Genomic DNA, 71669 nt, shown 5'->3' with positions numbered 1-71669 from the left:
CGACACTATTCGCACCATTGGGACGGGGATATGACGCGGAAGACATCATTCTTACTGAGGGACATCGCCATCGATACACATCCCTAACCAAGACGTTGAACCTAACAAAAATAAGAACGGGGTCCCCCCCGCCAGCGGGGGGCTGAAATCCTCCACACCTCCGTGGGCCAAAGGCCATTGAAGATGGGGCGGACCGGCGGCGGTGCTGGCAGCAAAGGAAGGGAGGAGGAAAGACTGCTGCTAGTTGCTGTCAAGAGAACTAACCCGGATCCTTTTATTTATTTATATTCAACTCTGTTTTTCAGAGTATATTTATGCTCAACTATAAAACATAGTACTCCCTCCGATCTGTATAAAGTTGTACTAAAGCTGCGACAATTAATATGAATCGGAGGGAGTGCTTTTTTTTTCTCTTTAGCATTATGTTCAAGCGACAAGTGTTGGGCAATAGTTCATATGCCCCGTGAAGACGAAGATGTATACCACATCTTGTTCCACCTTGGGTCAATTTATCTTTTTTGTGGCAGGATCAATTTTATATAAATATGTGTGCGAGACTTTTTGGTCTGCGACTCCTTTTACATCAGGAATTACAAAAAAGGACAACCTGAGTCTCTTATTTTCTGCTCGACCTTAAAACATCAATGATTTTTCTGAAAACTTGTTAAAGGTTGACCAACATTTGTATGCCCTACGCGGTCATTCGGAGTACGTGGACCACATTTTCTTCTCATGCACCTTTGCTTACAGAAGCACAATTATTATTATTTTTTGAGGAAATTACCGAAGCACAACTGTTGCCCCATTGAGTCGTGCATGATGCATATCTGTCGTTAAACCAATGTGTGGCAAGACTCCGCAATTTCTACTACGTTTACATCAAGAATAACATAAGAAAAGGTTACAATCAGGGACCTTTATTTTGTATGCTCAACCTTAAACACCAAGGTTTTCGTTTGGCAACTTATTAGAGGCTGGCTCCCCTCCAGCGACCGTATTCTCAAGTGCTGACAGGGGTCGAGCGACACCTCCTATGCCATATGTGATCATTCCGAGCATCCAGACTACACACTGTCTCCCTCTCTCATGCACCTTTGGCTCAATTTACGTAGAGCTGTGTCTGGTAGCTTTTGGGCTGTGACTACTTCCTCAACCAGAAGGTTAAAAAAAATGTACAACTCGTTAACATCAAAGATCAAAAAGACGAAAGGAAATCACAGTCAGGTCGGTAAGAGACGTGGAGAGTGAAACCAACATATGGAACCGAACTATGATTTTCCTTTCAACACGACAACAACGATTATTGTTATTGGGACATCTGCAAGGAACATTTGCCACCCCGAGAAAGGGCATAGTTGGCGACGAAATGCTTCAGGAGTTCAAAATAAGTATAGCAGTGAAGATACCCAAATGGGTTAATTATCCTTTTGCCCTCAGTGGTGTCCATGTGCTCAGTTTTGCCCTCAGATGCGAATTGTCCTCAGTTTTGCCCTTAGTCCGAGTACAGCAACTATGACGAGGCCAAACGGCCATATTTGAGTCCATTTCGTCCGCCGGCGTTAGTGGTTGTGGGTCCGGAGCTTACACGTGGGACCGCGTGGACGTGGGTCCGGAGCTGACATGTAGGCCCGTGCAACTAAATCCCCAAATCATTGGCAACCCATCCGCCCGGTCGGCTGTCCTGCGCCGCCGCCGCCGCCACCTGCGCCGCGGCCAGCACCTGCCCCGCCACCAGCTGCACGGCCTGCTCCGCCGCTACCTCCCTGCGCCTATACTCCACGGCTACCTGTGACGCCCACCACCTTCCTGCGATGCCACGGGTGGGGCGTCCGCCACCTGCTCGATCCGCGGTGCGGCCTCCTTCCGTGCGCCCGGCCGGAGCGCTCAAAGGTGGGGGGCTGTTGGAGCTATTTAAACTAGGAGGGAGAACCCTAGGGCGAAATGGTGAGTAGCGGCGACCCCGGAGTATTTGGCGAGGCAGGCATCGGGCCGGAGATCCGCCGCGTCCACGACTGGGTTTCCGAGGGGTAAGTCTCGCCTCTTGTTTAGATTGAGCTTAGTTGTGCACTTGAACACTCGATTCGAGTAGGTTTGCTCAATTAGTGTGCTGATTGCGTCTCTGTTTTTCGCCGGTTAGGATGGAGTTGCGGTTTGCTTTCATGGTGCACATTAGAAGGGACCGGTACATGTTTGATGCAAAGGATAAGAAGAAATACCAAGGAGGTTTTGATTATCGGTTGCCAATGGCTAGTAATTGGAGTTTCAGACAATTTGGGGAGGTAATTTGTAGCCAATATCCTTGGGGTTTGCTTGATGAAGTGGTATACAAATACTATGATGGGGAAAAGAATTGGGTGACAGTAGTAAGGATGAAGAGCTAGCTACCATGTTTGTTAGGCATAAAGAGAAAGATAATTTTCGTGTGAGGATGCAAGTTGATGTGCTTGAGCAGGCATTTGGACCTAGGATGGCGGGTGCAACATCTCGGGGAGAACCAAGTCGTCGTAATGGCATCTCTAGCCAGAACAGTTCAGTTGGTGCACGGCGACGTGGTGGCTCGACAAGTGTGGACAACAGCAGTAGGGTCCCGCTTGAAGTGGAGCCTGATGGCTACAATTCTGGGGTTGATGAAGAGAAGCTATATTCTGATGTTATTCGGAATTTACGACGGGCACCTCGGACTGAAAATCAAGATGAGGCTCACAATGCAGTCCGTGTGGATGATGACGCGATGGGTGAGGACGAAAACCTTGCAGCTGTTGAACGGGACCCTTTGAACCCTCATATGGAAGAAGGTACAGTTTTTGCATCCATGAATGAGTGTAGAAATGCACTTGTGACATACTGCATCAAGGTAGAACGTACTTCCAAAGTTGACAAGAGTGATCAAGTACGTTACAGAGTGCACTGTCCGACTGAAGGTTGTCCATGGAGGCTGCTTGCATCTAAAATGCGGAATAGCACTAATGTCCAGGTCAAAGTGAACCCTTTTAAGCACACATGCCAGGAATCAACCCTTAGGAAGGATACAATCAGTAGAGCCAAGTCAAGATGGGTGGCAGAAGAAGTAAAGAAATGGGTGAAAGAAAACCAGCAAGTGGGTCCAAAGGAATTGCAGAAGAACATCAAAGATAAGTTCAAGATAGATTTACCATACATGAGGTTGTTCAATGGTAAACAACATGCTATGGATTCTATTTATGGTAACTGGCAAGAAAGTTTTCAATTGTTGTATTCATTCAAAGGTGAAGTGGAGAGGACAAGACCAGGTAGTATTGTAGATATTGATCACCACACCATGGAGTACACATTCAGGGGAGTGACAAAGACCAAGGAATGCTTTAGGAGGGTTTTTGTCTGCTTTGAGGCTTGTCGCCGGGGTTTTTCGGCAGGTTGCAGGCCTTATTTGGCTATTGATGTCACTTTTCTCACAGGGAGATTTAAAGGACAGTTAGTAGCAGCTTGTGCAGTTGATGCACATAGTTTTGTATTTCCAGTTGCCTATGGTGTGCTGGAGACAGAGTCTGAGGAGAGCTGGACTTGGTTTTTGCATAATCTCCACCGGGCTATTGCACATCCCAATGGGTTGGTCATTCATACAGATGCCTGCAAAGGTTTAGAAGTGGCCGTGGATAATGTGTTCCCTGGAGTAGAGCATAGGGAATGCATGCATCACCTTGCTGCAAATTTCATGAAGAAATTCAAAGGAAAGGTGTATACCGACAATTTATGGTCAGCATCTTTGACATGCAGTGTGAAGAAGCACAACTACCACTTGAGGCAGTTATACATGAATCCCAAAGTGAAAGAATACTTGGAAACACACCACTCCAAGTTATGGGCCAGAAGCCAATTCAGTGAAGTGAGCAAAGTTGACTATGTGCACAATAATCCAGCAGAGTCTTTCAACTCAACGATCCAGAAACTAAAGGGTCATTATGTGGTGGATTTGCTTGATAGGATAAGGATAGAATACATGCAGAAATTTTATTATCGTGCAGGAATAGCCGAGGAAAAATTCATGGGCCACATTATCATCCCTGCCGTGATGAATGAACTGAAGCAGAAGACAACAGGCTTGGAAATGAACATGGCGCTTTGCTCGGGTACCACAGCAGAGATATCATATTTGGATAAAGAGAAGAGGGAATGGAGATATCCAGTGGATTTAGAAGCTAGAACTTGCAATTGTAGGCAATGGCAGATAACTGGGTTGCCATGCATTCATGCCTTGTTTTTCATCACTTCTCTCCCAGGTCCAGCAGGGAACATACAGCAGTATGTGCATGATCACTACTCTGTTGCAAGGTTCAAAGCCACATATGCTTATGCCTTGCCTGCTATGGAGGGAAAACAACAATGGGACATGGTGGACCCTGGATTCAAGCTTTGCGCTCCAATTCTGAAGAGAGCAGCAGGTAGACCAAGAAAGAGTCGAATCAGACCTCGCAACGAAGGAGCTGGACTTGGAGCGAGGAAGCATAAGTGCACAAGGTGTGGTGGGTCTGGTCATTTTGGTAAGTATTGTGATAACACAGTAGATCCAGCGTTCGGAGAGAGTTTCGATGAAGGCTTCGATGAAAATGTTGGCCAGCAGCCGGTTGCCTCAACAGATGATGAAAATGATGGTCAACAGCCGGTTGCATCAGATGAGGATTTTGACGAGGTTCCAAATGATGATGGTCAACAACCGCATGATTTTGACGATGATCCAAAATATCCTCCAAATAATGATTCAAGTGAGGCTCCAAATGGTGATCCAAGTGAGGCTCCAAATGGTGATCCAAGTGAGGCTCTAAATGGTGATCATGGTGATCCAAGTGAGGCTCCAAATGATGATCCAAGTGAGGCTTCAAATGGTGACCAACCTTCTGTTGTTGTGAGTTCTGCTAGGTATGTAAATCTTGCAAGGGTCAAATACTACTGTACATCTATCACTTGACATGATCTCATTACCGTTTATGTTTTGCACAACTCTATGGTAGGTTTGAAGAAGACGCGCAACGTACCGACAACCAAGAGAAGAAGAGAAGAAACAATGAGCACAAGGTGCACGAGGAGCAAAGTGATGGCAAGAAGCTCAAGGAACAGACAGAAGCCCCAACGATATCTATGAATAATTATGAAACATTATGAATAATAAAGGATGATGTTGTATTATGAAACATTTATCACTTGACATGTTGTATTTCTGTTGGATGATGTTGGACCTATGTTAGAAGTATGTTTGACATGATGTTTAAATATTTGTTGGATGATGTTTGAATGAGCACATGGTTTTTCCTTTTTTGATTTTTTTGAATTTTGTTTTGCTCATTTAAATTCTGGTCAAACCTAACTTTGACCAAGATTTAAACAAGTCTAAAACATCAAAATAAAAAACTAAGCCTGGATACTTCTTAGTCAATCCATAATGAAGTTGTGGTGAGCTTTTTGAAATTTTCATGAAAAATGTGCTAAAAAGAGGGGTCCAAAGGTAGGGTAAACGGCCTCATTTCTAAGCAAAAAAAATTTCGACCTTGTCTAAATCAGCCAAATAACTTTCCTACACATATATTCTATATGTACAGACTATGTGCGCTGGTTTTTCCATTTTTTGATTTTTTCTAAATTTGTTTTGCTCATTTGAATTCTGGTCAAACTTAACTTTGACCAAGATTTAAACAAGTGTAAAACATCAAAATGAAAAACTAAGCCTGGATCCTTCTTAGTCACTCCAAAATGAAGTTGTGGTTAGTTTTTTGAAATTTTCATGTTCATTTCCCCAAAACACTTCTCTTCACTTCATACAAGAGAGTTTGAGATACTCGAGATATCATACAATACAAATGAACTTATCATTTAAATGTATGTAAAGCTTGTTTATCAACTTAAATCGTTAATATATGACATAAGAAGACTATGTGCGCAGGTTTTTTATTTTTCTGATTTTTACTTAATTTATTATGCTCATTTGAAATCTGGTCAAACATAGCTTTGACTGCTCCAAACCCCTCCCAAACCCCGCTAACCCTAGCGCTGAACAAGGATCGTTCATCTAACCCTAGCGGCGATCAAGGGCCGTCGATCTAACCCTTCTAGAAGGAATCTGCGGGGAGGAGGGGGGCGATCCGCGAGATGCAATCTGATTGGCTGGGAGACCCATTGTTTTTTTAACAAATACCGGACGCGCTGGATGGACCGTTGGGCCGTCTCGTGCTCTGGGCCTGAGACCGCAGTAAATAGCCTGTCTCAGCCTTTCCAGGTCTTGCATGCATGGAGGCGGCGACGTGGGTTTGCATGCGCGGGAGGCGGCGACATGCATGCATGCGAGCGAGGCGAGCGAGGCGCGCTAGGTGAGCTAGGCTAGCGAGGCGAGCTAGGTGGTTCAGTGCAGTGGTTCAGGGCAGCGATTCACATGCACCGCCCGGTCAAAGAGCTATGCAGTGATTCAGATGCACGCACGCGCCCCATGCATCGTTTTGTGCAAAAATTTAAGTGTGCAAAACGTAACGGATACACACACGCGTTCGAATTCACACACGCACCGTTCTCATCCTTTCTCTCTTCCTCTCCCACGCACAGGCCTATAAATGGGGTGCCTCTCTTCCTCTCCCACCCACAAGCCAGATCCGATCCTCTCCAACTTCAAACACCCAAGCGACCGAGCCCTCCCCAAGCGAGACCAAGTGAAGATGCAGTTCAACAGGCCGACCTTCAACCGTTCGCCTGTCGTGCCGGAGCTGCGCTACCCACCGGGCGTGCTCGTGGAGAGGGAGCTCTGTGTGTGGGCTATTTCAAGGTGGAGGGGTTCCGTTGAACTCACCCGCGCCTTCCTCAGAGTTGGCTATGCCTGTTGGAAATATGCCCTAGAGGCAATAATAAAAGCATTATTATTATATTTCTTTGTTCATGATAATTGTCTTTATTCATGCTATAACTGTATTATCCGGAAATCGTAATACACGTGTGAATACATAGACCATAATATGTCCCTGGTAAGCCTCTAGTTGACTAGCTCGTTGATCAACAGATAGTCATGATTTCCTGGCTATGGACATTGGATGTCATTGATAACGGGATCACATCATTAGGAGAATGATGTGATGGACAAGACCCAAACCTAAGCATAGCACAAAGATCGTGTAGTTCGTTTGCTAGAGCTTTTCCAATGTCAAGTATCTTTTCCTTTGACCATGAGATCGTGTAACTCCCGGATACCGTAGGAGTGCTTTGGGTGTATCAAACGTCACAACGTAACTGGGTGACTATAAAGGTGCATTACAGGTATCTCCGAAAGTGTCTGTTGGGTTGACACGGATCGAGACTGGGATTTGTCACTCCATATAACGGAGAGGTATCACTGGGCCCACTCGGTAATGCATCATCATTATGAGCTCAAGGTGACCAAGTGGTTGATCACGGGATCATGCATTACGGTACGAGTAAAGTGACTTGCCGGTAACGAGATTGAACAAGGTATTGGGATACCGACGATCGAGTCTCGGGCAAGTAACATACCGATTGACAAAGGGAATTGTATACGGGGTTGATTAATCCTCGACATCGTGGTCCATCCGATGAGATCATCGTGGAGCATGTGGGAGCCAACATGGGTATCCAGATCCCGCTGTTGGTTATTGACTGGAGAGTCGTCTCGGTCATGTCTGCTTGTCTCCCGAACCCGTAGGGTCTACACACTTAAGGTTCGGTGACGCTAGGGTTGTGAAGATATGTATATGCAGTAACCCGAATATTGTTCGGAGTCCCGGATGAGATCCCGGACGTCACGAGGAGTTCCGGAATGGTCCGGAGGTAAAGAATTATATATAGGAAGTGCTGTTTCGGCCATCGGGACAAGTTTCGGGGTTATTGGTATTGTACCGGGACCACCGGAGGGGTCCCGGGGGCCCACCGGGTGGGGCCACCTGTCCCGGGGGGCCACATGGGCTGTAGGGGGTGCGCCTTGGCCTACATGGGCCAAGGGCACCAGCCCTACTAGGCCCATGCGCCTAGGGTTTCCACCAAGGAGGAGTCCAAGTGGTGGAAGGCACCCCGAGGTGCCTTGGGGGGGAGGGAAACCCTCCCCTGGCCGCCGCACCTAGGAGATCAGATCTCCTAGGCTGCGCACCACCCCCTTGGCCCTCCTATATATAGTTGAGGAGAGGGAGGACTTCATACCTCAGCCTTTGGTGCTTCCTCTCTCCCCGTTACGTCTCTCTCTCGTAGTATAGGCGAAGCCCTGCTACTGTGACGCCCTGCATCCACCACCACGCCGTCGTGCTGCTGGATCTTCATCAACCTCTCTTCCCCCCTTGCTGGATCAAGAAAGGAGGAGACGTCATCCGTTCCGTATGTGTGTTGAACGCGGAGGCATCGTCCGTTCGGTGCTAAGATCATCGGTGATTTGAATCACGTCGTGTTCGACTACATCATCCCCGTTCTTTGAACGCTTCCGCTCGCGATCTACAAGGTACGTAGATGCATCTAATCACTCGTTGCTAGATGAACTCCTAGATGGATCTTGGTGAAACCATAGGAAAATTTTTGTTTTCTGCTACGTTCCCCAACAATGCCCACCTCCCACGGGGCTCGCCGAGGATGTTCACCCTCAACGAGGTTCGTGACCGCGGTGGCATCCTCCTACTGCTCACGGTCACCTTCACCAACCCGTTTGACGCGCGCGAGCTCCTCGGCCAAGTCTTTTGGTGCGGCTGCGAGGCCATCTTCTTCACCGTCTACAACATCTACACCAACTACGAGCGCATCTTCCCCGCTCCAGGCCAGATGCACTCCCTTCCCTACGACGAGGAGGAGGAGGTGTGAAGATGAAGACGGTGTTGAAGGGGGGCGCGCGGCCAAGGTGGAAGAAGAAGGTCAAGATGAAGATGTTCAAGCCCGGAGTCAAGCTCGTCATGTTTTGTTTTTTATTTTGTTGCTTTTCTATGTCGTGTCGTGTCGTGTCATGTTTCGTCATGTGTCTGTGAACTGTCCGTGAACTTATCATAGTTATTGCAATGGTACGGTGTGTTCCATCTTATCTAAGTTATTAGGGTTTATTATGTGTGTTAAAAAATGTCCGTGCCCAAACATATCATTTCTTCCCTAAACAAGTCATGAAGTTCGAGAACTTGTGGTTTTCATTAATGAAAATCGGAGGGGGTGAGAAGCCCTCTGTTTCATTCAAACAAAAAGTCATGAACTAACATGCAAATTTATTCCCTTTAAATCCTAAACCAAGTGCCACTCTAACCCTAAACCAAGTGCCACTCTGGCCAAAATCATGTGGTAGTGCAACATACATTTTCAACCTTCCAACCCTCCAAAATTTAAGTGCAAAACAATGGAAAACCACTCTCACGCGTGTGCAAACATTCACGGTCTCACTATTTTTTTTAAAAAAAATCACAATCTCACTATGTATACCTTCCTTCCCTATCCATGTCAAAGTCTTGCCATCTGTCCTAGCGGTTACCAGCGCAGCCCTAAACACCACAAACCCACGCGGTCCTGGGTTTGAGTCCCCAGCTGCACCAATTTTTTGTGCATTTTCCACCCTTCATTTTTTTAGACAAATTATGTTTTTCTCAATGTAATGCCCTTAAAAATTGTTCATTTATTTTGGCACCTGGCGTAAACCTCTACCAGAGCTGAGGCACATTTTCCATGACATTTTGGTCTTTGATTTAAATCACGGTGTATTTGAATTGGATTAATTGAAAAAATTCTAACCTTAATTGTTTGGCTCTGGAATAATTCAATTAGCTTCCACAAAAAGTTCCAGCATTATGATTTACTGCCTAAATTAAATCAAAATAGAAAACAGAAAAATACGCAAGAGAACCCCCGAATGGGCCTAATTGGATGCAGTTGGCCCATTAGTCTAGCCTGCACTTGGCTCTACGCTCTGAATTTGGCCCAAGAGCAACCTTTTTTTGGACAGAAAGGCAAAGCAGAGAGCTGCATTTCATTGATCAAAAGTTTCTGAATTCCTAATTTCCTCACTTTTTTTCCAACATATTTAAATGTTGGTCACTTCTTCTCTTTTTGTTTCAACATTTAAACAACTTTAACCAACATTTAAACTAGGTGGATTTCTCAAATAATTTCAAGATTACAAATTCCTCCATAATTCATGCCTTTCCATACATTTTCAACATTACAACCAGTGCGATTACCATACCTACTGAAAGAACATGCGGTGCCCCCATGTTTGGTTTTGGTAATTGATGACAATCTCTATGGACTAATGGTTGCCTTGAGTTATATTTGAAGGTTTTGTCCATAGGCTTTTCTTGGAGTACATGTGTTGGTTTCAAGGAGAGTTTGTGTCGACCAAGGTGTTATTCAAGGAATTATCCAAAGATTGGTCATGTGAGAGTTGAGCTTATTGCAAGCATGTCTTGAAGAAGAAGATTGTGTGATCATTCATGTCTACCTTCAAGACATCATTCAAATGAAGAGAATTGGAAAGGTTCAAGGATGATCAAGACTAAGTCAAGAGTGAATCAAGTTGATCAACTCACAAAGCGCAGAAGATGTACCGAGAGGGATCAAGTGATCCCATGGTATGGTAAGAATTGTCAATTACGCTTTGTGTACTAACCCATGGTCTTCATGAGAGTTCTTTGTGGGGTTAGGTTGCGGTGTGCAAGTTCAAGTGGAGCATCATGAAGAGATCAAATGCTTGAAGCTTGCCGTCCTTTGTGGTGACAATGGACTTGTGAAGATGTGCGAAAGAGTGGCTCACCCATAGTGGAGTATGGTGGAGCAATCAACTAGTCTTCATCAAGTCAACCCAATCAAGAAAGGTGGTCCAACTTGAGGGAGTCAAGATCGTCTTCATCTAGCTCAAGTGGACCATGTGCAAGGCAAAGGTTTGCCCTTGATAGGTTTTCTATTTTACCGGTCTCATGATGGTAGTTGGGAGACTGGGTTATAGGATCGATTGCCGTACTATCAAGGGGGGCTCTCGATGAGTAGCTTGATCGTATCGTTCGCTGAGAACTCAAACCATTGCATCCTTGCATCATCTTTCTTGGTTCTTATTTGGTTTTCTTTGAGAGTCTTAGAGCTTTTGGTCATCTTGATGACAAGCTTGAGTTCATCGAAAACGGAGTTCGCTTGCATACTCTATGATGTTTTCGTTGTTGGAGGTTTTGCCGGTTCTTCTCGGTTGGAGGTTTCACTCCTCTATTTGTTGGCATACCTCCCCTGCCTCTTCTTACTATAACCAGCCGCTGTTTTGATGCTACTCATCGTCTTGTTTCGAACAAGCTTGAGTTTGCTCAATTCGGAGCTCATATGCAGAAGTTATGGCAGTTCTGGTTTTCTTGAGAGTGGTTTTTGTCTGGTCCCAGCGGTAGTACCGCGTGCCCCAGCGGTAGTACCGCTTGGAGCTCTCAGCCGTTGTACCGCTGCTTCCGGGCGGTGGTACCGCCAACTTGCTCAGCAAAGACTTGGGCGGTTGTTCCGGCCAGGCACCGCCCAAATACCGGTCAGGCCTCTGTTTTGATGCGGTACTCGGGCGGTGGTGGCCCGGTTGGTCCGGTCGTACCAGTACCACCAGTGTCCGGAGCGGTTCGACCGCTCAGGACTTAACCGCCCGAGCGCTCAAGGCCATGCGGTTGCACCGGCCCGGTACCGCTCGACTACCGCACTCAGGGGTGACTCCCTTCTATTCCTATGCGGTGGTTGAGCGGTGGCTGGGCGGTTGGTCCGGTTGTTCTTCTCAACCGGTGCTACCGCCTAGTCGCCCGGTTGTACCGCCTGGTAGAGTTCTGCACGTATACTGTGAGTCCCGGTTGTACCGGGACCAGGAGCGGTAGTACCGCTTGTGTGCGGGCTGAGCACATAACGGTTGGATTTTCCCCCTCATATAAAAGGGGGTCTTCTTCCCTAGTGAACCTAACCTTTTGAGCTTGTATTCTTCCCCCATTGTTGACCTTCTTTGAGCTTGCTAACTCTCAATCCCTCCATGGATTCTTGCTAGTTTTTGAGGGAAAAGAGAGAGGAGATCTAGATCCACATTTCCACCAATCACTTTCTCCTCTATGTGAGGGAAACCCCTTGGATCTAGATCTTGGAGTTCTTGGTGTTCTCCTTCTTGTTCTTCCTCTCATTTTCCTCCCTAGCATTAGTTGCTCCGGTGGGATTTGAGAGAGAAGGACTTGGGCACTCCGTGTGCCCTTGCCATTGCATTTGGTGCATCGGTTTGAGTTCTCCAGGGTGATACGTGGAAGTGAAGTTTGAGAAGCTTATTACTCTTGGGTGTTTGGGCACCCTAGAGCTTGTTCCTCTTGGATGCCTTGGCGCCCTAAACGGTTGGTGTTGTTCGGAGCTCAATCATTGTGGTGTAAAGCTCCGGGCAAGCGTCGGGGTCTCCAATTAGGTTGTGGAGATCGCCCCGAGCAATTTGACGGGTATCGGTGACCGCCCCCAAGGGTTGCCAAAGTGTACGGGTTCGGTGACCGCTCCCAAGGGTTGCCATTTGTACGGGTTCGGTGACCGCCCTCAAGGGTCCCTTAGTGGAATCACGGCATCTTGCATTGTGCGAGGGCGTGAGGAGATTACGGTGGCCCTAGTGGCTTCTTGGGGAGCATTGTGCCTCCACACTGCTCCAAACGGAGATTAGCATCCACAAGGGTGTGAACTTCGGGATACATCATCGTCTCCGCGTGCCTCGGTTATCTCTTACCCGAGCTCTTTACTTATGCACTTTACTTTGTGGTAGCCATATTGTTTCTTGTCATATATCTTGCTATCACATAGTTGTTTATCTTGCTTAGCATAAGTTGTTGGTGCACATAGGTGAGCCTAGTTGTTTTAGGTTTTGTGCTTGACAAATTAACCGATAGGTTTATTCCGCATTTGTTAAAGCCTAAATCGTAATTATTTTAAAACGCTTATTCACCCCCCCTCTAGGCGAAATCCACGATCTTACACCTACAAAGACCCAAAAATATTTGCAAATGGGTATTGGTAGTGCTTGATCTTCAAGCTTCCTAACCTTCTTCTTCAACATCCTAAGCTCAACAGCTAGCTCTCTGTCAGTGCATGCTTCGTCCTCCATCCCTTCTTCCGGAGCTCGTGGTGCGGCCACTGCCGTTCGTGGCAGCATGCGCAACCATTCTTCATGCTCTTCTTGCAGTTCATTCATCAGAGTTTTGGCCAGAGCATCGACCCAAAGAAAGCATGTCACCTGCATGAACACCAAACAGATCAACCCATTGCTCAAAGATCCCGACCAAGAAAATGGTGCAATTGCCCCGATTCTTACCCCATTCTCGCTGCACACGTAGAACGGACGATTCTGGTTCCTCGGTGTCTGAGAAACCCTCTGATCAACACCCGCCCGGCACCGCGGACAGACGAAGACATGCATGTCCACACGCGCCCGGCTCTGCATCCGCGAGGTGGCGCGGGAGCTTGAGGAAGACATGGAGCTCGGAGCCGAAGGGATCTCAACGCCGCCGCGCCCTCCACTGCTAGCTTCCCACCGCCGCGCCCTCCACAACTAGCTTCCCGCTGCCGTGCTCTCTCTCTCTCGCCGTGGTCACTATCGTGCTCTCTGTCGCCGTGGTCACCGCCGCTGTCGCCCGCTTATATAGCACACCCGCCAACGGCTCTCTGCTCAACGGCTCTCTGCTGGGTCCCACAAGCCACGCGTGCAATGGTCTGAATAAAATTGGCCGTTTCTGTCGCCTGGTCCCACCTGTAAGGGCCGAGTCAAAAGGTTGACTTGACGGAGACGGCAGAGTTCACGGAACGAGTCGGTGCGCACGGACTAGGGGCAAAACTAAGCACAATTTGCATCTGAGAGCAAAACTGAGTACATGGACACCACTGAGGGCAAAAGGATAATTAACCCTACCCAAATAGGTTAGCCTTTAAAACTGTATGATGAATCCATGAGTAGGCAAGAGATAACCTGGCAAGCTGAAACATCTTGGTAGCTAGAGAAAAAGATCAACCAACGCCTAGCTCTCCTGCATTAGTCATGGCCACCACCGACCCGAGACGCAAACCAGTAGCATTGAAACCTCTAGATCGAAGACACTTGATGGAGGAAATTGTCATGTTCAAAACTCAGATGACAAATGGAGATAAACTGCACAGCTAGAGCATGAGGTAAAGCTGAATGTCATCTCCACACAGACTGTTCTATCAAAAGAAAAAAAACAAGAATGTCCTTATTTTAACGTAAAAATATGTTAATACTCCTTGAGTTCAAAGGAAATGATTTTTTTATATTGACACAATTCTGAAACATATCTTTGATCCTTTATTAACATGGTACTCTCTCTGCCCCATAATAATGTGCATAGTGATTTTCATGAAAGTCAAGGTTCACATTTTATGTGAAATTTACTGAGAAAACTGTTTTATATCTACAATATCAAACATATATCATATGAAAATGTATTTCATGATTTATTAATAGTATTATCAATTTGCTAATCTATTGCAAACCAATCTGTGGTTGGATAGTTAGAGAGACAGCGGTATTCCCAGCCCACCAGGATTCAAATCCTTATACTCGCATTATTTTTAAATTTATTTCAAGATTTCTGACGATGCACTTTTAGTGGGACGAGAGGAAGATGCTTATAGGGATGAGTGTATGTGCATATGCAGTGGCGAATCTACTAGGGGGGCTTTAACAGGCTTAAGCCCCCCTCCAGCTTTGCAAAATTAGTTTTTACTACTAGTTTAAAGGCCTAATCCAACTATTTGTGAGCCCAACACAATATATATTCGCATGAAATAGACACCCAGCCCACCCTCCATTTTCTCTATTCAGACATGAATTATTCCTTGAACTACAAAGAGAGAATATGCTGACACAGATAGTCTTGCATGTATTGCCTAAAAAAAATGATAGCCTTGCATGTGTGATTGTCAACGGAGCGTGCCCAAATCAGATCGATCAAATCACGCGTACCACAGAGACAAATAAGTAGAGAGCACGCAGCAGGACAAGAGTACAGCAAACGCGATAGCGTCAGGACTCCGCGGAGCAAAGCTCGCCACAGCGCTCCTCTCCACGCCTCGCCCATCATCACATCCCATCCCAGCGGCCCGGATTTGGACTCGACGCCGCGGCCAAATCTTTCGCGGCCGCGATCGCACACGCCAGGCAAGGAGTCCAACCCCAACCCCGAGATGGCGACGACAACCGCGGCGGCGCCGGCGGCCGGGTACGGCGCGGACGGCGTGTACCGCTCGCTGCGCCCGCCGGCGCGCATCCCGTCCGACCCGGGCCTCTCCGTCGCCGACCTCCTCCTGCGCCGCGCCGACGCGTGCCCGGACGCGCCCGCGCTGATCGACGCCGCCACGGGCCGCGCGCTCACCTTCGCCGGCCTCCGCTCCGCGGTGCTGACGACGGCCGTCGCGCTCGCCTCCCGCGCGGGCGTCCGCCCCGGCGACGCCGTGCTCCTCCTCGCGCCCAACTGCGTCCTCTACCCGGTCTGCTTCTTCGCGGTCACCGCCGCCGGCGCCGTCGCCAGCACCGCCAACCCGCTCTACACCCCGCGGGAGATCGCCAAGCAGGCGTCCGACGCCCGCGCCAAGCTCGTCGTCACCGTGGCCGAGCTGCTCCCCAAGGTCGCCGCCCTCCGCCTGCCCGTCATCCTCCTAGACGACGCCGCCCCTCCGGCGACGGCCGACGTGACAGTGACGCTCTACTCCGACCTCGTGTCCGGCGCGGACGAGTCGGCCTACCGCCGCCCGCCGACGAAGCAGGGCGACACGGCGGGGCTGCTCTACTCCTCCGGCACGACGGGGGAGAGCAAGGGCGTGGTCCTGACGCACCGCAACTTCATCGCGGCGGCGATGATGGTGACGTCGGACCAGGACGAGCGCGGGGAGCCGCCCAACGTGTTCCTCTGCTTCCTGCCCATGTTCCACGTCTTCGGCCTCTCCGTCCTCACCTTCGCGCAGCTGCAGCGGGGCAACGCCGTGGTGGTCATGTCGGGGTTCGCCATGGACTCCGTGATGAGGGCCGTGCAGCAGCACCGGGTGACGCACGTCTTCTGCGTGCCGCCGGTGATGATCGCGCTGGCCAAACACGGGCGGGCCGGCAAGCACGACCTCAGCTCGCTCAGGTTCATCGGCTCCGGCGCCGCGCCGCTCGGCAGGGACGTCATGGAGGCGGTGGCCAGGAACTTCCCCGACGCCGAGATCGTTCAGGTAACCAAACCTAACCAATCAGCCAGCCAGCTGCTCTGCACTTTTCATCTGCTGTTGTAGTGACAGAGAGTAGTCTTTTTGTTGTGCTTTTGTGGGGACTCAATCTCTCTGCTCTTGTCGCTTCCTTAGAAAGGCTATCTAATCAGGTGATTAAGACAGGGTTTCTGCTGACATGATTCCCTCCTTTTTATGGTGATTAGAGCTTGCGAGTACACAGCAGTATGCAAACAGCTAGATTTCCTATGCTTGATTTTGACGGTGGATTCCAATATTTTGTGAAGTAATGCACCATACAGTGCATAATGAATCGAATCTACAGAATACAGAAAACTGCATTGAACAAGTATCGGCATCAAAATCCCCTTATCGTGTTACAGCTTTTTTTTGTCTCAGATTACTGTTCGTTGATTTGTAACAATTCTGTACTGTTGCAACAGTGATGCCCAAAGTCAACTATGTGTTTTTAGAGCGAAATGACAAAGTCAACTATTCCTGTATCACTTACACGTCAGTACCACTCTTACCTTCCGAATCACGTTATTCTATAGATATAATACTATATTTTTGTTTATTTATTTATTATCTAAACTAGTATTACTTTTATCAGATACTCCCTCCATTCACAAATATAAGATGTTCTAACTTTTCTCTGAATCAGATGTATACAAACACATTTTAGTGTGTTTGTTTACTCATTTCAGTTTGTATGTAATTCACTTTGAAATATCCAAAAAATCTTATATTTGTGAATGTAGAAAGTACCTGATCACAGTTGTTTGCCTTTCGTATCATGCATTATGTAATATACCTATCTATCTATCTACAAATCTACAGGAAGATGTTTATTTTCAGATAACTGCGTAGAATCTCATGCTAGCAAATTCTGTAGGCAATTTCGAAACTATGCTGCTATGGTTCAGCGGTTTGCTACACGGCCCTCCTTATATGTAGTAATATGGCTTTATTCTCTCATGGTGATACCTGATTGATACCTGTAAACAGGCTTAAGTATTTCATATCTCAAGTTGTATTGCGCGTTGTGATTTTATGGTTCGCAGGGCTATGGTATGACTGAGACGTGTGGGATCATATCGCTTGAATACCCAGAAAAGGGACAAGCTCGTCAGTTCGGGTCAACTGGAACACTTGTCGTTGGAGTTGAAGCAAAAGTGGTTGACGTAGAGACGCAAAAACATCTACCACCAAGTCAACTAGGAGAAATCTGTATCCGGGGACCACAAATAATGGAAGGTAAAAATTCGAACATGTGCGTTAGGTTTTTGTTCTTCTTCCCTGCCTTTTGATACCAAACAAGCCATTATTCCATAGAACATACATATTTTGCTTGATCAAACATTACATACTTACCAAGCTCAATGTAAATGATATTAGTTATTACTAGATTGGAATTGTAGCCATTGGTAATGTCGTTGTGTTACAAAATGTGGTAAAAATTGATATTACCATTTCTTTCACGCATTATTAACATTGCATGGTTTATCAAGGCTAGTGATTTTTTCTTAATTGGAAACCCTAGTGACTATCAGGCATCCAGTACTATTTTATTTCTATATAATATTTTTTACTGGCAAGAAATCAACTAAATTTCCATGTATCCTGTCCTGAAGGGATTAGAAGGCCAGAAATTCTCCTTATATGAGTTGATTATTTGTAGGGTATTTCAACAATGTGGAGGCCACTGATTTTACAATCAAGCAAGGATGGTTGCATACTGGTGATCTTGGATACTTTGATGATGAAGGCCAGCTTTTTGTCGTTGATAGACTAAAAGAGCTGATTAAGTACAAAGGTTTCCAGGTAATTTTTTTTTGCAAAGTATTATTTAGTTTTCTAATGGTTGCTAGAGTCTTCGACTTGTGAACAGAGAGCGCTTTCTCAAGGACAGTTCTAGCAAGCCTCTGCAGGGCCCTTGCTTCTCCTTATGTTTGTTTCATATGTAGCCAACCATTACACTGATAGGGTGTGTGTAATATTGTCGAATGAATGACATATCGGAGTTATCCAGAGTTCACCACAAGCATATTCCTCAAAGTTTAAAAATAGCGGGCTATGCCATTTAGTGGCGGATCTGACAGAAGCTATGAAACGCTAAAACAGAGCTACAGCGAAGCTTGTCGTTTGTCTTAAATCATGAAATTTTTGTCACATATATTTGGCATACACATGTTCAGGCATAAAAAAACAGGCATTGATCAAGCATCCTAATTCAATAATAACTAAGTTTTGCATCAATGTATCATATATATCAGAAAACAATTGGGTAGATGGATGGCTTTGTGGAACTCACTTACGTCCCTCCTCTGGCTGCAGTGGCGCTAAATGACTCCAAATTTACTGCTATAGCGGGAAAAAGCGAGCTATTAACATCATTTTCAATTTAACGCTAAAAGTGCATAGCTTTAGCGGGAGGGTTCTCTAAAAGCTCTAGAGACACTATAGCAGGCTAATAAACTTTGATATTCGTACCTCTAGATAGGATAACACCACACCTGATCCAATGGGAGGAGTAATGTGTGACATTATTCATCATATACCTTAACACTATTTGTGTTGCAAATCTTAGCCTCCCATTTATTTATTTATTGGAAATCCTTCTTCTTCGCCTACCGAGCTTAAAGTTCACTAAAAGCCTTTTTTATTATTATTATCATCTTACCAAAAGCCAATTCATGTTAACTTAAGCAGTTGGGTTCTTGTTTACTGTCTGAATAGAAGCCTTGCTTTGCTCGTATCCAATCTAAGAATCATGATGGAAACCCGTCCTTTTGCGCTTTTTTTCTTGCTCGAACATACGTCATACTTTGTCCTCTGTACATAAACCCCTCTGATCTTTTGTTTGTTTAACTGGTAGATTGCACCTGCTGAGCTTGAAGGATTACTTCTATCTCATCCAGAGATTCTGGATGCCGTCGTTATCCCGTAAGTTGCCTCCTAAACGTTAAGTGATTCTAGCGGCTTTTGAGTATAAAATAATTCTTGCAGCCTTCTTGGTTTGGACTTCTTTTGTCTTCTGTTTCTTATCTCTTGATTGACTGGGAGCTCTGCTTGTTTCCAAGGTTCCCTGATGATGAAGCTGGGGAAGTTCCTATTGCCTATGTGGTGAGGTCACCTGCCAGTTCATTAACCGAAGTGGACGTCCAGAAATTTATCGCCAAGCAGGTGAGGCTGACTTCAAACCTTGCTAAATCGCGACATCAGATCAGAGTACCTCTACCTTATAAATTCCAAAATCAAATAGCAGCAGAACTTGTGGACGAGTCACCATCACTAGGATGAAAATACACACTTGAACAAGCAATGCTTTTTTTTTTGTTCTTTCACAACTGCATTCTAATCCAGCTTTAACTCTGATCTACATTTCAGGTCACGCACTACAAAAGACTGAGGCGGGTCACCTTCGTGGAGAGCGTGCCAAAGTCAGCCGCAGGCAAGATCTTGAGAAGAGAGCTCATTGCCCAGGTCAGATCGTCCAAGTTGTAGGAAAATCCGCTTCGAGATCGTGCTACATTTCCAAAAATCTACTACCATTGGGCGATGCCGAGGCTTAAAAATTCCTTTTGCCGGGGCATCGTTTTCGTTTATATGGCGCAACATAAATGTCAATCTCAACATTGTACAAAAGATTGTATGTGACAAGACCATTGTTCGAATGTACCGTGCATGACATCTATACAACGAATGAAGAACATGAATATCAATGAATAACGGCTATCTGTACAAGGAACGGATATGTGCCGAGTCCTGGAACTGGGTGCCCCAGTACTCATGATACGCCGCGGGATCGGCGGCCCCTGCAAAACGTAGAAAAAAACGTGCGTTGTGTTCAGGTTCAGCTGAAGAAGGGCAGGAGCAAAAACTGCGCCGAGGCAGTCTCGGACCACTTGGGAGTCTTGGAGAATGACCAGAATTTTAGCCGTTTACCTGTGTTTGCCGAGCCTGTCATCATCATCACCGTGCTCGGCGTCGCGCCTCCGAGGAATGGCGGGGACGGGGCTTCTTCCTCCTCCTCCTCCTCTCCTTGTCCCGGAGGTGGCGGCGGCAGTAGAAGCAGCGAAGGGTCGGCGTACATCATCTTGCCGTAGCCCCTCTCCAGCGTCCCCTTGTCAAACCAGAGCAAAAAGGTCCTGGAGATTGAACAACAATGGTTCAGGTGAAGCGCTGGTAGTAGCCAGTCAGTCACCTTCTGCACGGTAGCCTAAGATCGAAACCTAAGATGGAGAAATCAAGATCAACCATGCATGGCTTAGTATTATTACCTTGGAATAACATCGCCGCAGCGCTGCCATCGGAGATGCATTCTGCTTGCTGCTGGAGGTTGTGTAGCACTGAACCGCTCGGACGCGCATTTGACCTGCACGCACGAACATTGTTAGTCACATCACCATGATCATGATGATCCTCTCTGTTTGAAAGGGAGAGCAGAGACGGACTCCTGTTGCAGAGTGCATCATTGCATCATACCTGGATCCTGAGCGTGTCGAATCTCGCGTCGTCGAAGCGCGCCGACATGGCCAGGATGTTGGACCAGAGGATGTCGATCTTGACCAAGGCGTCGGCCCGGTGCAGCTGGAGCACGATCTTCTTGGGCTTCTTGTACTGGAACTTGGCCGCTATGTCGGCCTCGTCCCTTCGATCGATCTAGAAGATATGGCCATGAGCGAGTACATAGAAGGTAGTAACAATCAACAAAACAAGATAGCCAAGAAAGAAAGGAACGCAAAGAAACCAAGAGCATGCGATTCTATCGGTGTGCAGCCGGAGTATAGTTGAGTAATGAGTAGGAAGTATGAACCTTGCTGTCGCCGATTTGGAGCGCCCGCAGTCCCACCCGCGTCAGCCGTCGCTGGCCCTGATTCTTCCCCCCTGGCGCCCCCTCCTCCTCTGGGCCGGCGCCTCCGTCGTCGGGGGCGGGGTCGAGCGCGGCTCGCATGGACGTGATCAGACGCAGGAAGGGCTCCCGGATCTCGAGCCCCAGCCGCGGCGCCCTGGCCGGGCCGCCGTGCTGGTACTGGCACAGCCCGCCTGCTCCGTCGCCGTTCGTGCCGCCGGCGTGCTCCGACGGCGAGTCGGTGGAGTCCGTCATCTCGTCTGGCCGCCGGGGGGCGGTGCGGCGCCCGCGCATGGGGGGAGGAGGAGCGGGCGGGGGGAGGGGAGAAAAGCGGAAGCCTGCGTCGGCACGCGGGCGTAGACGTACGACGCGTTTGTAGCGCGGCCGGTGTCCGGCGGGCGCACGAGTCGCCGACTTGCCGTGCTGCCGGCCGCGCGCGCGCCCGTGCGTGTGTCTGTTGGGGCCGTTGCGAATTGGGATTGCGGTTGGTGCGGCTGCACTTTAGTGGGGCCGGGGTATATATAGGTACCGTGTGACGGGACGACACGTCCTGTGAAGCTTTCAGAATCTGATATTTACGTGCAAGTCCAAAAGGATGGCTGTCACCCTTAGATCTCGGATCCAATGGCTCACGAAAACCCGTATCATGGTAGCACCTAAACTCTTGTATCACCTGATATTTTCTCCACGTCCTGTGAAGCTAAACTCGATCGGACGAAGAGCTGGAGGTTGGTAAGCTCGTCTGGTCGTGGCCATCGCCAACCGAACTGATCTTGAGCTCTAAGACTTGAAGCTAGCTTCTTCACCTAGACCGTGTCCAGGCCAATGCGGGTCACCTCCACCACACAACCACGACTCCAAAACCGAGCGGATCAATGTACACTCTTAACGTCTAGAGGAGTCGGCAAGTGGGTTGTAGGACCTGACCACGCCCAGGAAAGAAGTCATGGAAGAATCGTCGACGATGTTGCATATTGCGCCCCGAATGCCCACGTCCTGAGAAACGCCCCATACCAAACACAACGTTCAACATCCCCATTCTAAACCGCGGACACCACGAGCAACTAAGACAATGGATTCATCAAGGGATCACCGCCGCCATCGTCAACCAGTACCCTCTTTCATGTACGGCTGGGTTATCGAATACAAAATGAGTTTGGACATAACCTTCCTTTCGGGATACTGGATTTATATTCTTATTAATTTTCTGGTGGGGCGCTAATAGCCGACACCAATGGAATATTTTTGGACCCTAAGGCTCACATTGATTCCGTCCTTTATTGAATAGACAGGTCCTCATGAGTTGGGTAAGCCTGTGCTCGGGAAAGAAAGGAGTAGGGAGGGATTGAGAGAACATTCATGGTGAAAAATGGAGGGGGGGAAAAGCATACTGTTCTTTGAAATTGTGGAATTTGACTCAATTAGAGCTATGGTTTGGCAAGTGAGAAGGATAAGTAGGAGTAGTAGGGGGAGCTGGACCGACCCTAGGTGAGTAAGCAAGTTGCTTCTACTTGCTCATCATAGACAACCAAATCCATTTGAGAGTTGTCTGATGTTAGTGTCCGTTTCATCTTCCTCGGTTTCTGTTTTCTTATTCAAGATCTTGCTTTTCATGGTTCTCATCCCTGCAAACTCGCGACACCGCTCGTCACACCTTGGGAATTGGTTTCACCCGAAGCTCGTCAGAGTGAACAGAAGATCCCATGTAAAAGTATCAGAACAAATGCTTCTAGAAATTAGTACATCTGAAATTTCTCGCACCACCTCATCAGGGAGAAAAAAAAAGATGCCAATCCAAATTAGGAATGCGATAGTGGGAGAAAGAGAGATCCGCGGAACCGGACCTCGGGTATTCTTAGTGTTTGAAGAGGGGCACCATCGTCCTATCCGATGAAACCTGACCGTTGCTATTGGTGAAAAAAAACTTGTGGTATTATGTATAGCATCACTCTAGAAAATTTTCTTGTTACTTTAGCCGATCTTAGGATATACTGTATGACATATCCAGGTGCTACCACAAGTAATCGGAAGCAGAGCCTTTAGTACGTGCAATTAATATGTGCTGCTGTGTTCCGTGGCCATTAGAGAGCAGTTTTGGATCTTTGATAGTGTGCTTGAGCGGATACCACACTGCTGTCTTGGATAGCTGGGAAACGTATAGTTGGCTCAGGTTGCAGCAACTGGATGTGCGCCGTGAAACCAAGACAATGGTTTTTCTAAAACACCCGGTTAATTTGTGCTATCCTTTTTGTCCTGACAGAAATTTAGGAGCACAGAAGAATTCAATAAGATGACGCAAATGTTCCTCATGATGGAAAAAATTGATCGGCCTTCGCCCAGTTTCGAGTATCACGGTTTCATAAGGGTATTTCTTTCACCAGGCTATGCATATTGCATACTGCATATTAAAAAAAAATACAGCATCAAGTTAAGTTGCAACCATACAAAAGGAAAAATAGTATAATTATGTGTGATGTCAGATTTTTGAATAGGCCATGCCAAAATCTGAGACTGAATTAGCACTAATAAAATCATTCAGAAGTTGCTCCAATGGCAAGATCAAAATTGGCGAAAACTGGTGGCAAAAGAAAAACAAAAAACTGAGTGCAAGATGGTCTTTTCCCTACTCCGTTTGGTCAAAACGGAGCATTGACTATACAGAGTGGCAGATTGTGAAGCATTGTTAAAAGCTAGAGTGGCAACGGTGGAATGTCAAATTTAAGAGTGGTATAGGGAAAACGGACAAGAGCTAGAGTGGCAACAACAAAATTTTCTGACCTTCAGTAAGTGATGCTAGCACACGCAGTGGCACAAGTGTCTAAAACCCTGAATTATTAATCAACATGTATATGCGTACGGTAATAAGAAGCAAGGTTGGTTGGTTGATGCAAAGCATCAACAGTAAGAAATTCATGATATTACATTTTAAACATCATCCAATGTTGCATAACATAATAAATAAACAAACTAGTACATTGAAGACAACAAAAACCCTACTTCTGAAAACATTCATCCATCACCTTAGGCTCGGTTTAGTGTTGCTACATTACATTGTGTTGACCTTGTATATTATAACTAAATAAATAGCCTCGAAAGCAGGACAGTGGCTTATTCATACGGTAAGTAGACAAATGCTTGTTGAAAACACCAGATTATGATAATTTACACCAGTATCAAATTCAGCCTTAGTGAGAAAGGCTTTAGCAATTCTAAGCCAACATACACGGATAATACATTAGCGTACATGGCTAAACTATATAAACACTTGACTAGAGAGTTTTCACAGTTAAATACATAAGCAACTTGCAGGGGGCAAGCAGTTCGTTAAAAAACAATGCCAAATGAGTTTCATACATTTCGACCACAAGTTTATCTATAATTTTACATGTCTACCTTTCTATCAGCTTCTCAAAGTAAAACACGTGAAAAGTCTAGCAGCGCAAATGCATGGGCCACCCTTACTCATACAAAGGAGAAATAAAGCAATGCATGATCCTGATGAGGATGCTGCCTAAATGCAATGAACAATTGACTAAGCTCAAACACATTTACTTTTCACTTGAAAGAATAATCATAGACTAGCAACATAACACCCATCGTGAAATTTCATCGCCAGTGCCCTTTTCACAATCTATGGATCATGGCACACAAGCAGCAACACTGCAAGGCATATCCCTGCATCTACCATTCCATCAGCATAATTCGATCAGAAAACAGTAGAACAATGCAACTCAATGAGACAGGCACCATTCATCACGCTATGATTTCGTCTGATCTCTTAATTATCACCACAACCTTAGCCTTACTCTGTGCACACAACTACGAAGGAACATGCATTTGGTCGAACACCTACCGTACAGACCGAAAACACCAAACAGGCCCGTACCACAATCGAGATACCAGCTTCCTTTCTCAGCTGAAGAGAAACAGAGTCAACTTACGGAGCCCGGAAGGGGGGAATTAACACGGAGGGTTTGGGTTCAGTCGCCGCATCATCTCATGACGTCGTCGGCAAGCGGGTCAAGCCACCCCTTCCGCGGCAGCCTCCGCCAGCGCCGCCGCTAGAAGCGCGACGAAGAGGATGAGGAGGGGGGCCAGAGCAACGACGAAGAGAATCTCAGCGGCGGATGTCCGCGCGCTTCTGGCAGCCGCGCGCCGCGCCGCCGCGAGCTCGGCGTCGAGGAGGCGCGCGTTCCGGAGGTCGAACTCCTGCGACGAGAGAAAGCGCGACGGTAAGACAGACGCGTCGGAGCTAAGCGTCGCGCATGCCACGGGGAAGCGGAGGAGGCGCGGCGTTCCGGGTTACCACGGAGGATGAGGTCCGGCGGGTCGTCGCCGTCGAGGGGGGTGGCTGGCGGAGGGAGGAGAGGACGAGAGACGCCCTGGAGCAGCGCAGCGCGAGGAGGAGGGCGCCGTCGGCCCCCTGCTTCTGCTTCTCCTTCTCCATGGGGGCTCCGCGCGGGCGGCTTCTAGAAGCTTCCTGAGGGTTCCGATGTTCTCTGCGGCGGATTGCGGAGGAAGGACGATAACGGCGTTGGCTTTTTCGAATGGAGAATTTGGGGGAGACGGATTGGTTTCTAGAGGCCTTCTTTAGGGGGGCGTAGAGGGGGAGCTGCTATGTGGCGCCCGCTGCGAGCGGTACACTCGGGCTGCTAACGCGCGCACTCATGGGCCGGCACAAGTAGGGCAGTTTTTTTTCTTGTTTAATTCTTTCTTTCCTTTTATTTATCGGGCGACGGGCGGATAATGAGAAAAGATCCGCTGCCTGCTAATGGACGTTGGATCTACCCACGTAAGCAGCCACTCTTTTGCAACAAAAGTGATGTTGCAGAAGGCCCTCTGCAACAGGATCGTTGTTGCAATCACCTTAAAGCGTTTAATTTTGTTGATCATTTACTACAGTAATTTTTGCAACATAGCTCATGTTATAGAAAACCTTTTGCAGCACCGGACATGTTGCGGAGAGCATTCTAATGGTAGTTGTGTGCAGCTCATCGGAGAAGCTCGCTGGAGAAGTTCTCCAGAGAAGCTTGCCGGCGTGCTTGCCGACGCCAAAGTGCCAGTGGCTTGCACACCTTCTAACAGAGCGCTCTCGCTAGAGAAGCTCATCGGCGTGCTAGTCAGCGGCGAGAGCTAGTGGTGGCAAGCAGCGCAGAGAGGCGGTGACTCGATGGAAGCTCGGGGCAGTCGGAGCAGCGCGGGAAGGCGGTGACTCGACAGGAGCTCGGGGCAGTCGGAGCAGCGCAGGGAGACGGTGACTCGACAGGAGCTCGGGAGGAGCGCCGCTGGCTTGCATGCGTTGTAACAACGTGTAGCTCGCCAGGGAAGCTTGTTGCGCGTGCTAGCTGGTGGCGACGGTCGAAGCAACGCAGGGAGGCGGCAACTCGACAGGAGCTCACAGTCGAAACAACGCGAGGAGGTGGCTACTCGACGGAAGCTCATGAAGAGCACGAGAGGCGACTTCTCTTAAGGATCCAGATCCCGCAACAGACCCATTGTTGCGATGAGAAAGATTGCAAGAACGAGCCAAATGCAAAAACTAGTGGTGGCGAACATGGGGCACGTCGTATGCAGAGAGGGCGGCGGCCACGGATCTACCCCCCCCCCCCCCCCCCCCCCGCCCCGATGATTTAAAGCATTTTCATCTTTTTTTTCTATTTCTCTTTTTTTCTGTGAAAATAACTAATAAGTTTAGAGATTGGTGAATTTTTTACAATCTAGTTATACAGAATCAACTTATCTTAATAATTTATTGATAATCAATTAAAGTGTTAAAATATGCAAGAAGGAGCCAAATGCAAAAAACTAGTGGTGACGGACATGGGGCACGTGGCATGCATAGAAGGGCAGCGGACACGGATCTGCGACCCCCCCTGATTTTAAGCATTTTCCTTTTTATTTCACCTTTTTTATTTCTCTATTTTTGCGTGTGAAAATAAATAATAAGTTTAGAGAACAATTAAACTTTTTCAATCTAGTTACACATAATCAACTTATCTTGTAATTTATATACAATCAATTAAAGTGTTAAAATATTCATGTGTTGTTAAAAAATTAATGAATAAAGAAACTAAAAAATATCCATGTATTTTTTAAATGTTCGTCCATTTAAAAAAATTCATGGTGTATTATAAAAGTGTCCATTGTGTATTACAAAATGTTTAACAACATTTGAAAAATGTTTATGACGTATTTAAAAAAACATTCCCGCTATAAAATCATTTCTCTTGTATTACCTTGCTGCTTCATTTTGAGCCAATAAAATTCATCATTTGTCTGAAAAAATAATTGTCTCCGGATTACTACTTTTTCAAGATTTATCTATAGCTGGTAGTACATGCATATACATGCGGCATGCCGATGGTGATGGAGAAGAGAGGAGCAAACGGAGGGAAGACACGGCCCCTTGCTATTATTAGACAGACCAGGAAGTCGAAAGTGACTGACAGCCACCCACTGATGCGCGCCCTGGCCGCGACGCGCGGGGCTCCTCGTTGACCGCCAGGGTATTAAACGCGGGCCGGCCGTGTGCTCCAGCACGGCAAGGCCTTGCTACACACCCGCGCACCTTGCTTGCATTGGATCCACAACCATGGACGCCTGTCGCCTGGTCCTCGCCCTCGGCCTCCTCGCGGCCGCCGCCGCGCCGCTGGCCTCCGCCGATCTCGCCCCCGACTTCTACAAGGAGTCCTGCCCGGACGCCGAGAAGATCGTCGCCGCCGTCATCGAGAAGAAAATGAAGGACGACCCCAGCACCGCCGCCGGCCTCCTCCGCCTCCTCTTCCACGACTGCTTCGCCAATGTACGCACGCCGCCCTCGTTTGGTTCTTTGATTAGTTAGGGTAGAGATTTGATTGGAATCCGTCCTTGATGGAGAGAAAATGTGGGTTGATCTGCCGCCTCTGCGTGCATGCATGCATGGGTGTTTTTATGTTATGTCAGGGGTGCGACGCGTCCATCCTCATCGACCCGCTGTCCAACCAAAGCTCCGAGAAGGAGGCCGGGCCCAACATCTCGGTGCGCGGCTACGAGATCATCGACGAGGCCAAGAAGGAGCTGGAGGCCAAGTGCCCCAACACGGTGTCCTGCGCCGACATCATCTCCCTCGCCACCCGCGACTCCGTGAAACTCTCCGGCGGCCCGGACTACGCGGTCCCCACGGGCCGCCGCGACTCGCTCGTCTCCAACCGCGAGGATTCCGACGACAACCTGCCCGGCCCGGACATCCCCGTGCCCCAGGTCACAGCCGACTTCGTGAAGGCCGGCTTCACCGCCGAGGAGATGGTGCTGCTGCTCGCCGGCGGCCACAGCATCGGCAAGGTCAGGTGCATCTTCATCGAGCCCGACGCCTCGCCCATGGAGCCGGGCTATCGCGCCAGCATCAGCAAGCTCTGCGACGGGCCCAACCGGGAACCGGGCTTCGTCAACATGGACCAGTCCAACCCCAACACCGTTGACAACTCCTTCTTCGCCAACGCCATCGCCGAGAAGATGCCGCTCACCATCGACCGCCTCCTCGCCATCGACGAGAAGACGGGGCCCATACTCAAGGACATGCTCAACAAGCCCAAAGAGGACTTCGCGTCGGCATTCGGCAAGGCCATGGAGAAGCTCACCGTGCTCAAGGCCATCACCGGCAAGGACGGCGAGGTCAGGAAGGCATGCAACGAGTTCAACAACCCCATGTCCAGCGACGGCCCCTCGGTCATACGGATCAGCTCCGTCGACCCTGAGGACCTGGACGGCTTGGCGGCCGGCAACAAGCAGGAGCAGGTGTCAAGCATCGTCTCGCAGGGGCACGAGGACGGACAGCCGGATGCCGCCGCCGGCAACGCGGACGCTAAGGCCGAGAAGCCCCACAAGAAGGCGTCCGGCAAGCACAAGCTCCGCAGCGACTAGAAGCAGTGCGCGTGAGCGCGTCACTGCCACACCGCGTACGTACGTAACTACGAGCTGTCGCCCCGCCCACCTCTCCGGCGACGCACGTAGGCCTCCATCCAGCAGCGTCTCCATCAAATTGATTAATTGCGCTTTGAATTACTCTTCTTCTTCCTCGCGGTACTCTCTTCCTTGATTGTAGAAGGAACGAGTGACGTACTACCATACTTCGGCTAGTTACTTAATGCTTGGTTGATTTTTTTCTTTCGAAACTAATATCGCGTCGAGTTTTTAACAGCGACCGTAGGGCTCCAGTTTGTCTTAATTTTTTGTTGTATTTGTTCTTGTAACCAAGTTTTTTTGGCTGGGTGCCGAATAATATTGTACCAGTTTTGTTTTTGGCTTCCTTTTATGCATAGTCATACATTGTGCAGTGTTCTTGTTTCGATGGATACACTTACTTTGTGTATTATTATGTTTTTTTTTCTTTAAAGATCCAGCTTTGGCTGGCTTCATTGACGATAAGCAGGAGGAGACATCTTGTTGGCTTGGGATGCAACTTCTTTTTTTAATGAAAAAACACAGATCTTTATTCATTTTCAATAACAATTACATCTTTTATGAAGAGTGGTACAATTTCACTCAAAGACTCTTCAAACCAGTCAAAAGTTGTAGAAAATTTAGCTAACTTAGCAAGTTCATGGGTTACCTTATTTGCTTCCCTATTACAGTGCTCGAATCTAGTAATGAGAAATTCATAAGCCAAAATGTAACAATCGTCAAACACTGCCGCCAATGTACTCGCCGTCTGTCCTCCGTTGCTCATGGTTTCAATGACCTCCAGGCTATCTGAGTTTATAGCAATACGGTTGCAACCCGTCCTTTGAGCAATGGATAGACCATATCTAAGCGCCAAAGTTTACACTGTCAGGACATCCGTGCACTAATCAATTCTCTAATTCACCCCTGCAATGAGCTTTCCTTTATCGTCCCTTAAAACAATGTCGGTCGTGCCACAAAGTAGGTTATGATTAAAAGAGGCATCCATATTAAGTTTTAGAGCATCTCCAGCCGCGCCTCAGGAAGGTCTCCCCAGGCGATTTTCTCGCGCCGGCGCCAAAAAAACGGCCCAGTCGCGCCCCCAGGAGCCCGATTTTCGCCTCCCCTCCCTCGCACGCGTTCACACGGGCGCGGCGCGGCTATATAGCTGGTGGCCTCACTCGCCTGTGCCCACACCAGCCCCGCCCCTCGCCGTCGCCCAGCCCCTCCCTCTACCTCTCCCGAGCGCTGCCGCCCAGCCCCTCCCTCTACCTCTCCCGAGCGCTGCCGCCCAGCCCCTCCCTCTCCCTCTCTACCTCTCCCGAGTCCGTCGCCATGGCAGAGCGTTTCCCCGGAGACGAGGCGGCGGCCAACGGCTTCGGCCGCCATTCGCTGCGCGAACAGGAGTCCTGGCTCCTGTTCCAGGCGAACATCCCGGCGCCGCCAGACATGCGCGCCGGGCCGACGGGGTGGAGACTCAGCGACGGGGGAGTGCCCATTCCCCCGTTGCCCGACGCCATGGCCAAGCCCAAATACTTCGCCGAGGAGGTCGAGGTCGTACGCGCCTCCCTCACCGATGCCCAGCTCTCCCTCCCCCAGTACGCCACCGACAACCACGCGGCTTGGGCGGCGTACTTCGAGCGCCGCCAGCAGCAGCGGTTGGCGTCCACCAACGACGCGCCGGTGGTCGGCGGCCAGAAGAACAGCGAGGGGCGCCACCTGTGGTGGGGCGTCCCCGGCCGCACACTCGAGGGCGTGCTGACGTACCTTGAGGGCGGCAACGACCCGCCGTTGGCGTACCCGGCGAGGATGGCCGCCCCGGCGCACCACCGACACGCCGGGCCATGGGCGCCAAGGAGGTTCGGGTCCTCCTCCTCTTCTTCCTCCTCGCGATCTTCCTCGCACTCCTCCGGTACTCCGGTTCTGCTCGGCATCAAGGCCGAGCCCGCGGCGGAGACGCCGCTCGGCCGGCGCACTCGCAGCGCCTGCATCGTCATCAACAAGGGCGGTCGGCGCGCCTCCTCGTCGGCTCCTCCTCCGCGCTTCGTCAAGCCAAAGACGGAGCCGGGGCTCACGCCGGTGAAGAAGGAGCCGGCCGCGCCGGTGAAGACGGAGCTCGACGACGACGACGCGGCCCTGGAATGGGCGCGCATTGTAAGTGCATCTAGTGCCACCCCTAGTTGGTTTTGGAGTATTGACGACAAACCTAGTTGAGGGACTAACGTGTTTGTGAGAATTGCAGGAAAACACAGGTAGAAGTCCCTCATTGATTCGGTTTTATTACCAGAGATGACCCCTAAAAAGTACGAAGACATTGAAGACAATGGTGGTTTATGAAGATATTCATATTGAAGACAATGACATGAGAAGACTCCCTATGAAGCTTATGGAACTCGAAGACTTAGATCCTTCGTACTTTTATTTCATTTATGTTGTGTCATAGGAATCACCGTACTGTTAAGTGGGGTCCAAGAGAACCAGTCAGAATGACTGAAGTGATGCCTAATTCAAATCCTATGTCTTCGAGCGAAGACTTTGAGAGAAAATCTTGTCCAGAGTCAGACAAGTCAGCTTTACTTGTAGCCCAAGTAAAGTTGCCGTGTGAGTTCAAAATTTGACCGTTGGTACACATGTCAGTTCCTTAGTGACCCAGGGTCATTTCGGACAGATCAGGTCGGGTTGCCAAGTGGCTATAAATAGTCCACCCCCCACAACCATAAACGGTTGGCTGCTCAGATTTCAGTGCACGGCTTTTGTCGTTTGAGAGCAACCCACCTCGAAGCCTTTGAGAGAAAAATTCCTAGTGAGGAGAAAAGCCCTAACCACCCAGAGCCAGAGTAAATTGGGCATCACTTAAGTCTTCGTGTCTGTGTGATCTGAAGACTTATTACACTTGAGGACTGTGCATCCTCCAGACGGTTAGGCGTCGCGTTCAGAGCATCCAAGAGAAATTGTGGATTGCCAGTGAACGAAGTCTGTGAAGGTTTGGGAGTCTACCTTGAAGACTTACCAGAGTGATTGGGCGAGGTCTGTGTGACCTTAGCTCAAGGAGAAAACGGTGAGGACTGGGTGTCTTGGACTAAGTGTCCTTGACTGGGTGTCCGGGACTGTGTGTCCTTTGGTTTAAATACCTAGCCGCTCCAACCAGACGTACAGTTGTCACAGCAACTGGAACTGGTCCAACAAATCATTGTCTTCAACGTGTCACTGGTTTCATCTTCACTTCCTTTTACTTACAGTTATTCATTGTGAAGCCATTGCATGCTTGCTTTATCTTTTGTCTTCACAACGTGAATGTATGATCTGTTTGGCTTCATAACTTCTTCCTACCTGATCCTTATTACACTGAAGCTGTTGTCTCTGTGCTTTCACTATACTGAATACTTGACCATGGCTTGCCTTGTGTAATCTAACTTCCGCTGCATAGCAATAGGCATAATCTTCACTGTTTGTCTTCATAACTCCCAAGCTTTGAAGACTTTCATAAAAATCGCCTATTCACCCCCCCTCTAGTCGATATAACGCTGAAGTCCATCTTCAACACTGAAGACAATGACTGCATCACCGACACCGACGCAAACGACAAGAACGACTCCACTCCTACCTACTGCTTCATGGCACGCGGTGCCAAGGTAAACACACGCACTACTCGCTATGAAACATCTAGTGACGATGACTCTGAATGTGATTCAAAACCTAGCTACAAAACACTTGCTAAAATTGCAACTGAACAACAGAAAGCTATGGAACATATTCAAAAACTGTTAGACAGAAGCGATGATCTGTTGGGTGCTGAAATGACTCGATCTGAATCCTTAATTGAAGACATAAAAAACCTTCACGTTAAGTATCAGGAACTTGAAGATCGTCATGATACTCTCTCAACAACTCATGAAAAGCTTTCCTATGATTATCTTCAAAGGAAGCAAGAACTTGAGAAATTGAGGGTGGCTCATGAAGATCTTCAAAAGGAAAACGAGTCACTTCACGCCGAATAGATCAGCCCCGCTCAGGAAGGATTTGAACCACCATGTCTTAAATGCATTGAGCGTGATAATGCTACTTCTGTTGCTGAATGTTCCACTGCTACTACTGTTCCAATATCTTCGACTGTTGATGTGGTAACTAACCCCTCTGCTGAGGATACCACTGTTATTGCTGATGAGAATGCTAGGTTGAAGACATTGCTTGAAACAGGGATGTACAAAAGTCTGAAAGGGCATCAGACATTATGTGATGTCCTTAAGAAGCAGATTCTGAACCGAAACCCTAGGAAAGAGGGTGTTGGATTTGTGAGGAAAATCAATGCAGATGGCTCTTACTGGAAACCTGAGCAGTACCCCAAAACTACATGGGTTGCTGCAAAGGAACTTTCAGCAGATCCATCCAATTTATCTGGCTTCACTTGTGCTAACCCTATTATCATTGATGAATCCTTTGATGCAAACTATAAACTGTTTAAGAATCAGAATGGTGAAGTGTTTGCCAGGTACATTGGTACTAACTGCAGGAATGGACCGCCTATGAAAAAGATCTGGGTTCCGAAAAAGTGTTTGGAAAATCTTCCTGTGAATGTCTTCATGACACCTCACTTGAAGAAGACAAACCTCAGACCAAAGGCTTCATACGGTCCAAAGGCTTCATATGAACAGAGGACTCACCTGAGTCGCACTAACGCTAATGTTTTGCAGGGAAACCATACTCAGGCATACGAATATGAGAGCGGTTCTTCAAACCGTCATGTTCATATGACCAAAAATTATTCTGCTTATTCTTATGAGTATTATTGTCCACCTGCTAGACTGTTTGCTAAGGCCTCAAAGCCAAAATTCTCAGATGCTGCACTTAGACTTATTGCTTCTAAGCCACCCTTGAAGATGTGGGTGGTTAAGAAAGCTTAACTCTCTTTTGCAGGGAAAGGTCTCCAGCAGAAAAACAAAATCTTCTGATGCTATTGCTGGGGACCTTAAAAATCTTGTAGGGCGCAAGATAAAATGCCCTAATGGCATCATTATGTACTTCGTTCCTAAATCGCTTGCTACTCTCCCTATTAGTCCTAATCTGGATTTAAGTTTTCATAATCCACTGGTTCGTCAAATGTTTATGCTTCACAATACCCTTCGTGAAGCCTATCCCCCTAACTGCACTGTAGGGTACGACACCAGTGACTTCAAAGTCTTCAGAATGGATTATTGACAGTGGGTGTACAAATCACATGACTGGCAAAAGAAGCCTTCTCATGGACTCAACTTTACATCCATCCGACAAGAGCCACATTACATTTGCTGACACTGGTAAAAGTAAGGTATTGGGTCTAGGTAGAGTTGCAATCTCAAGGGATCAACACATGGATAAAGTCATGCTTGTTGAATCCCTTGGCTTCAACTTAATGTTTGTCTCAATGCTTTGCGATTTGAATATGATTGTAATGTTTGGCAAATATCGCTGCCTGGTGCTTATGGAATCTGACAAATCTCTAGTGTTTGAAGGGTATCGGAAAGATGATTTGTACGTGGTAGATTTCTCAGCAGGACCACAACTTGTAGTATGTCTTCTTGCAAAAGCTTCAGAATGCTGGCTTTGGCATCGAAGGCTTGGGCATGCTGGCATGAGGAACCTCTACACCCTTGCAAAGAAGAAGCATGTCATAGGCATCGAAGGCGTCAAGTTCAAGAAAGATCATTTATGCGGTGCCTGTGAAGCAGGGAAGATGACAAGGGCAAAACATCCTTCGAAGACAATCATGACTACTACACAACCCTTCGAACTGCTTCACATGAACTCACTACTCGACTTTTACTACTTCTGCATGCCTCTATGGCTTCGTAATTGTTGATGATTAATCTGGATACCTTGGGGATCACACATGAATTCTCAGCTCCATACACGCCACAGCAGAATGGCGTCGTCGAACGCAAGAACAGAACACTCATTGAGATGGCCAGAACAATGCTAGATGAATACAAGACTCCAAGAAAATTCTGGACTGAAGCCATTGACACTGCATGCCATACAATCAATCGTGTTTATCTTCACAAGCTTCTGAACAAGACATCTTATGAACTCCTAACTGGCAAGAAGCCAAATGTCAGTTACTTCAGAGTATTTGGCGCAAAATGCTGGATCAAGGACCCACACCACACCTCAAAGTTTGCACCAAAAGCACATGAAGGCTTCATGCTTGGATATGGAAAGGATTCGCACTCCTACAGAGTCTTCAATCTCTTCCACTACAAAGTGGTTGAAACAGTGGATGTGCGATTTGATGAAACCAATGGATCACAAAGAGAGCAATTGCCAAATGTGCTAGATGAAGTTCCAGCTAATGAATCAATCAAGCTTATGGGAACTGGAGAGATTGTACCTTCTGAAGCTCATCCTGAAGAAGAACTTATCATCTCAGCACCTGATCCACATGAAGACAATGCTCAGCCTGAAGATATACCTTCAAATGACCACATAGATCAGCAAGAGCAAAGTCTTCGCCCCACACACCCTCGTGTTGCAAATGAAGTACAAATTGACAAAATACTTGATAGCATCAATGCACCTGGTCCACTCACTCGTTCAAGGGCAACTCAGCTAACAAACTTCTGTGGGCATTTCGCATTCGTCTCAATATCAGAACCCAAGAAAGTTGAAGAAGCCTTCATGGAACCTGAATGGATTCAAGCTATGTAAGAAGAGCTTCAACAGTTTGAGCTGAATAATGTATGGGAACTGGTTAAGCGTCCTGATCCACGGAAGGACAACATAATAGGCACCAAATGGATATACCGCAACAAGCAAGATGAGCATGGTCAAGTTGTCAGAAACAAAGCTCGTCTCGTTGCTCAAGGATATACTCAAGTGGAGGGCATTGACTTCGATGAAACATTTGCTCCTGTGGCTAGGCTTGAAGCCATACGCATACTGCTGGCCTATGCAAATCATCATAACATACTTCTCTATCAGATGGATGTGAAAAGTGCCTTTCTCAATGGCAAGATTGAAGAAGAAGTGTATGTTGCACAACCACCTGGCTTTGAAAATCCAAAACATCCTGATATGGTATACAAGCTCAACAAGGCACTGTATGGCCTCAAACAAGCCCCTAGGGCCTGGTATGATACACTCAAGTACTTTCTGAAAAGCAAAGGCTTCATACCTGGTTCCCTGGATCCCACTCTTTTCACGAAGACATATGATGGTGAACTGTTTGTGTGCCAAATATATGTGGATGACATTATCTTCGGCTGCACCAATCAGAAGTATAGTGAAGAGTTTGGATATATGATGCAAGAGCAATATCAGATGTCCATGATGGGGGAGCTGAAGTTCTTCCTCGGTCTTCAAATACGGCAACAACACAACGGCATCTTCATATCTCAAGAGAAATATCTTAAAGAGTGCCTGAAGAAGTTCGGTATGCAAGACTGCAAAGGCTTCACAACACCAATGCCAGCCAAGCATCATCTGGGTCCCGACGACAATGGTAAAGAGTTCGATCAAAAGGTATACCGCTCCATGATTGGGTCTTTGCTTTATTTATGTGCATCTAGGCCAGATATCATGCTTAGTGTTTGCATGTGTGCTCGATTTCAAGCGACACCAAAGGAGTCGCATCACTTAGCTGTGAAGCGAATTCTTCGATATTTGGCTCACACCCCAACTCTAGGATTATGGTATCCAAAGGGCTCAGAGTTTGATTTGGTTGGATTTTCGGATGCTGATTATGCTGGTGACAAAGTTGATCGCAAGTCTACATCAGGCACATGTCACTTTCTGGGACGATCACTTGTATGTTGGTCTTCAAAGAAGCAGAACTGTGTATCACTCTCCACTGCTGAATCTGAATACATTGCTGCTGGATCTTGCTGCGCTCAGCTTCTATGGATGAAGCAAACACTCAAGGATTATGGCATTCATCTGAAGCAAGTGCCACTTTACTGCGACAACGAAAGCGCCATCAAGATTGCCAACAACCCAGTTCAGCACTCGAAGACAAAGCACATTGAAATTCGTCATCACTTTTTCAGAGATCATGTTGTGAAGGAAGACATTGATATCATACACGTCAACACTGAAGAGCAATTGGAAGATATCTTCACCAAGCCCTTGGATGAGAAGAGATTTTGCAAGTTACGGTGTGAGCTAAATATCTTGGAATCCTCAAATGTCCTGTGATCAGGCACACATCCTAACACTTAAGCATATTGATGACTTAGATGTGCAACACACGAAGTAGCGTATATCTTCAAACAATGAAGACATACATTCCAAGTGTGAATACATTAATGTGGAATTTGACTTCGGAGCGCCACGATAATTGTGCGCCGTGTCTGGGTCTAATACTTCCTATACGGTGGGTAACGCCACCACCAAACGTTCCATTTTGAAGTATTTCTCTCATGGCGTTACCTCTCAATGTCTTCACATTTGGTTTGGCTTCATTCTCAATATGTCTTCATGATTATCTTCACTGCGTTGGTTATATGGATATATATGTACTGATGTTCTGTCCTCTACAGCATTCACTTATAGTTATGTCTTCTTGGTTGAATCTTTTGAACTAAGTGAATGTGATCGGACCCTAACCTCTCTATGCTTTCTATCTCAAACTCTATCTTTCCAAGTCATATGCATTCTGTTGAAACTGTCAAATGTCTTCACTGTGTCCTTGTCAGTTGAAGACATAGTCACAACCATAAAAGTCCGTTTTTAATGCTCATTCCTCCACATAAGATCCGGAGAAGCAGGAACGACCGCCCGACAATTTAGGCGTGCGTGGGACGTGGAACAAATCCCAATCTTCCTCTAACCGGCCACGCGTGCCTCAAATGCGAACCGCCAGGGGTACCTGCGTAATAGCGCAGTGCCGCCTCTATCCCTATAAATACACGATTCACTGCGGTCATTATCTCCTTCTTCCACCCTCGCACGAACCCTAGCGCCACCGCTAGCACTCGACGATGCCGGCGACGAAGCGCTTCACTGCCGCAACCTCTCCGACGCCGTTTTCACGCCGACAGCGGACATCGCTCTCTCCGCCGTCGCCGTAGGTGTCTTCCGTCGCCAAGTTAGGGCACGGAGGATCGAACTGCTCGACCTCAACTCTCACTTCGTCTAGCAGTTCCAAGTGTGGTAAATAAAACCTCTTTTTACAGCCTCTTTTGATCCCATAGTTCAGTCACTTTCTGCCATAAGGAGTTTCTCTTCACATCAGTTAGTTATCTCGCTACATCTCATAACATGCCTAGTATATTCACTTGTGCTTCATAAGGTAGTTAGATTCCTCAGCAAAATGTCTTCGCACAATGAGGTCTATGTCTTCTAAACCGATTTATCTTCAAAATCTTCTGAGAATGCATATGACCTCTTCCCCTTCCCTCGCACCTTAATGCTGTCACAGGTACATGTCCGTGGGAGAATCCTTTGGTTCTCATAGTCTGCATTCATTTGCAGAGTACTTGCAGCATCACATCAACTCTCCTGAAGCCAGTTCTTGCAAAAGGAAGCCTTTGAAGCCTTTAAACATCTTGAAGCCTTCCAAGTTATTCATGGCTTCAGAAACAGCAGCAAGGAAGGGAGGCAGACAGCGACATGGTGAAACGTCCAAAGATCTGCCTGATGAATTGGCAGAGATGTACAAAACTGACCCTGAAGAAAGCTATGGTCAGCGCAAGACATGAATCCAATGGATTCGAAGATATTGGGCAGAGCAATGGTTCCACTACCGCTTCGTCACTCAGGAATATGCGGAGAAGTGCACCATCAAGAGACCGTGGGGAGACGTACTATACAAAAATCTCGTACCCAGGTCCAGAGTCGAAGCCATTGCTCAAGGCTTCTATCCATGCATGGTGAGAGGACCACAGCCAGCTGAAGCACATCCGTCATCACTTCTCTGGTGCCGCGATGATAATCTCTTCAAGCGCAAATTTCAGTTTGCACAACAATCAGCGAAGATAAATAAGAAGAAATTTGGGCTTGACTTCAACCCTGGTCCCTCCTCACCAAGGGCAGATGGCACACGCGACGCCGATCCCAATATCATCGGGCCGTATGCCAATCTTGCAGGCCTCATCACTCGCATCCTAGTCCAAGGGACTGCTGTGAATGACCCTCCAGCAGATACTGAGTCAGATGACGCCCCTGCTGCGCCGAAGCCGAAGCAGAAGAAGCCAAAAGCTTCAAAGCCAGCCGCTTCTCCCAAGATCGCAAGAGTGAAGCCTTTAGCAACTGCACCTCCTGAAGCCAGTGTGCAGTCAGAAGGCTTATCACGAGTGTCCAAGCCCCAAGAAGCCAAGAAGCCTCAGCCACACACAGGCAAAGAGCTCACAGCTGCTGACATTCTGCACTGCGAAGCCATTGATCTCTCAAGCGATGAAGATCTTGGAGATGATGCTCTTGAGCAGCTCATCAAGAGCAAGGAGGAGGCTGAAATCTTCAACAATCTGCCTCGGTTTGATGTCGCCATCATCCACAACTTCATTGATGAATGGTTTGCCTCACCGGACATCAGCTTCAACGATCTGCAGCTGCCCATAGGCCTCAGCATTGCCTTTCAAGGTGCAATTGCTTCAGAACTTGCAATAGCCCAGCGAATTGTAGAACTGAAGCAGAAAATTGATTTTGAAAAGGCTCAGTTCCAGAAGCACGTGGCCAAGCTCAGCGTGCAAGAAGTGAAAAACTTCAAGATCATGTTGCACGATCTGAAAGAGAACTTTCTGAAGACGCGGGCCGAAGCTCAAGGCTCGCGAGAACGCATGAAGACTTTGGCTGATCGCTGCGTGCAGGCCTACAATGAGGCAGAAAAGCGCAAGGCACTTGGGCGTCCCGGCATTGACCCCAGGATGGCCGCAAAGAAGAAAAAGAAGGCTGCTGTGCCTGAACCTGAAGCGCCAAGGTCAGAAACTGCTCCGATTGTCTTCCCCACTGCAACGACTGGCTCGAAGCCAAAGAGTCGATCAACCGCCTCACAGCTCAAGAAGACACGGACTGCAGAGGCTGAAGCTAAGAAGAGAAAACACTCTGAAGCCTCTCCTTCTGAACCCATCATCAAAAAGCGCAAGACCAAGAAATCTCGGGCTGCTCCGACAGAGCCCTTGACAGTTGAACCCCTCTCCGTCCGCTATCCTAACGCAGATCGTCAGTTGACTGTGCATGAACCCAACGCTGAAGACATTCCAGCAGACGAACCCAACGCTGCTGAAGACATTGGTCTCCAAGACAATGTGCAAGGTGATGCAGCCCTTCCTCAGCTTGAGACAAGCGAACTGATCAGTATTGGTCGTCCATTGACGCCAATCACACAAGATGCATCGTGGGCAGATCGCCCACAGGAGGAAGATGAGCCCCAACCCACTACAACTCCACCGGCGCCTACATTCCGTAGGCTTCGCAAAGGGCCAAGGGCTCAGGCTGCTGACGACATTCCGGCTGCATCAGCCGAAGAGCATGCAGAGATACCACAAGCTCCAACTCCCCCACACCAACAAGAAGCAGTTCTCCAGGAGAACGTGCCTGAGTCTGCAAATGTTGAGGCTACCACAAACAACGCCGAAGCAAATGTGGAGCCCAACCCAACAACAGCTTCAGAAGACAATGAAGCTACTGCTCCTGAACATTCTGTGCCTGAGTCTGCTGCCGGACCACAATTCAACTATCATATTGCGTACAGACCCCAGGTCCAGAAGCCGATCCCACGACTGCCAAGGTTCCCAGGTCCTGCATCAGCTCCTGGTTCCTTCAACATCAACGGCTTCAGGGCAGATAACACGTTTTTCGACCGCTCCAAGAACCCTTATTCAAGGGAGCGGATTGTATCAGATAGGTTCTGGAGCCATCAACAGCGCAGCTATTATTCATGCATCCTATACAACCAAGGCCGCATCTTTCCTCACAAGCGCCTTGAGGTTGAAGCTGTTGCTGGTCTGCCTGGTCTGGAAGAAGCACTGGATTGCTTCAAGCAAGTGGGTTTGCTGCCATTTATCACTGATGAAGAGCACTGGAACGAAGAGCTTCTGCTCCAGTTCTATACCACTTTGCATACCAAAGGCTATAACAGAGATCCAAAGACATGGATTCTGGAGTGGATGACAGGCAATATCCATCATGAAGCCAATGCTTTCTACCTAATTGAGCTTACCGGCCTTCCTACTCCTGGCGAATTCTTTGAAGAAGGGTGCCAACTCCATGCTGAAGCGATTGAGAGCATATTTCAGCGTCCTGAGCCAGATATGAGTCAGATGCTCTCAATAATGAAGCCACTGCCTCCTAATGCACCCTATCCAACTAGGTTCTTCGTTGAAGACTTAGAGTACCTGCCCAGAACAATATATCACATCATAAGGCGGACTCTATGGCCTGTAAAGGGACACTCTCGATATGCAACAATTGATGGTGCAATGAAGACTCTCATCTTCTGCATTCTTCATGGCAAATGCTTCAATGCACAGGATCTCTTCATCCGTCACTTTGCAGCGTCTGCCTCAGAACTGTTTGGATTAAAGTTCTATGCTCCTTGGGTTATGAGGCTGATCAAGCTTCACTCTACAATCTCCTATCAACCCTCAGCCCGCAACCATAGGATATTTTTGCCAGATGTGGACACATCTGTTGAAGCAATATATCCAGAGCCTGGCAAGCAACCGTTAAGTCTTCAAAATGTAGAACACCAGAGCTTCACTCAAAATATTGAAGGTGTTGAAGCTCTCTCCCGAGTGTATCCCATGGCTGGCACCACACGTGCCCCTGCATCAACTGAAGCCACTGACAGCACAGCTGCCAAGAGACCCAAGAAGCGCGCTCGAGCACTCAATGACCGAGAGCTTCTTGTGGCTCTTCACCAAAAGCAAGATAGGCATCACGACTGGCTCAAACGGCAGATGAGAAGCATCATGCAAGACGTCAATCGCATCAGAAATCTGGCAACCAAGAATGCGTTTGTCGCACACGAGACCTGTCGCCACACTTGGAAAGGCCTCACCATGATGAGCAATGAAGCTGAATTGCACGAGGATGGCTTCAGAGAGAGATTCCAATTTGACTCCACGCCTCCAAGAAGAGCTGTGATGCGAAGCACACCATCACTTGAAGAGTCAGAATTCTCTTCTTCTGCTGCCACCATGTCTGCCCGGATTATTGAAGAAGACGACGACGCGACATCATCTCCACCTACTTCAACACACGTCGAATCTGCACCAAGATCATCTGCACCGCCACCAAACAACTCCACCGACCCTGCTGCGCCTGGGAACGCGTAGAAAACTCTATGTCTTCAAACCTTTTTGGTCATCACTGACAAAAGGGGGAGAAGCATGATGTTTATAGTCTTCAAGCGGGTCACTTGGGCGGGTGCCTTTATATTTTGCTACATTTTGCTTCGTGCTTACAACTCCCGTTTTTGCTACATTTGCTTCTTTGAGTTGTAACACTTAGCCTTGATGGCCGTCTGCTACCTGTTTGTCACTCCGTTATGCGAAGATAAATTCCGCATGTGCGACGATAAATTCCGCACTCATCTCTTACTGCAGACGTCCATTTTCCATTATGCATGTCATTATCTTCATATATACTTTCACATGCATAGTGGATTGTCATCATAAGTTGAAGTGGATCTCCACAAGTACAACCTGCCATGTGCATTTGCATTCAAAAGGCAAATTACTTATATGCACATCTTCAGGGGGAGCCCTTGCAACTTATGAAGACAAATTCCTTTACTATTTCACAAATTATGTTCCCCGTTGAAAACTTCAACCAGTTTGTCATCAATCACCAAAAAGGGGGAGATTGTAAGTGCATCTAGTGCCACCCCTAGTTGGTTTTGGAGTATTGACGACAAACCTAGTTGAGGGACTAACGTGTTTGTGAGAATTGCAGGAAAACACAGGTAGAAGTCCCTCATTGATTCGGTTTTATTACCAGAGATGACCCCTAAAAAGTACGAAGACATTGAAGACAATGGTGGTTTATGAAGATATTCATATTGAAGACAATGACATGAGAAGACTCCCTATGAAGCTTATGGAACTCGAAGACTTAGATCCTTCGTAGTTTTATTTCATTTATGTTGTGTCATAGGAATCACCGTACTGTTAAGTGGGGTCCAAGAGAACCAGTCAGAATGACTGAAGTGATGCCTAATTCAAATCCTTATGTCTTCAAGCGAAGACTTTGAGAGAAAATCTTGTCCAGAGTCAGACAAGTCAGCTTTACTTGTAGCCCAAGTAAAGTTGTCGTGTGAGTTCAAAATTCGACCGTTGGTACACGTGTCAGTTCCTTAGTGACCCAGGGTCATTTCGGACAATCAGGTCGGGTTGCCAAGTGGCTATAAATAGTCCACCCCCACAACCATAAACGGTTGGCTGCTCAGATTTCAGTGCACGGCTTTTGTCGTTTGAGAGCAACCCACCTCGAAGCCTTTGAGAGAAAATTCCTAGTGAGGAGAAAAGCCCTAACCACCCAGAGCCAGAGTAAATTGGGCATCACTTAAGTCTTCTGTCTGTGTGATCTGAAGACTTATTACACTTGAGGACTGTGCATCCTCCAGACGGTTAGGCGTCGCGTTCAGCATCCAAGAGAAATTGTGGATTGCAGTGAACGAAGTCTGTGAAGGTTTGGGAGTCTACCTTGAAGACTTACCAGAGTGATTGGGCGAGGTCTGTGTGACCTTAGCTCAAGGAGAAAACGGTGAGGACTGGGTGTCTTGGACTAAGTGTCCTTGACTGGGTGTCCGGGACTGTGTGTCCTTTGGTTTAAATACCTAGCCGCTCCAACCAGACGTACAGTTGTCACAGCAACTGGAACTGGTCCAACAAATCATTGTCTTCAACGTGTCACTGGTTTCATCTTCACTTCCTTTTACTTACAGTTATTCATTGTGAAGCCATTACATGCCTGCTTTACCGTTTGTCTTCACAACATGAATGTATGATCTGTTTGGCTTCATAAATTCTTCCTACCTGATCCTTATTACACTGAAGCTGTTTGTCACTGTGCTTTCACTCTATTGAATACATGACCATGGCTGGCCCAGTGTAATCTAACTTCCGCTGCATAGTAATAGGCATAATCTTCACTGTTTGTCTTCATAACTCTCACGTTTTGAAGACTTTCATAAAAATCGCCTATTCACCCCCCCTCTAGTCGATATAACGCTGCCAAGTCCATCTTCAACACTGAAGACAATGACTGCATCACCGACATCGACGCAAATGGCAAGAACGACTCCACTCCTACCTACTGCTTCATGGCACGCGATGCCAAGGTAAACACACGCACTACTCGCTATGAAACATCTAGTGACGATGACTCTGACATGTGATTCAAAACCTAGCTACAAAACACTTGCTAAAATTGCAACTGAACAACAGAAAGCTATGGAACATATTCAAAAACTGTTAGACAGAAGCGATGATCTGTTGGGTGCTGAAATGACTCGATCTGAATCCTTAATTGAAGACATAAAAAACCTTCACGTTAAGTATCAGGAACTTGAAGATCGTCATGATACTCTCTCAACAACTCATGAAAAGCTTTCCTATGATTATCTTCAAAGGAAGCAAGAACTTGAGAAATTGAGGGTGGCTCATGAAGATCTTCAAAAGGAACCTATGGATTTCCGCGATTTTGATGATTGCTCTCTAAACTTGCATCTTGCGGATTCTACTATTAAGAAACCTATGGTAAGGATTAATGATGTTCTTATTGTTGCAAATAGGAATTATGTGCCCGTAGATTTCATTGTTCTTCATATAGATTGCAATCCTTCTTGCCCTATTATTCTTGGTAGACCTTTCCTTAGAACAGTTGGTGCGATTATTGATATAAAGGAAGGGAATATTAGATTTCAATTTCCATTAAAAAAGGGCATGGAACACTTTCCAAGAAAGAAAATAAAATTGCCATATGAAACTATCATGAGAGCCACTTATGGATTGCCTACCAAAGATGGCAATACCTAGATCTATCCTCGCTTTTATGCCTAGCTAGGGGCGTTAAACGATAGCGCTTGTTGGGAGGCAACCCAATTTTATTTTTATTCCTTGATTTTTGCTCCTGTTTAGTAATAAATAAATTATTTAACCTCTGTTTTGGTTGTGTTTTTTGTGTTTAATTAGTGTTTGTGCCAAGTAGAACCGTTGGGAAGACTTGGGGAAAGTCTTGTTGAACTTGCTGTAAAAAACAGAAACTTTAGCGCTCACGAGAACTGCTGTCATTTTTATTTGGAGAGTGATATTTAGTTAATTATTTTTGAAGAAGATTAATAGATAAATTCCTCACGTCCAGAAATTTATTTTAGAATTTTTGGGGTTCCAGAAGTTTGCGTTAGTTACAGATTACTACAGACTATTCTGTTTTTGACAGATTCTGTTTTTCGTGTGTTGTTTGCTTATTTTGATGAATCTATGGTTAGTAAAATAGTTTATAATCCATAGAGAAGTTGTAATACAGTAGGTTTAACACCAATATAAATAAATAAATGAGTTCATTACAGTACCTTGAAGTGGTCTTTCGTTTTCTTTCTCTAACGGAGCTCACGAGATTTCTATTGAGTTTTGTGTTGTGAAGTTTTCAAGTTTTGGGTGAATTCTTTTGATGGATTATGGAATAAGGAGTGGCAAGAGGCTAATCTTGGGGATGCCCATGGAACCCCCAAGATAATCCAAGGACACCAAAAAGTCAAAGCTTGGGGATGCCCCGGAAGGCATCCCCTCTTTCGTCCAGTTTCATCGGTAATTTACTTGGAGCTATATTTTTATTCACCAACATGATATGTGTTTTGCTTGGAGCGTCTTGTATTATTTGTGTATTTGGTTATTAGTGTGCCACAATCATCCTTGTTTTACACACCTTTTGAGAGAGCCATTCATGAATTAGAATTTGATAGAATACTCTATGTGCTTCACTTATATCTTTTTGAGCTAAGTAGTTTTGCTCTATGTGATTCACTTATATCTTTTGAGCGCTATAATTTTGCTCTATGTGCTTCACTTAGATCTTTTAGAGCATGGTGGTGGATTTGTTTTAAAGAAACTATTGATCTCTCATGCTTCACTTAAATTATTTTGAGAGTCTCTTAATAGCATGGTAATTTGCTTAATAATAACATGCTTGGTATTCAAGATTTGTGAAACTTTCTTTTGAGTGTGTTGAATACTAAGAAAAGATTGAAGCATGATAATTGTTTTGAGATATGGAGGTGATAATATTAGTGTCATGCTAGTTGAGTAGTTGTGAATTTAAAGAATACTTGTGTTAAAGTTTGTGATTCCCGTAGCATGCACGTATAGTGAACCGTTATGTGATGAAGTCGGAGCATGATTTATTTATTGATTGTCTTCCTTATGAGTGGCGGCCGGGGACGAGCGATGGTATTTTCCTACCAATCTATCCCCCTAGGAGCATGCGCGTAATACTTTGCTTTGATAACTTCTAGATTTTTGCAATAAGTATATGAGTTCTTTATGACTATATAATGTTGAGTCCATGGATTATATGCACTTTTTCCTATCCTTCCACCATTGCTAGCCTCTCTAATACCGCGCACTTTTCGCCGGTATCATACACCCACCATATACCTTCCTCAAAACAGCCACCATACCTACCTATCATGGCATTTCCATAGCCATTCCGAGATATATTGCCATGCAACTTTCCACCGTTCCGTTTATTATGACACGCTCCATCATTGTCATATTGCTAGCATCATCATGTAGTTGACATCATATTGTGGCAAAGCCACCGTTCATAATTCTTTCATACATGTCACTCTTGATTCATTGCATATCCCGGTACACCGCCGGAGGCATTCATATAGAGTCATATTTTGTTCTGGAAGGAAATATGCCCTAGAGGCAATAATAAAGTTATTATTTATTTCCTTAAATCATGATAAGTGTTTATTATTCATGCTAGAATTGTATTAACCGGAAACATAATACATGTGTGAATACATAGACAAACAGAGTGTCACTAGTATGCCTCTACTAGACTAGCTCGTTAATCAAAGATGGTTATGTTTCCTAACCATGAACAAAGAGTTGTTATTTGATTAACGAGGTCACATCATTAGTTGAATGATCTGATTGACATGACCTATTATATTAGCTTAGCACCCGATCGTTTAGTATGTTGCTATTGCTTTATCCATGAATTATACATGTTCCTATGACTATGAGATTATGCAACTCCCGTTTGCCGGAGGAACACTTTGGGTGCTACCAAACGTCACAACGTAACTGGGTGATTATAAAGGAGCATTACAGGTGTCTCCAAAGGTAGATTGGGGTTGGCGTATTTCGAGATTAGGATTTGTCACTCCGATTGTCGGAGAGGGTATCTCTGGGCCCTCTCGGTTAAATGCACATCACATAAGCCTTGCAAGCATTGCAACTAATGAGTTAGTTTGGATGATGTATACGAACGAGTAAAGAGACTTGCCGGTAACGAGATTGAACTAGGTGATTGGATACCGACGATCGAATCTCGGGCAAGTAACATACCGATGACAAAGGAACAACGTATGTTGTTATGCGGTCTGACCGATAAAGATCTTCGTAGAATATGTAGGAGCCAATATGGGCATCCAGGTCCCGCTATTGGTTATTTGACCGGAGACGTGTCTCGGTCATGTCTACATTGTTCTCGAACCCGTAGGGTCCGCATGCTTAAGGTTTCGATGACAGTTATATTATGAGTTTATGAGTTTTGATGTACCGAAGGAGTTCGGAGTCCCGGATGAGATCGGGGACATGACGAGGAGTCTCGAAATGGTCGAGACGTAAAGATCGATATATTGGACGACTATATTCGGACATCGGAAAGGTTCCGAGTGATTCGGGTATTTTTCGGAGTACCGGGTAGTTACGGGAGAGGTAATGGGCGTTGATGGGCTTTAGTGGGAAGAGGAAAAAGGCTGCTGCGCCCCCCCTCCCCTCTAGTCCGAATTGGACTAGGGAAAAGGGGGCCGGCCACCTTTCCTACTCCTCCACTTCCTTCTCCCTTCCTCCCCTCTTGATGGACTCCTACTAGGACTTGGAGTCCTAGTAGGACTCCCATCCTGGCCGCACCAATAACCTTGGCCGGCCTCCTCCTCCTCCATCCTTTATATACTGGGGCAGGGGGCACCCCATGGACACACAAGTTGATCCTCGTGATCGTTCCTTAGCCGTGTGTGGTGCCCCCTTTCACCATATTCCACCTCGGTCATATTGTAGCGGTGCTTAGGCGATGCCCTGCGACGGTAGAACATCAAGATCGTCACCACGCCGTCGTGCTGACGGAACTCCTCCCCAAAGCTTTGCTGGATCGGAGCCCGGGGATCGTCATCGAGCTGTACGTGTGCTAAGAACTCGGAGGTGCCGGAGTAACGGTGCTTGGATCGGTCGGATCGGGAAGACGTACGACTACTTCCTCTACGTTGTGTGATCGCTTCCGCAGTCGGTCTGCGTGGGTACGTAGACAACACTCTCCCCTCTCGTTGCTATGCATCACCATGATCTTGCATGTGCGTAGGAAATTTTTTGAAATTACTACGTTCCCCAACAGTGGCATCCGAGCCTAGGTTTTATGGTTTGATGTTATATGCACGAGTAGAACACAAGTGAGTTGTGGGCGATATAAGTCATACTGCCTACCAGCATGTCATACTTTGGTTCGGCGGTATTGTTGGATGAAGCGGCCCGGACCGACATTACGCGTACGCTTACGCGAGACCGGTTTCCCCGACGTGCTTTGCACAAAGGTGACTTGCGGGTGACTGTTTCTCCAACTTTAGTTGAACCAAGTGTGGCTACGCCCGGTCCTTGCGAAGGTTAAAACGGAGTCTATTTGACAAACTATCATTGTGGTTTTGATGCGTAGGTGAGATTGGTTCTTGCTTAAGCCCGTAGCAGCCACGTAAAACTTGCAACAACAAAGTAGAGGACGTCTAACTTGTTTTTGCAGGGCATGTTGTGATGTGATATGGTCAAAACGTGATGAGATGTAAGTTGTTGTCTGAGATGATCATGTTTTGTTAAAGTTATCGGCAACTGGCAAAAGCCTTATGGTTGTCTCTTTATTGCATAAGATGCAAGCGCCAAATAACTGCTTTACTTTATCGCTATGCGATAGCAATAGTTGCAAGAGCAATTTTTGGCGAGACGACCACGTGACGACACATTGATATAGATCAAGATGATGGAGATCATGGTGTCATGCCGGTGACGATATAGATCATGACAGTACTTTGGAGATGGAGATCAAAGAAGCAAGATGATGATGGCCATATCATGTCACATATTTTGATTGCATATGATGTTTATCTTTTATACATCTTATTTTTGCTTAGTTTGACGGTAGCATTTTAAGATGATCTCTCACTAATTATCAAGTAGTGTTCTCCCTGAGTATGCACCGTTGCGAAAGTTCTTCGTGCTGAGACACCACGTGATGATCGGGTGTGATAGGCTCTACGTTCAAATACAACGGGTGCAAAACAGTTGCACACGCGGAATACTCAGGTTATACTTGACGAGCCAAGCATATACAGATATGGCCTCGGAACACGGAGACCGAAAGGTCGAGCGTGAATCATATAGCAGATATGATCAACATAGCGATGTTCACCAATGAAACTACTCCATCTCACGTGATGATCGGACATGGTTTAGTTGATTTGGATCACGTAATCACTTAGAGGATTAGAGGGATGTCTATCTAAGTGGGAGTTCTTAAGTAATATGATTAATTGAACTTAAATTTATCATGAACTTAGTCCTGGTAGTATTTTGCAAATTATGTTGTTGATCAATAGCTCGCGTTGTTGCTTCCCTGTGTTTATTTTGATATGTTCCTAGAGAAAATTGTGTTGAAAGATGTTAGTAGCAATGATGCGGATTGGATCCGTGATCTGAGGTTTATCCTCATTGCTGCACAGAAGAATTATGTCCTTGATGCACCGCTAGGTGACAGACCTATTGCAGGAGCAGATGCAGACGTTATGAACGTTTGGCTAGCTCAATATGATGACTACTTGATAGTTTAGTGCACCATGCTTAATGGCTTAGAACGGGACTTCAAAGACGTTTTGAACGTCATGGAGCATATGAGATGTTCCAGGAGTTGAAGTTAATATTTCAAGCAAATACCCGAGTTGAGAGATATGAAGTCTCCAACAAGTTCTATAGCTAAAAGATGGAGGAGAATCGCTCAACTAGTGAGCATGTGCCCAGATTGTCTGAGTACTACAATCGTTTGAATCAAGTGGGAGTTAATCTTCCAGATAAGATAGTGATTGACAGAATTCTCTAGTCACCATCACCAAGTTAGTAGAACTTCGTGATGAACTATGATATGCAAGGGATAACTGAAACGATTCCCAAGCTCTTCGTAATGCGGAAATTGACGAAGGTAGAAATCGAGAAAAACATCAAGTGTTGATGGTAGACAAGACCACTAGTTTCAAGAAAAGGGCAGAGGGAAGAAGGGGAACTTCAAGAAAAACAGCAAGCAAGTTGCTGCTCAAGTGAAGAAGCCCAAGTCTGGTCCTAAGCCTGAGACTAAGTGCTTCTACTGCAAAAGGACTGGTCACTGGAAGCGGAACTACCCCAAGTGATTGGCGGATAAGAAGGATGGCAAAGTGAACATAAGTATATTTGATATACATGTTATTGATGTGTACTTTACTAGTGTTTATAGCAACCCCTCAGTATTTGATACTAGTTCAGTTGCTAAGAGTAGTAACTCGAAACGGGAGTTGCAGAATAAACAGAGACTAGTTAAGGGTGAAGTGACGATGTGTGTTGGAAGTGGTTCCAAGATTGATATGATCATCATCGCACACTCCCTATAATTTCGGGATTAGTGTTGAACCTAAATAAGTGTTATTTGGTGTTTGCGTTGAGCATGAATATGATTTGATCATGTTTATTGTAATACGGTTATTCATTTAAGTAAGAGAATAAATTGTTGTTCTGTTTACATGAATAAAACCTTATATGGTTACACACCCAATGAAAATAGTTCGTTGGATCTCGATCGTGGTGATACACATAATCATAATTTTGAAACCAAAAGATGCAAAGTTAATAATGATAGTGCAACTTATTTGTAGCATTGCCGTTTAGGTCATATTGGTGTAAAGCGCATGAAGAAACTCCATGCTGATGGGATTTTGGAATCACTTGATTATGAATCAGTTGATGCTTGCGAACCATACCTCATGGGCAAGATGACTAAGACTCTGTTCTTCGGAACAATGGAGTGAGCAACAGATTTGTTGGAAATCATACATACTGATGTATGTGGTCCGATGAATATTGAGGCTCGCGACAGGTATCATTATTTTCTGATCTTCATAGATGATTTGAGCAGATATGGGTATATCTACTTGATGAAACATAAGTCTGAAACATTTGAAAAGTTCAAAGAATTTCAGAGTGAAGTGAAAAATCATCGTAACAAGAAAATAAAGTTTCTACGATCTGATCGTAGAGAAGAGTATTTGAGTTACGAGTTTGGCCTTCAGTTAAAAACAATGTGAAATAGTTTCACTACTCATGCCACCTGGAACACCACAATGTAATGGTGTGTCCGAACGTCATAACCGTACTTTTTTAGATATGGTGCGATCTATGATGTCTCTTACCGATCTACCACTATCATTTTGGGTTTATGCATTAGAGACAGCTGCATTCACGTTAAATAGGGCACCATCTAAATCCGTTGAGGCGACACCGTATGAACTATGGTTTGGCAAGAAACCTAAGCTGTCGTTTCTTAAAGTTTGGGGTTGCGATGCTTATATGAAAAGGTTTCATCCTGATAAGCTCAAACTCAAATCGGGGAAGTGCGTCTTCATAGGATATCCAAAGGAAACTATTGGATACACCTTCTATCACAGATCCGAAGGCAAGACTTTTGTTGCTAAATTCGGAAACTTTCTGGAGAAGGAGTTTCTCTCGAAAGAAGTGAGTGGGAGGAAAGTAGAACTTGACGAGGTAACTGTACCTGCTCCCTTATTGGAAAGTAGTACATCACAGAAAAATGTTTCTGTGACACCTACACCAGTTAGTGAGGAAGCTAATGATGATGATCATGAAACTTCAGAACAAGATACTACTGAATCTCGTAGATCAACCAGAGTAAGATCCGCGCCAGAGTGGTACGGTAATCCTGTTCTGGAAGTCATGCTACTAGATCATGATGAACCTACGAACTATGAAGAAGCGATGGTGAGCCCAGATTCCGCAAAGTGGCTTGAAGCCATGAAATCTGAGATGGGATCCATGTATGAGAACAAAGTATGGATTTTGGTTGACTTGCCCGATGATCAGCAAGCAATTGAGAATAAATGGATCTTCAAGAGGAAGACGAACGCTGATAGTAGTGTTACTATCTACAAAGCTAGAATTGTCGCAAAAGGTTTTCGACAAGTTCAAGGTGTTGACTACGATGAGAGTTTCTCACTCGTATATATGCTTAAGTCTGTCTGAATCATGTTAGCAAATTGCCGCATTTTATGAAATCTGGCAAATGGATAAACAAAACTGCATTCCTGAATGGATTTCTGGAAGAAGAGTTGTATATGATGCAACCAGAAGGTTTTGTCGATCCAAAGGGAGCTAACAAAGTGTGCAAGCTCCAGCGATCCATTTATGGAATGGTGCAAGCCTCTCGGAGTTGGAATAAACGCTTTGATGAGTTGATCAAAGCATATAGTTTTATACAGACTTGCGGTGAAGCCTGTATTTACAAGAAAGTGAGTGGGAGCACTACAGCATTTCTGATAAGTATATGTGAATGACATATTGTTGATCGGAAATATTGTAGAATTATTCTATAAAGCATAAAAGGAGTGTTTGAAAGGAGTTTTTCGAAGAAAGACTTCGGTGAAGTTGCTTACATATTGAGCTTCAAGATCTATAGAGATAGATCAAGACGCTTGATAAGTTTTTTCAATGAGTACATACCTTGACAAGATTTTGAAGTAGTTCAAAATGGAACAGTCAAAGAAAGAGTTCTTGCCTGTGTTACAAGGTGTGAAGTTGAGTAAGACTCAAAGCCCGACCACGGCAGAAAATAGAAAGAGAATGAAAGCCATTCCCTATGCCTCAGTTATAGGTTTTATAAAGTATGCCATGCTGTATACCAGATCTATTGTATGCCCTACCACTGAGTTTGGCAAGGGAGTACAATAGTGATCTAGGAGTGGATCACTGGACAGCGGTCAAAATTGTCCTTAGTGGAATAAGGATATGTTTCTCGATTATGGAAGTGAAAAAAGGTTCGTCGTAAAGGGTTACGCCGATGCAAGTTTGACACTAATCTAGATGACTCTAAGTCTCGGTCTAGATACATATTGAAAGTGGGAGCAATTAGCTAGAGTAGCTCCATGCAGAGCATTGTTGACATAGAAATTTGCAAAATACATACGGATCTGAATGTGGCAGACCCGTTGACTAAGAATCTCTCACAAGCAAAACATGATCACACCTTAGTACTCCTTGGGTGTTAATCACATAGCGATGTGAACTAGATTACTGAATCTAGTAAACCCTTTAGGTGTTGGTCACATAGCGATGTGAACTATGGGTGTTAATCACATGATGATGTGAACTATCGATGTTAATCACATGGTGATGTGATCTAGATTATTGACTCTAGTGCAAGTGGGAGACTGAAACTGAAGGAAATATGCCCTAGAGGCAATAATAAAGTTATTATTTATTTCCTTATTTCATAATAAATGTTTATTATTCATGCTAGAATTGTATTAACCAGAAACATAATACATGTGTGAATACATAGACAAACAGAGTGTCACTAGTATGCCTCTACTTGACTAGCTCGTTAATCAAAGATGGTTATGTTTCCTAACCATGGACAAAGAGTTGTTATTTGATTAACGGGATCACATCATTAGTGAATGATCTGATTGACATGACCCATTCCATTAGCTTAGCACACGATCGTTTAGTATGTTGCTATTGCTTTCTTCATGACTTATACATGTTCCTATGACTATGAGATTATGCAACTCCGTTTGCCGGAGGAACTTTGGTGCTACCAAACGTCACAACGTAACTGGGTGATTATAAAGGAGCATTACAGGTGTCTCCAAAGGTACATGTTGGGTTGGCGTATTTCGAGATTAGGATTAGGATTTGTCACTCCGATTGTCGGAGAGGTATCTCTGGGCCCTCTCGGTAATGCACATCACATAAGCCTTGCAAGCATTGCAACTAAGATGTTAGTTGTGAGATGATGTATTACGGAACGAGTAAAGAGACTTGCCGGTAACGAGATTGAACTAGGTATTGGATACCGACGATCGAATCTCGGGCAAGTAACATACCGATGACAAAGGGAACAACGTATGTTGTTATGCGGTCTGACCGATAAAGATCTTCGTAGAATATGTAGGAGCCAATATGGGCATCCAGGTCCCGCTATTGGTTATTGACCGGAGACATGTCTCGGTCATGTCTACATTGTTCTCGAACCGTAGGGTCCGCATGCTTAAGGTTTCGATGACAGTTATATTATGAGTTTATGAGTTTTGATGTACCGAAGGAGTTCGGAGTCCCGGATGAGATCGGGGACATGACGAGGAGTCTCGAAATGGTCGATACGTAAAGATCGATATATTGGACGACTATATTCGGACATCGGAAAGGTTCCGAGTGATTCGGGTATTTTTCGGAGTACCGGGTAGTTACGGGAGAAGTAATGGGCCTTGATGGGCTTTAGTGGGAAGAGGAAAAAGGCTGTTGCGCCCTCCCTCCCCTCTAGTCCGAATTGGACTAGGGAAAAGGGGGGCGGCCACCTTTCCTACTCCTCCACTTCCTTCTCCCTTCCTCCCCTCTTGATGGACTCCTACTAGGACTTGGAATCCTAGTAGGACTCCCATCCTGGCCGCACCAATAACCTTGGCCGGCCTCCTCCTCCTCCATCCTTTATATACTGGGGCAGGGGGCACCCCATGGACACACAAGTTGATCCATGTGATCGTTCCTTAGCCGTGTGCGGTGCCCCCTGCCACCATATTCCACCTCGGTCATATTGTAGCGGTGCTTAGGCGAAGCCCTGCGACAGTAGAACATCAAGATCGTCACCACGCCGTCGTGCTGGCGGAACTCCTCCCCAAAGCTTTGCTGGATCGGATCCCGGGGATCGTCATCGAGCTGTACGTGTGCTAAGAACTCGGAGGTGCCGGAGTAACGGTGCTTGGATCGGTCGGATCGGGAAGACGTACGACTACTTCCTCTACGTTGTGTGATCGCTTCCGCAGTCGGTCTGCGTGGGTACGTAGACAACACTCTCCCCTCTCGTTGCTATGCATCACCATGATCTTGCATGTGCGTAGGAATTTTTTTGAAATTACTACGTTCCCCAACATGTTCTAAGTATCGAGTTGTAATTGTTGAGTTGTAAGAAATATAAAAGTGTGATGATCATTATTTTTAGAGCATTGTCCCAAGTGAGGAAAGAATGATGGAGACTATGATTCCCCCACAAGTCAGGATGAGACTCCGGACAAAAAAAATAAAAAATAAATAAAAGAAAAGAGGCCATAAAAAGAAAAAAAGAAAAGGCCCAAATAAAAAAATGAGAGAAAAAGAGAGAAGGGACAATGTTACTATCCTTTTACCACACTTGTGCTTCAAAGTAGCACCATGATCTTCATGATAGAGAGTCTCTCGTTATGTCACTTTCATATACTAGTGGGAATTTTTCATTATAAAACTTGGCTTGTATATTCCAATGATGGGCTTCCTCAAAATGCCCTAGGTCTTTGTGAGCAAGCGAGTTGGATGCACACCCACTTAGTTTCTTTTGATGAGCTTTCATATACTTATAGCTCTAGTGCATCCGTTGCATGGCAATCCCTACTCAGTCACATTGATATCGATTGATGGGCATCTCCATAGCCCGTTGATACGCCTAGTTGATGTGAGACTATCTTCCCCTCTTTTTGTCTTCTCAACAACCACCATTCTATCCCATATATAGTGCTATATCCATGGCTCACGCTCATGTATTGCGTGAAGATTGAAAAAGTTAGAGTATGAAACAATTGCTTGGCTTGTCATCGGGGTTGTGCATGATTTAAATACTTTGTGTGGTGAAGATAGAGCATAGCCAGACTATATGATTTTGTAGGGATAACTTTCTTTGGCCATGTTATTTTGAGAAGACATAATTGCTTTGTTAGTATGCTTGAAGTATTATTATTTTTATGTCAATATGAACTTTTGTCTTGAATCTTTCGAATCTGAATATTCATATCACAATTAAAAATATTTGCATTGAAATTATGCCAAGTAGCACTCCGCATCAAAAATTCTCTTTTATCATTTACCTACTTGAGGACGAGCAGGAATTAAGCTTGGGGATGCCTGATACGTCTCCAACGTATCTATAATTTTTGATTGCTCCATGTTATATTATCTACTGTTTTGGACTATATTGGGCTTTATTTTCCACTTTTATATTATTTTTGGGACTAGCCTATTAACCGGAGGCCCAGCCCAGAATTGTTGTTTTTTGCCTATTTCAGTGTTTCGAAGAAACGGAATATCAAACGGAGTCCAAACGGAATAAACCTTTCTGGAACGTGATTTCCTTCCCGAATATGACCCAGGAGACTTGGACCCTACGCCAAGGAAGCTTCGAGGTGGGCACGAGGTAGGGGGCGGGCCCTATACCCCCAGGCACCCCCCACCCTTGTGGGCCCACCGAAGCTCCACCGACGTACTTCTTCCTCCTATATATACCTACGTACCCCCAAACGAACGGGGACGGAGCCAAAAACCTAATTCCACCGCCGCAACTTTCTGTATCCACGAGATCCCATCTTGGGGCCTGTTCCGGAGCTCCGCGGGAGAGGGCCGTCATCGCGGAGGGCTTCTACATCATCATAGCCTCTCCGATGAAGTGTGAGTAGTTTACCTCAGACCTTCGGGTCCATAGTTATTAGCTAGATGGCTTCTTCTCTCTTTTTGGATCTCAATACAAAGTTCTCCCCCTCTCTTGTGGAGATCTATTCGATGTAATCTTATTCTTTTTGCGATGTGTTTGTTGAGACCGATGAATTGTGGGTTTATGATCAAGTCTATCTATGAATAATATTTGAATCTTCTCTGAATTCTTTTATGTATGATTGGTTATCTTTGCAAGTCTCTTCGAATTATCCGTTTGGTTTGGCCAACTAGATTGGTAGTTCTTGCCATGGGAGAAGTGCTTAGCTTTGGGTTCGATCTTGCGGTGTCCTTTCCTAGTGACAGAAGGGGCAGCAAGGCACGTATTGCATCGTTGCCATCGAGGATAACAAGATGGGATTTATTTCATATTGCATGAATTTATCTCTCTACATCATGTCATCTTGCTTCAGGCGTTACTCCGTTTTTAACTTAATACTCTAGATGCATGCAGGATAGCGGTCGATGAGTGGAGTAATAGTAGTAGATGCAGAATCGTTTCGGTCTACTTGTCACGGACGTGATGCCTATATACATGATCATGCCTAGATATTCTTATAACTATGCTCAATTCTGTCAATTGCTCAACAGTAATTTGTTCACCCACCGTAGAATACTTATGCTCTTGAGAGAAGCCACTAGTGAAACCTATGGCCCTCGGGTCTATTCTCATCATATCAATCTCCATCACTTTAATCTTGCTTTGCTTTTTACTTTGCCTTTTACTTTTCGCTTTGCATCTCTATACCAAAAATACCAAAAATATTATTGTAAGTGCATCTAGTGCCACCCCTAGTTGGTTTTGGAGTATTGACGACAAACCTAGTTGAGGGACTAATATGTTTGTGAGAATTGCAGGATAACACAGGTAGAAGTCCCTCATTGATTCGGTTTTACTACCAGAGATGACCCCTAAAAATGTATGAAGACATTGAAGCCAAAGGTGGTATATGAAGATATTCACATTGAAGACTATGACAAAAGAAGACACGTTATGAAGCCTATGGAGCTCGAAGACTTAGATCTTTCGTACTTCTTTTTCTTTTGTGTTGAGTCATAGGAACCACCGTACTGTTAAGTGGGGTCTAGGAGATAAAACACATAAGAAGCGACAATGGCACTGAATTCAAGAACACTGGCCTTGATACATATCTTGATACCTTGGGCATCACACATGAATTCTCAGCTCCGTACACGCCACAGCAGAATGGCGTCGTCGAACGCAAGAACAGAACACTCATTGAGATGGCCAGAACAATGCTAGATGAATACAAGACTCCAAGAAAATTCTGGACTGAAGCCATTGACACTGCATGCCATACAATCAATCGTGTTTATCTTCACAAGCTTCTGAACAAGACATCTTATGAACTCCTAACTGGCAAGAAGCCAAATGTCAGTTACTTCAGAGTATTTGGCGCAAGGTGCTGGATCAAGGACCCACACCACACCTCAAAGTTTGCACGAAAAGCACATGAGGGCTTTATGCTTGGATATGAAAAGGATTCGCACTCCTACAGAGTCTTCAATCTCTTTCATTACAAAGTGGTTGAAACAGTGGATGTGCGGTTCGATGAGACAAATGGTTCACAAAGAGAGCAACTGCCAAATGTGCTAGATGAGATTCCAGCTAGTGAATCAATCAAGCTAATGGGAACTGGAGAGATTATACCTTCTGAAGCTCATCCCGAAGAAGAACTTATCATCTCAGCACCTGATCAACATGAAGACAATGCTCAGCCTGAAGACATTCCTCCCAACAACAACACAGATCAGCAAGAGCAAAGTCTTCGTCCTGTACATCCTCGTGTTGCCAATGAAGTGCAGATTGACAGAATAATTGACAGCATCAATGCACCTGGTCCACTCACTCGTTCAAGGGCAACTCAGCTAGCAAATTTCTGTGGGCACTTCGCATTCGTCTCAATATCAGAACCCAAGAAAGTTGAAGAAGCCTTCATGGAACCTGAATGGATTCAAGCTATGTAAGAAGAGCTTCAACAGTTTGAGCTGAATAATGTATGGGAACTGGTTAAGCGTCCTGATCCACGGAAATACAACATAATAGGCACCAAATGGATATACCGCAACAAACAAGATGAGCATGGTCAAGTTGTCAGAAACAAAGCTCGTCTCGTTGCTCAAGGATATACTCAAGTGGAAGGCATTGACTTCGATGAAACATTTGCTCCCGTGGCTAGGCTTGAAGCCATACGCATTCTGCTGGCCTATGCAAATCATCATAACATACTTCTATATCAAATGGATGTGAAAAGTGCCTTTCTCAATGGCAAGATTGAAGAAGAAGTGTATGTTGCACAACCGCCTGGCTTTGAAAATCCAAAACATCCTGACATGGTATACAAGCTCAACAAGGCACTGTATGGCCTCAAACAAGCCCCTAGGGCCTGGTATGACACACTCAAATACTTCCTGAAGAGCAAAGGCTTCATACCTGGTTCCCTGGATCCCACTCTTTTCACGAAGACATATGATGGTGAACTGTTTGTGTGCCAAATATATGTGGATGACATTATCTTCGGCTGCACCAATCAGAAGTACAGTGAAGAGTTTGGATATATGATGCAAGAGCAATATCAGATGTCCATGATGGGGGAGCTGAAATTCTTCCTTGGTCTTCAAATACGACAACAACGCAATGGCATCTTCATATCTCAAGAGAAGTATCTCAAAGATTGCCTGAAGAAGTTCGGTATGCAAGACTGCAAAGGCTTCACAACACCAATGCCAGCCAAACATCATCTAGGTCCTGACGACAATGGTAAAGAGTTCGATCAAAAGGTATACCTCTCCATGATTGGTTCTTTGCTTTATTTATGTGCATCTAGGCCAGATATTATGCTTAGTGTTTGCATGTGTGCTCGATTTCAAGCGGCACCAAAGGAGTCGCATCACTTAGCTGTGAAGCGAATTCTTTGATATTTGGCTCACACCCCAACTCTAGGATTATGGTATCCAAAGGGCTCAGAGTTTGATTTGGTTGGATTTTCGGGTGCTGATTATGCTGGTGACAAAGTTGATCGCAAGTCTACATCAGGCACATGTCACTTTCTGGGACGATCACTTGTATGTTGGTCTTCAAAGAAGCAGAACTGTGTATCTCTCTCCACTGCTGAATCTGAATACATTGCTGCTGGATCTTGCTGTGCTCAGCTTCTATGGATGAAGCAAACACTCAAGGATTATGGCATTCATCTGAAGCAAGTACCACTTTACTGCGACAACGAAAGTGCCATCAAGATTGCCAACAACCCAGTTCAGCACTCGAAGACAAAGCACATTGAAATTCGTCATCACTTTCTCAGAGATCATGTTGTGAAGGAAGACATTGATATCATACACGTCAACACTGAAGAACAATTGGCAGATATCTTCACCAAGCCCTTGGATGAGAAGAGATTTTGCAAGTTATGGTGTGAGCTAAATATCCTGGAATCCTCAAATGTCCTGTGATCAGGCACACATCCTAACACTTATGCATATGATGACTTAGATGTGCAACGCACAAAGTAAAGTATATCTTCAATCAATGAAGACATACATTCTAAGTGTGAATACATTAATGTGGAATTTGACTTCAGAGCGCCACGATAATTATGCGCCATGTCTGGGTCTAATACTTCCTATACGGTGGGTAACGCCACCACCAAACGTTCTATTTTGAAGTGTTTCACTCATGGCGTTACCTTGCAATATCTTCACATTTGGTTTGGCTTCGAACTCAACATGTCTTCATGATTATCTTCACTACGTTGATTATATAGATGTATACATACTAGTGTTCTGTCCTCTACAGCATTCACTTATAGCTATGTCTTCTTGGTTGAATCTTTTGAACTAAGTGAATGTGATCGAACCCTAATCTCTCTATGCTTTCTATCTCAAATTCTATCTCTCCAAGTCATATGCATTCTATTGAAACTGTCGAATGTCTTCACTGCGTCCTTGTCAGCAGAAGATATAGAGACAAGCATAAAGTCCGTTTTCAATGCTCATTCCTCCACATAAAATCCGGAGAAGCAGGAACGACCGCCCGATAATCCAGGCGTGCGTGGGACGTGGAACAAACCCCAAACTTCCGCAAACAGGCCACGCGTTCCTCAGATGCGAATCGCCAAGGGCACCTGTGTAATAGCACAGTGCCGCCCCTGTGCCTATAAATTCACACTTACCGCGGTCATTATCTCCTTGTTCCACCCTCGCACGAACCCTAGCGCCACCGCTAGCTCTTGACGACGCCGGCGACGAAGCGCTTCGCTGCCGCAACCTCTCCGACGCCGTCCTCACGCCGACCGCGGACATCGTTCTCTCCGCCGTCACCGTAGGTGTCTTCCGTCGCCAAGTTAGGGCACGGAGGACTGAACTGCTCGGCATCATCTCCCACTTCCGTCTAGCAGTTCCAAGTGTGGTAAATAAAACTTCTTTTTACATCCCCTTTTGATCTCATGGTTCTGTCACTTTCTACCATAAGAAGTTTATCTTCACACAAGTTAGATCTCTCAATCTGCATCTCATAACATGCCTAGTATATTCACTTGTGCTTCATGAAGTAGTTAGATTCCTCACTTGTACTGATCTGTGGGTTCGTACAAATCTGGAACCAACTTCTTATCTATGAGTGAATGTCTTCGCACGATGAGGTCAATGTCTTCTAAGCTGATTAATCTTCAAAACCTTCTGAGAATGCATATGACCTCTTCCCCTTCCCTCGCACCTTAATGCTGTCATAGGTACATGTCCATGGGAGAATCCTTCGGTTCTCATAGTCTGCATTCATTTGCAGAATTCCTACAGCATCACATAAATTCTCCTGAAGCCAGTTCCTGTTGGTCCAGCAAAAGAAAGCCTTTGAAGCCTTTGAAAGTTTTGAAGCCTTTCAAGTTAAAGTTTATGGCTTCAGAAGCAGCAGCAAGGAAGGGGGGCAGACAGCGACGTGAAGGAACTTCCAAAGATCTGCCTGAAGACCTGGCAGAAATGTATAAAACAGATCCTGAAGAGAATTATGGGCAGCGCAAGACCCGAATCCAATGGATTCGACGCTATTGGGCTGAACAATGGTTCAAATACCGCTTCACAACCCAAGAGTATGCTGAGAAAAGTGCCATCAAAAGACCGTGGGGAGACATCTTATACAAAAACCTTGTACCCAGGTCCAGAGATGAAGCTATTGCCCAAAGCTTCTATCCATGCATGGTTCGTGGGCCACAGCCTGATGATGCACATCCGTCGTCACTACTCTGGTGTCGTGACGACAATCTATTCAAGCGCAACTTCCAATTTGCCCAACAATCAGCGAAGCAGAACAAGAAGAAGTTGGGGTTAGACTTCAACCCTGGTCCCTCAGCACCAAGGGCAGATGGCACACGCTACGCAGAACCCAATATCATCGGTCCGTATGCCAATCTTGAGGGCCTCATCACCCGCATCTTAGTCCAAGGGACTGCCGTGAATGACCCTCCAGCTGACTCTGAGTCTGATGAAGCTCCTGCTGTACCAAAGCCAAAGCAGTCGAAGAAGTCAAAAGCTTCAAAGCCAGCCCCTTCATCAAAAATCTCAAGGGCGAAGCCATTGGCAACTGCACCTCCTGAAGACAGTGTGCAGTCTGAAGACGTATCCCGCGTCTCCAAGCCCCAGAAGGCCAAGGTGCCTCAGCCACACACCGGCAAAGAGCTCATAGCTGCTGCCATTCTGCGCAGCGAAGCCATTGATCTGTCAAGTGATGAAGATCTTGGAGATGACGCTCTAGAGCAGCTCATCAAGAGCAAAGAAGAAGCTGAAATCTTCAACAATTTGCCTCTCTTTGATGTCGCCATCATCCACAACTTCATCGACGAATGGTTTGCCACACCAAACATCAGCTTCGAAGATCTGCAGCTGCCTGTTGGCCTCAGCGTCGCCTTCCAAGGCGCAATTGCTTCAGAACTTGCCATTGCCCAGCGCATTGTTGAACTGAAGCAGAAAATTGATCATGAAAAGGCTCAGTTCAAGAAGAATATGGCCAAGCTCAGCGTGCAAGAAGTGAAGAGCTTCAAGACCATGTTGCATGAGCTCAAGGAAAATTTTCTGAAGAAGCATGCAGAAGCTCAGGGCTCACGTGAGTGGATGAAGTCTCTGACTGAAAGATGTGTACAAGCCTACAATGAGGCTAAGAAGCGCAAGGCACTTGGGCGTCCTGGCATCGACCCAAGATGGCCGCGAAGAAGAAGAAGAAGCCTGCTATGGCTGAACCAGAGGCACCTAGGCAAGAAGTAGTTCCAATTGTCTTCCCAACTGCAACGACTGGCTCAAAGCCAAAGAGCCGGTCAACAGCTTCAGAGCTCAAGAAGACAAGAACTGCTGAGGCTGAAGCCAGAAAGAGGAAAAGCTCTGAAGCCTCTCCTACTGCCCCCAGCAAGAAGAAGCGAAAGATCAAGAAATCTCGGGCTGCTCCCACAGAGCCCTTGATAGTTGAACCTATCTCTATGGTTCACCCCAACGCAGAACGACAACTGACAGTTCATGAGCCTGCTTCCACAGAGGCTCCTGAAGCTGAAGACATACCAGCAGCCGACCCCATTGCTGCTGAAGACATTGGTCATCAGGACAATGTACAAGATGATGCATCCCTTCCTCAGTATGAACAAAGCGAGCTCATCAGCATTGGTCGTCCTCTGACGCCATTTGCACAAGATGCGTCATGGGCGGATCGCCCTCAAGAGGAAGAAGACAATAAGGCCCAGCCCACTCCAACCCCACAGGCGTCGTCTGCATTCCGCAGGCTTCGCAAAGGTCCAAGGCCTCAAGTCTATGCTGAAGACATTCCGGCTGCATCAGCCGCAGAAGACGCACCACAAGAGCCTACTCCTATGCTCCACCAAGAAGCAGTTCTCCAGGAGAACGTGCTTGTGACTGACCCTCCAGCTAGTCAAGCGGAGGCTGAAAATGTTGAGGCTGCCACAACCAACACTGAAGCCAATGTGGAGCCCTCCCCACCAAAAGCTTCAGCAGACAGCGAAGCTACTGATCCAGACACTTCTGTTCCTGAGTCTGCTGCAGGTCCTCAATTTGATTACCATGTTGAGCACAGGCCTCATGTCCAGAAGCCAGTCCCAAGGCTGCCAAGTTTCCCAGGTCCTACATCAGCACCTGGCTCCTTTGACATCAATAGCTTCAAGGCAGACAATACGTTCTTCAACAGCTCCAAGAACCCCTATTCAAGGGAAAGGATTTCATCAGATAGGTTCTGGAGCTATCCTCAGCGCAGCTACTATTCATGCATCCTATACAACCAAGGTCGCATCTTCCCGCACAAGCGCCTTGATGTTGAAGCCATTGCTGGTCTGCCCTGCTTAGAGGAAGCGCTGGATTGCTTCAAGCAAGTGGGTCTGCTGCAGTTTATAACTGATGAAGAGCACTGGAATGAAGAGCTTCTGTTGAAATTCTATGCCACCCTACACATCAAAGGATACAACAGAGATCCGAAGACTTGGGCTCTGGAGTGGATGACCGGCAATGTCCATCACGAAGCCAATGCATTCGATATCATTGAGCTCACCGGCCTGCCCACTCCTGGCGAACTCTTCGAGGAAGGCTGTCCACTACACACTGAAGCTCTTGAGAGCATATTCCAGAGGCCTGAACCAAATGTGAGTCAGATGCTCTCCATGATGAAGCCATTGCCCCACGATGCTCCTTATCCAACAGAGTTCTTCGTTGAAGACTTTGAGTACCTGCCCAGAACCATCTATCACATTATCCGGCGGACTCTCTGGCCTATTAAAGGGCACTCTCCAAATGCCAAGATCGAGGGTGCAATGAAGACTCTGATATTCTGTATCCTTCATGGCAAATGCTTCAACGCACAGGATTTCTTCATACGCCAACTCGCTGCATCAGGCTCAGATCTGTTTGGTTTAAAGTTCTATGCTCCTTGGGTAATGAGACTGATCAAGCTTCACTCTGCGATCTCATATCAGCCCTCAGCCCGCAACCATCGGATCTTCTTACCAGATGTGGATACCTCTGCTGAAGCTATATATCCTGAGCCTGCCAAGCAACCTTTGAGTCTTCAGAATGCAGAACACCAGAGCTTCACTCAAAACGATGAAGGTGTTGAAGCCATCTCCAGGGTGTATCCTTTGGCTGGCACTACACGTGCGCCACACCCTGCTTCAACTGAAGCCACTGATAGTGCAACTGCTTCCAGACCCAAGAAGCGCGCTCGTGTTCTCAATAACCGAGAGCTTCTTGTGGCCCTTCATCAAAAACAAGATAGGCATCACGACTGGCTAAAGCGTCAGATGAAAAGCCTCTTGGTGGATGTTAATCGTCTTTGAAATCTTGCCACCAAGAATGCTTTCATCACTCATGAAACCTGTCATCGTACATGGAAAGGGCTATCAATGATGTGTACTGAAGCTGAACTTGAAGAGGATGGCTTCACTGAGCGATTCAAGTTTGACACCACACCTCCTAGAAGGGTTGTGATGCGCAACACACCATCACTTGAAGACTCTGAGTTTTCTTCATCTGCTGCCACAGTCACTGCCAGAATCATTGATGAAGAAGACGATGCTACATCACCGCCACCTGCTTCAGCACCTCCAAGCTCTTCTGCACCGCCAAACACCTCCAACGACCCTGCTGCTCCTGGGAACGAGTAGACACTCTATGTCTTCAAACCTTTTTGGTCCTTGCTGACAAAAGGGGGAGAAGCATATGGGTTGATAGTCTTCAAGCGGGTCCATATGGGCGGGTGCCTTATGTTTTGCTATATTTTGCTTCGTGCTTACAACTCTCGTTTTGCTTCATTTGGTTCTTTGAGTTGTAACACTAAAACTCGATGGTCGTCTGCTACTTGTTTGCCACCCTGTTGGCGAAGATAAATTCCGCATGTGCGACGATAAATTCCGCACTTATCTCATTCTGCAGACGTCCATTTTCCATTATGCATGTCATTATCTTCATATACTTTCACATGCAAAGTGGATTGTCATCATAAGCTGAATTGGATCTCCACAAGTACAACCTGCCATGTGCATTTGCATTCCAAAAGCAAATTAACTTATATGCACATCTTCAGGGGGAGCCCTTGAAACTTATGAAGACAATTCCTTATCCTTTACAATTTCACAGACTATATTCCCCGTTGAAAACTTCAACTAGTTTGTCATCAATCACCAAAAAGGGGGAGATTGTAAGTGCATCTAGTGCCACCCCTAGTTGGTTTTGGAGTATTGACGACAAACCTAGTTGAGGGACTAATGTGTTTGTGAGAATTGCAGGATAACACAGGTAGAAATCCCTCATTGATTCGGTTTTACTACCAGAGATGACCCCTAAAAATGTATGAAGACATTGAAGCCAAAGGTGGTATATGAAGATATTCACATTGAAGACTATGACAAAAGAAGACACGTTATGAAGCCTATGGAGCTCGAAGACTTAGATCTTTCGTACTTCTTTTTCTTTTGTGTTGAGTCATAGGAACCACCGTACTGTTAAGTGGGGTCCAGGAGAACCAGTCAGAATGACTGAAGTGATGCCTAAACCAAAAACCTATGTCTTCGAGTGAAGACAATGAGAGCGAATCTTGTCCAGAGCCGGACAAGTCAGCTTTGCTTGTAGCCCAAGTAAAGTTGCCATGAGAGTTTGAAATCTGACCGTTGAGACACGTGTCAGTTCCTTAGTGACCCAGGGTCATTTCGGACAAATCAGGTCGGGTTGCCAAGTGGCTATAAATAGCCCACCCCCTACAACCATAAACGGTTGGCTGCTCAGATTTCAGTGCACGGCTTTTGTCGTTTGAGAGCAACCCACCTCGAAGCCTTTGAGAGAAAATTCCTAGCGAGGAGAAAAGCCCTAACCACCCAGAGCCAGAGAACATTGGGCATCACTTAAGTCTTCTTGTCTGTGTGATCTGAAGACTTATTACACTTGAGGACTGTGAATCCTCCAAACGGTTAGGCGTCGCGTTCAGAGCATCCAAGAGACATTGTGGATTGCCAGTGAACGAAGTCTGTGAAGGTTTGGGAGTCTACCTTGAAGACTTACCAGAGTGATTGGGCGAGGACTATGTGACCTTAGCTCAAGGAGAATACGGTGAGGACTTGGTGTCCTGAGCTGCGTGTTCAGGACTGGGTGTCCGGGACTGTGTGTCCTAAGGTTTAAATACCTAGCCACTCCAACCAGACGTACAGTTGTCACAGCAACTGGAACTGGTCCAACACATCATTGTCTTCAACGAGTCACCGGTTTCATCTTCACTTTCTTTTTCTTACTGTTACTCATTGTGAAGCCATTGCATGCTTGCTCTATCTTTTGTCTTCACAACGTGAATGTATGATCTGTTTGGCTTCATAACTTCTTCCTACCTGATCCTTATTACACTGCAGCTGTTTGTCTTTGTGCTTTCACTCTATTGAATACTTGACCATGGCTTGCCTAGTGTAATCTAACTTCCGCTGCATAGTAATAGGCAAAATCTTCGCAGTTTGTCTTCATAACTCCCACGTTTTGAAGACTTTCATAAAAATCGCCTATTCACCCCCCCTCTAGTCGATATAACGCATTTTCAATTATATCTATCAGATCTCACTTTCGTAAGTGACCGTGAAGGGATTGACAACCCCTAATCGTGTTGGTTACGAGTAGCTATCGTTTTGTGCAGGTACAAGGGACTTGAACGTGGCCTCCTAATGGATTGATACCTTGGTTCTCAAAAACTAAGGGAAATACTTACGCTACTCTGCTGCATCATCCTTTCCTCTTCGGGGAAATCCAACGCAAGCTTAAGAGGTAGCAAGCGCCAGTGCACCGCCCTGCGCCGCTTCACGGAGCGCCGACGCGGCCGCGACGAAGGCGGAGTCGTCGTCATCTGCGACAGCGACGACGACGCGCCGCCGCCACCAGCCCGCGTTGGCAACGCCGGTCAGGAGTCCACCAGGGACGACCGCGTCAAGGAGAAGAAGTCCGACGACGGCGGCGACGATGGCGGCGACGACGGCGACTACTCGGCGTTCAGTCAGTTTCTTTTTTAGATTAGTTATCTATTTTGCTATGTAATGAAAATCCGCGAACATGTCTAATATATGCCCAAGTTTGCCAAAATTTATCGTGTTTAGCCGAACTTCGCCGAACTATGCCGAAATTTGCTATACAAATTTTATTTTTAAACGCGCCTGGGGGCGGCCCTGGGGCCGGCAGCTGGGGACCAACTCGCCCCTAGGTCCAATTTTTGCGCCGGCTCACCCCCAGGCGGCGATTTTAGGCGTCCTCTGGGGGCCAACGGCTGGAGATGCTCTTACAAACCCCTTGGAGGTTGTATCCATCCACCTCTTTTGATAGTAGTCTTCGGTGATATGGTCATAATATAGTTTAACGTAATAGCATGAATCCCCATAGAAATCGAGGTATAGAGAGTAAAAATAGTTAGCTCAAAATTCGAGGACCGCCTCACGAGCATAATCAACTTCCCAAGTTCTTTTAATGACCTGATATAGTCCCAGCACTCTCCACACCTCCTTTGCTTCCTGACATTGGAATAACATATGCTTTGTATCCTCTGGTCCCAAGGGACAAGACGGAGAACTTGGGGCGGGGGGCTTTTATGTGCCTATTCACCAAAGTAACTCTACATGGAAGAGTGTCGTGCAACGTGCGTCGTATGAATTTTATTACCTTCGCTGGACAAGATAACTTCAAAATCTCACTCCAAATAGGATTAATAGTTAAACATCCCATATCATCAGTTCTTCTAAGTTTTCTCCCATGTTGGTGTTCCCATTCCATAGCATAGGCTGGTCGAACCGAAAATACTCCATTTTTTAATAGCTCCAAGCAACAAAATCTAACATATCATGTTGGGAAAGCGGAATTGCAAGGAACGCGTCAACTGGCCACAACGTTTGTGTAACTAGATTTTTGTCCTAGTTTAGCAGGGTCAATTATATCACCTACCCTTGAGATCAAATTACTCCTTCAAGGTGTGATTAATTTTCTATTTGCACTATTAGGGATCTAAGCATCTTCCCAAATATCGATATTGTGACCATTTCCAACACGCCATATATAACCATGATATAGACAATTAACCCCGTCATTATACTTTGCCAAGTAAAAGAGGATCGTCCCTTGTTTAACTTCGGATTCAACAAATCACCGTCAGGAAAATACTTAGCTCTCAACACGGTAGCACATAAGGACTCTGGATTCTCAAGAATATGCCAAACTTGTTTTTCCAACATTGCCAGGTTGAAACCGTGACTATCCCGGAATCCCATCCTCCCTTGATTTTTGGGTACACACATTTTTCATCAAGCCATCCAATGCATCTGCTTCTGATTGTCCTCGCCTCCCCACCAAAAATGAGACATCGCAACAGTGATTCTCTTGCAAGTTTTTTTAGAAATTTTAAAGACGGACATCACATAGGTGGGGATCACTTTACAACAGATTTCAGGAGGATCTCCTTCCCTCCTCTGGATAGAAGTTTTTCTTTCCATCCACTTACCTTCAAGATGATATGGTCAATCAAGTACTGGAAACAGTCAGACTTGTCCATACCCACATTAGCCGGTAGGCCCAAATATTTATCATTCGACGCTTCAGTCATAATATCAAGAGTGGTACAAAGTTTCTCCCTGATATTCACTCTCGTGTTGGGGCTGAAAAATATGCTTGATTTATCAACACTCACCATTTTCCCAGAGGCGGTACAATATGAATCCAAAATGGCTTTTAACGCCCCAACATTGTGTATGTTAGCTTTCATCAGCATCAATGAGTCATCCACAAATAGAAGATTCGTCATAGATGGAGCCTCCGTACATACCTTCACACCTTCAATTTTCCTAGTCTCCTCCGCATGTGACAAGAGAGCGGTTAGGCCCTCGGTACATACCAATAATAAATAAGGAGATAACGGGTCTCATTGTAATCCTCTGGAGGGCTTAAAGCTCGTAGTTTCTTCCGTATTGAACCTAATCGATATTCTATAGTGGAAACACATTGCATAATAAAATTGACCCAACTCTCTTGGAAGCCCAATTTCAACATAATCTCCTTCAAGATGCAACGTTGGTTAACTTGTCAAACTCATATCAATGAGAACACTATCACAACACTAGTGAAACCGTTTGGGGCCCCGGAGTGGTGAATTACCGGGGTTTATGGTCCACACTCTAACAAGCACAAAGTAGAATTCGTGCAAGAGCTTCTAGCCATCAGTGATTTCCATGAAGGGCCTTGGGTGCTTGTAGGGGATTTTAACCTTCTTGTCAACTCCGGAGACCGGCTTTGTGTTCCTACATGGTGGTACTGCTATATCATGAAAATCTTCCAAACAGACTCTGGTGGCAACATCTACTAATCATTCTGAAATAATTTCATTATTTGAAGTAACATGCAAATGTGTATGGCTTCGCAAAATGATAAACCACATACAACAGTCATGTGGAATTGGTTTGATAAAATCACCTACCATTATTTATGAAGATAATGCAGCTTGTGTTGCACAGATGCAAACAGAATACATCAAGGGTAATATCACTAAGTATATTTCTCCTAAGTGGTTTTTCACTCATGATCTTCAGCAAAGCGGGGAAATAAAGGTCTTGCAAATTAAATCATGTGAAAACCTTGTTTATTTATTTACCAAGTTTGTATCAAATTTTACATTCCGAAAATATGTTCATGAAATTGGTATGCGACGACTTCAGGACTTGCAAGCATCAGGGGGTTCTCTTCTTCAGATATTTTTGTTCAAGGCATCACATCACACTATTTTCTTTGTGAGTATACTTTTCAGGTTTTCATCAAATATTTTAATGAAGAATTTTTTTGGAGAAGAATTCTTTGAGACGATGACAATGCCCGGACATTTATGAGATGATTATACATGGCCAAGCGTAAATTGGAGAGTGTTATGACTAATTAGCACGTGTGATTAGTGGGGAATCTCCCCTTGTCCATAACCGTCAGTTTGCCTATGCAACTGACGCATCTCTATTCCTCTGCCGAACCGACACATCTCTCCCAAGTGTCGCATCTGTTCAGATGGTATATACTTTAACAGTAACGATCGAATGAAAAGAAGTTACCATTCACTTCGAAGAAGACAGACATTCCACGATGGACCTAGTATTATCAATAGGATAATCTAATCTGGGGAGTGCTGCCGTATGGCGGTTCCAGCGGAGCTCCTCCCCTAGAGGAAAGAACCCAAAAACAACCTGAATAAAACGAAGCATGCGAACTGACGACATTTTCACAGAAATCAAAAGGTAACTATTTTACATTGCTCTGCACAACTGCATGGCAATCAAGAGAGAAACGACACCTCTAAGGAACAGATTCAAAATCCGTTAGGAGTTACACATGGACATGGGAGCATCACAGATCAAGGGCCTATCACACTCTATCAATCTAATGCAGAGCTAAATCTGATCGACCTACTTCTCCCCTTTACAGGCTCTTTACACGAAAAAAAGGAAAATAAGAAAAATGATAATATTACCAAACACCAATGACAATCAAAACAAACGCCCTGGCTAGTACAGGTGCTCATGCTTCACTCGCCCTTTCAGAATGCCTGGAACAGGGGGTGGTGGTGAGCTTGGTAATCTATTTGTGCCATTACTTGCCATTGCAGATTGTTGTATCTGATGCCGATAAATATTCGGCGTGCTTGAGCCCTCGCATCCATTTGATATCGGCTCCGAAGTACCGGCATTCTCTTCTTTTCCATACGAGTTCAGTGCTTTTAGCACATACGAGTCATC

At 46.0% G+C, this 71669-nt stretch overlaps 4 protein-coding genes across 5 annotated transcripts in view; 2 read left to right on the top strand and 2 right to left on the bottom strand.

Moving 5' to 3' along the window:
* Positions 1-14958: 14958 nt before the first annotated feature.
* Positions 14959-19889, top strand: LOC125552649 (4-coumarate--CoA ligase-like 1). Its single transcript, XM_048716280.1, has 6 exons — positions 14959-16170; positions 17229-17421; positions 17846-17988; positions 19043-19110; positions 19248-19350; positions 19555-19889. The coding sequence occupies exons 1-6, from the start codon at positions 15145-15147 to the stop codon at positions 19669-19671; spliced, it is 1650 nt and encodes a 549-aa protein (XP_048572237.1). The 5' UTR covers positions 14959-15144; the 3' UTR covers positions 19672-19889.
* Positions 19845-25594, bottom strand: LOC125552650. Of its 2 annotated transcripts, XM_048716282.1 has the most exons (6): positions 25326-25594; positions 20984-25228; positions 20653-20829; positions 20448-20542; positions 20113-20315; positions 19845-19982 (listed from the first exon to the last, which is right to left on the bottom strand). In XM_048716282.1, the coding sequence occupies exons 2-6, from the start codon at positions 21311-21313 to the stop codon at positions 19900-19902; spliced, it is 888 nt and encodes a 295-aa protein (XP_048572239.1). In that variant the 5' UTR covers positions 21314-25228; positions 25326-25594; the 3' UTR covers positions 19845-19899. The 2 variants fall into 2 exon arrangements, with proteins under 2 accessions (XP_048572239.1, XP_048572238.1); XM_048716281.1 differs by lacking the exon at positions 19845-19982 and having other exon boundaries at positions 20012-20315.
* A 2017-nt stretch (positions 25595-27611) lies between these two features.
* Positions 27612-29226, top strand: LOC125554130 (peroxidase 44-like). The gene is made up of 2 exons (XM_048717734.1): positions 27612-27821; positions 27962-29226. The coding sequence occupies exons 1-2, from the start codon at positions 27612-27614 to the stop codon at positions 28916-28918; spliced, it is 1167 nt and encodes a 388-aa protein (XP_048573691.1). The 3' UTR covers positions 28919-29226.
* A 41899-nt stretch (positions 29227-71125) lies between these two features.
* LOC125552648 (transcription factor-like protein DPB) overlaps positions 71126-71669 on the bottom strand; it is a 4903-nt gene continuing 4359 nt past the window's right edge. Inside the window, exon 9 of the mRNA XM_048716279.1 lies at positions 71126-71669. This exon is cut by the window's right edge and continues 19 nt beyond it. Within this exon, the coding sequence (XP_048572236.1) occupies positions 71439-71669 (231 nt within the window). The 3' untranslated portion in view covers positions 71126-71438.

This window comes from Triticum urartu, chromosome 4, assembly GCF_003073215.2.
Source record: "Triticum urartu cultivar G1812 chromosome 4, Tu2.1, whole genome shotgun sequence".
Lineage (NCBI taxonomy): Eukaryota > Viridiplantae > Streptophyta > Magnoliopsida > Poales > Poaceae > Triticum > Triticum urartu.
Note: the sequence above shows the minus strand (reverse complement) of the source record. Positions and strands in the feature narration are given on the sequence as shown.

What these genes read in the sequence shown, in the direction of transcription:
- LOC125552649 (XM_048716280.1), top strand. Translation starts at nt 15,145, where the DNA reads ATGGCGACGACAACCGCGGCGGCGCCGGCGGCCGGGTACGGCGCGGAC. An exon ending in TTAAGTACAAAGGTTTCCAG is followed by an intron (nt 17,989 to 19,042) that starts GTAATTTTTTTT and finishes TTTAACTGGTAG; the next exon opens with ATTGCACCTGCTGAGCTTGA. An exon ending in CTGGATGCCGTCGTTATCCC is followed by an intron (nt 19,111 to 19,247) that starts GTAAGTTGCCTC and finishes CTTGTTTCCAAG; the next exon opens with GTTCCCTGATGATGAAGCTG.
- LOC125552650 (XM_048716281.1), bottom strand. Translation starts at nt 21,313, where the DNA reads ATGCGCGGGCGCCGCACCGCCCCCCGGCGGCCAGACGAGATGACGGAC. An exon ending in TCCAAATCGGCGACAGCAAG is followed by an intron (nt 20,830 to 20,983) that starts GTTCATACTTCC and finishes CATATCTTCTAG; the next exon opens with ATCGATCGAAGGGACGAGGC. An exon ending in TCGACACGCTCAGGATCCAG is followed by an intron (nt 20,543 to 20,652) that starts GTATGATGCAAT and finishes TCGTGCGTGCAG; the next exon opens with GTCAAATGCGCGTCCGAGCG.
- LOC125554130 (XM_048717734.1), top strand. Translation starts at nt 27,612, where the DNA reads ATGGACGCCTGTCGCCTGGTCCTCGCCCTCGGCCTCCTCGCGGCCGCC. An exon ending in TCCACGACTGCTTCGCCAAT is followed by an intron (nt 27,822 to 27,961) that starts GTACGCACGCCG and finishes ATGTTATGTCAG; the next exon opens with GGGTGCGACGCGTCCATCCT.